Consider the following 60,948-nt stretch of genomic DNA (forward strand, 5'->3'; position numbering starts at 1 on the left):
GTAATGAAGGGAAAACTTAATGGCTTTTTGTGTTCTCTAAAAAACAATACATTTAGGAAGGCAAAATGTCAATGTGGGAAAGCCTATTTGATTACAAGTATTCAGACTATGAAGCTTCTGATGAACGCAAGGGAGTTCAGCGGACTCAGGTGTCAACTATTTTTGAAAATCCTAACTGATGAACGTCAACAGTACAATACAGATGTATATGTGATTCCAGGTGCAGAATTACAATCAGACTCCGAACATTGGAAGGCAAGTCGATGGTTCATAGTTACTGCATCAACAACTAAAAAGGCTAGCGATCTTGGTGCAATGTTAAAATCACCAACTTCAGATCCTACATTAAAAAAAATTAAAAACTACGTCAGTACTCACATTTGACATTTAGACATTTAGATACAAACACATCACTGGACATGATATATGGGCTTGAAAATGAAGCTCGGGCTAGAAAGGATTACTAGTCATTTACGATGGCTAAACTACCAGCAATAATGGTTGTGAAAACTGGAATTTGGGTCAACAGTGCATGGCTAGAATTTGAATGCAGCCCCGACGGGCTTGTTTTACATCCTTCCGAGTCCGACAGATATGGTCTACTGGAGAATATGTGCCCAAAAGTTTCTCGTACAATTGCTCCAATGATTTATTTCAGAGTTTAGAACAAAACAAGGTAAACGAAACAGACTCGTACAATGCCTGTTTTGCAATTCCCACTAGTGACAATACTGTACTGGCACTTAAGACCACTCATAATTATTATTTTCAAATTCAGTTCCAGTTGGCTATAACTGGATTAAGTTGGTGTTATTTTGTATTATGGTCAGCAGTAGGAACACCTAATGTTGAACGCATCAGACTTGACGACCAGTTGATTAGCACTATGCTTGGACATGTCAGGTCCTTATGGTATAAAGTCGTGGCACCTGAACTGTTTGAAATGAGGGTTCCAAGAAAGATGAAACAAATCATCTTATATTGTGTTGCTTTACTTGTAAAGATTATATTGGTTATATGATACATTAGGTAAATGCAATATGAATAAAATGTTGTTTTGCCAACAAATACATGCATTCATTAATCCCGGAACATAGTTCACACCATTCACAATAAATGTGATACTCATTTGTAGATATGTTGTTATTACATCATTTTGAATAAATGTGATATTCATTTGTGTTGTGTTGTGATGTGATTTGATTTGGATTTTTAACGTAGCTCTAGCAATTTTTCAGTCATATTGCTACGATGTCTTCAATGTGGCAGTTTATAGTGATGTCTAGCACTGAGGCATCATGCCGCAGTCATGTAGCATGATGTCCCACCCAGTCACATTATCCTGACACCAGGCCGACCAGTCCTAACACTATACCGCGTAAGATACTCATTTGTAGATATGTTGTTATTACATCATTTTGAATAAATGTGATACTCATTTGTAGATATGTTGTTATCACATCATTTTGAATAAATGTAATACTCATTTGTAGATATATTGTTATTACATCATTTTGAATAAATGTAATACTCATTTGTAGATATATTGTCATTACATCATTATGAATAAATGTGATACTCATTTGTAGATATGTTGTTATCACATCATTTTGAATAAATGTAATATTCATTTGTAAATATATTGTTATTACATCATTTTTAATAAATGTGATACTCATTTGTAGATATATTGTCATTACATCATTCAGAATAAATGTGATACTCATTTGTAGATATGTTTGTTAGCACATCATTTTGAATAAATGTAATACTCATTTGTAGATATATTGTCATTACATCATTCAGAATAAATGTGATACTCATTTGTAGATATGTTTGTTAGCACATCGGGATCATGAAGAAGATAATACATGTACATCTATTTAGTTATGACCTTTATTGCTATTCTTGCATTGCATGGCATCATATGCTTGTCAATTATTTTAAAAAGTTTGTTTTAAATACAAACTTTGCATATTAATTTACTAGTGGCTCCAGAAAATTCACAAGACAGCATGCTACAAATACAAGTTGGTCAGTCAGAGGTAAAAGGGACAGAGGAATGTTTCCACTTAACAATTTGAATTTCTTTACTATCTCAATCACTCTTTCAACATGTATGCGTGCTTTGATCATACGTCTTGTTTTTAACTCTTCTTGAGCCGTGAATTTTTTTACGATTTTCCAAGAAAGGTGGAATATTTCATAAAGCTTGTCTTGTTATTAGTAAGTCTTAAATAGTAATCCCCTGTCGGCTAAAATAATGTCTCCAGGGCTGATATAATCTACTAACCCACTCTGTTCAATGATGTCCCTATCACTGACTGCTCCCTCAAACAAGTCTGAAGCAAATACAATTGCTCCATTAGGTGCTACTCCAATGCGAATTTTGTATGTATGGTGGTTCTTGTATGAAGTATACAAATTTCCTTGATGACGAAAGTCTCTTAGCATCTGAACATAAAATTTAGTGAAGTCACTTATGCAATGGATATTTTTAAATGTTCTAAAAACACGAGGTAGTTTGCCCTTAAAACGTTGGCATCTGGCGATAATCATTCAAGTGGAAATACAACAGCTGAATCCATGTTGTGAAAATTCTGCCAACTGTTGAGGCTGCAAGTCCCAAAAATGTGCGAAAGTATCAATACTGTATCCTCTTCTAATACGTACCAGTGTAAGAAAAGTTCATCTTTAGGTTCAAGTTTCCCTATTCCCGTTTAGTTCTTGGTATTTTCACCACCCCAATATGTCAAGTTGTATACGCTGCCACCTAGAAATTCGAAGAGATAGAAACTGAGCATACTGTAATCCTGTAAAAAGTTTCAGTTTTGAATCATCGCTTCTTATCTATTTAATGATAAAGATGTACTGCCCGATGAAACATTGGGACCGTCATTTTTCTCCTCTTCTGTTTTTAATTTATTTCTCAAAATCATCTTTAAAATTTTTGCATTCAGAAAGTCCTTCTCATTTACAATTTGAACCTCTTGATTATTTCTTGCTTACACTTTCTATTTGTACTGATTTTTCTTGCTTACACTTTCTATTTGTACTGATTTTTCTTGTTGACTATCCATGAGGTCACTTGCACTAGCCTGAAGAACAAAATGGAAATTATATAATAAATCAAAGCATATTGTTTATCAAAATCTATTTTGAAGCAAGTTTGATTTTTTAAAATATAAAACCTAACTAGTTTGTAGAAGTTAACTGTGCTAGTAACTTCAATGGAGCTTTTTAAAAATGGGACAGGTCTGGAGCTCTTTAAAAATGGGACAGGTCTGCTGCTCTTTAAAAATGGGACAGGTCTGGTTTAGTAATCAGTTACTTAGTCTCCCTTCTCTTGTAGCCATGTCATTTGTCATGTGACAATGTTTGTTAATTATGATATAAACACAAGTTTCTTCAAATATTTAAATTTTGATAATAAAAGGGAAGAAAAAATTACATCTTGACTATCCCAGTCCACTTTTGCATATATATATATATATATATATATATATATATATATATATATATATATATATATATATATATATATATATATATATATATGATTATACAAGTATTATCTTGTTCATTCTTACGAAGGTACACTGAAACTATCTGGAGACCTTACAAGTACAGCATACCTGAAGAAATGTCCAGATTGAAGAAAAATTAAGTATCAATTACAGGCAAAAGTTAACATATCCTACCTCAGATGCAATAGTAGAATTATTTACAGCTGGCAAAGTTGTTACGTTGGACAACTCTATTAGACTCTCGGCAGCTGATGTCACATCTGTTTTCTTCGATTTCACTGGGTTGCTTCTTTGAGTGGTGCTTTTCTTTTTATCTGAAAGCACTTTACCTGAAATGAATTGAATAAATGTAAATAAAAGAATGTGCATGTGTTTTGTATGCATTTATCTTGACTATGTTCGGCTGTTAATGTTACTGGACTTTCCAAGACAAATTTGCATAAGTCACTGGAGAGCAATACGTTTTTTACAACCTGTAAAAACACATACATAATACTATGACCAAGAAATATGAAGCAGTATTAGACACTTATTTGGTCTTGTTGAAGGAATGGCTACCTCGCATGCAATCAAACGAAGTTCAAATCCCAAAAAAAATACACTGGGTTTTTTCCTCATTTTTTAAAATGCTGTTTTACCTTTAATATTACTGTTAATTTCTGTGAATATTTACAAAACACGATTGAACACAAACATTAGGCATGCATCTAATCCGGCGAATTAACCTTTATTTTCACCATTACGGTATTCTTTCCAGGCCATCGCTCACTTGGTTATCATCAGCGCCCACTATCTTACTCCGCAAAAAGCATTATTCAGGATTAGCGCCCCCCCCCCCCCCCCCCAATTCGGTAATCCCACCGCCACACGGTTCGATAAGGAAAAGTTTGAATCATCTGATTACAAAATCTGTAATCAAACACTATACATCTGCGTAATTAACAAAAACTTCATATCTTTATCGGAGAGAATGGGGGAGGGGGGCTCAGTATGATTTTGTCCCTTTGTAAGACCCGGATCATACTTGTTTACTTGTAACAGTGGAAGATCTGGAGGGCTTCTCTAATACATGATGCTGTTACTTTCATCTTCTTAGGTTTAATTTTCTTGCAACAAAAAGAAAATTCGTTCCACTGGACTTTAATCCCTCCAAACCAAATGTCTCTCTCCATATGATTTATTTCTGTATTCTTTTTATTTTGCCATATCTTTTGCAAATAGTGACAACGTAAAGAAGAGACTTTGTAGTTTCTATAATACGCCACTTAAATGTGAAACCTGACCATATACTATGGTATAATATCGCCATCCTTTTATAAATGATATATTCTGACTCTTTTCTTCTTGTAGAGTGGGGGTGTGGGTGGGGTAGCAATTTCACCTTAGCTACAATTCATACAATTTAAAGGGTAAAAAAAATGTCATTATTTGTATAAAAATTTCCAGTCTGTACATTTCACATAGACATTAAAATTACGATAGGTATTTATTTCCGGAAGCCTCATAAGGTATTGATTTTTGTAAATTTATTCTTACAGAAAAGAATATATTTCGCAAGCACAAGCGGAAGTGGCTCGTACAAAGGGGAGGCAACCGAGTGTTTAGTATCCCTACAGAAGGCCAAAGAAAATGTTTAGCCCAGTTAGCAACTTCTATGATCACAGCCACAACGAAACAGTGTCGCTGGAGGACCTAAACGAGGAATTGTGGGTACTGCACATCCCAGCTGTAATCTTTGTCCTCATCTGTGTCATTCTCGGGTTCGTCGGAAATAGTCTTGTCTTGTACATTTATAGACGGAAAAAGTTTCGGCGGTCAAATCACCGATATTTCATCTTGTGCCTTGCATTGTTGGATTTAATCGGCTGTTTAATCGGTGGAAGCCACATGACGTACAGCCTACGCATGCCATATTTGATGACGTCTACTGCTATATGCAAAATCTCGCGATATTTTCATCATTTAGTGAACCAGGGTTCTGCATTCTTGCTTGTTGTTATTGCTACTGAACGTTTCAATAAATTATGCCGTCCTTTTAAAAGACAGTTCAATCAAAGGCAAACCCTTTTACAATGCGTCTTGAGCCTAGGTTTCAGTGCCATAGTTTCCTTTCCAGCAGCATTTTTGTACGGGAACAGTACAATTAATACAGGAGTGAGAAACATAACAGGAACAACATGTTTCATTACTGACGAATTCCGCTATACGATATTTTCTACAATATACATAATATATCTTCTTGTTGAAACTGTTCTCATAACAATAGTGATCGGTGTTTTGTATACCTTTATTATACAAAAAATTTGGTCTTACAGAAATCTTGCTATTTCTGACGCTATTCCTAGTGAACGTGCTCTAAAGAATGCAGAATCGGACGTTGCTAAAATTTGCTCGCATTCATTTGAAGACCGCAATGATAGTGATCAAAATCTAGCTCGTAGCAATAGGATTGATAAAGATAGCAAAAAGATGTGTACTAAAATCAAAGATGGTGATGTGACTGAGAAGGATGACATTAGGACTCCCCACGACGATGACATATTGACTGGCAAATGTAGCAAAACAATGCCTCATGCCACACATACAACGACAATAACTTGCCTCGGAACGGATTCTCTAAAGAGAGTTAGAAATGTTGGGAAAATTGCTGACAAAGAAACAGGTACGGTGGGGGCGAAAACGTTTCCATGTTCAAGCGCCACTAAACATGGAAGGAAATTTTATAAGCCCGTATTTCGCAACAGTAGTAAGAAACGTCAGAGGGAAAATGACTCAGCAAGAATTTCAAGAGGCAAACAGAGGAAGCGGTCAGTGGAAGCAATTCATGTAACCATTATGTTATTTCTTATCACTTTAGTGTTTTGTATATCTTTCTACCCTCATCTTGTTCTCATTATACTTACAATAAAAGATGCTACGTTTCTGGAGAGGTTTACTGCATCGGAAGTGGTGGTATTTCAATTATTTTTGAGGATCTTTGTCTTCAATAACGCCGCCAACCCCATCATCTATATATTCTGTGACGCAAAGTTTCGAGCCGAGTGTAAACGTTTGTTTCGCAGAATATTTAGTTGTTAGACTACATTATGCGATTTTATGAACGGTCTTTACAATAGCATTTTACTTGAGACCTTGTTGTAAAATGCCAAATAGAATAGCTACAGAGCAAAATATGTTGTAAAATCAGTTACGGATAATGTTTATATGGACATTGTTTATGACGAGTTGAAAAATCGTTAAAAATAGTCTGTTGGTTTTGTTGGAATCTGTCTACCTATCTATCTATCTATCCATATATCTATCTATCTATCTATCTATCTATATATATATATATATATATATATATATATATATATATATATATATATATATATATATATATATATATATATATATATATATATATATGAAGATAGGTAGATAGATATATTGTGTGCTTAACCTTTAACATATGTCAAAAGAATCTATTTTTAAACAGAGTTACAGATGAGTTGCTTATGAGTTTTAAATTCATCCTATATAATGAACATGTGTGCAGTTTAGCGAATTTTTCTGATTGGTTGATTAAGTCACGTATGAATGTATTGCGAAATAGGTCACCTGGGGATTTGTTTTGAAATTTGTCACGTAGTGATACTGCGAGATAGATTCGTAGTAAAGTTGTGTGAATATATATTATATTATATTATATTATATTATATTATATTATATTATATTATATTATATTATATTATATTATATTATATTATAATATAATATATTATATTATATTATATTATATTATATTATATTATATTATATTATATTATATTATATTATAGTATATTATATTATATATATATATAGATAGATATAGATATATACATAGTGATTCATGATATCTTTTTCCTACTTTTATTTTTTGTTCTGTCTGCATAAGCCTTTAATATTGTCTTTGGATTTTGTTGGAGAGGAGCTATTTTTTAAACTGTTGGTATTACAAAGTGTTATTACGACAAAATTTTCGGAATATTGTGAATTCATTTAGAGACGTTCTGGACAGGGTCATTATGATACATCAAGACTGTTGATACGTCAGCACATTCAGGTCTTGGAATTCATTCGGAAAACTGTATTCTTTTGGGTTTGTGCTAGAATATTTAGGACAGTTTTGGATTCAGGTCATAATGAAAGTTCCTTTTAAATTTTAATCTTTTTTTATAACATTGAGAATTAAATTATTTATTCGGTGTTACAAAACTTATTGAATTTGCATTTTAGGTTACTTAGTTTAAACCTATGAGTCGTAATAGAATGATGATAAGTATAGCATAAAATGTATATTTGTGATATAGGAGAGTAAGAAACTAAATACAAAACTGTAATTTTAACAGAATACTGGAAATAATTAGCGTAATTGAGATTTTACAGTTTATATTGAGAGTACAGAATGCAGCCATTCTTCTGTGTAGACCACAATGAAGAACCTAACGGTAAATTAAGACAGAAAATAGCAAACATTTGTTTCGAAACAGACACAGTGCTTAAAAATCAGACAGATGTGCTTTCGTTCCTGACTTTCAATTTTGAACCGTTTCAACCAGCTGGAAGAATTCGTACAGTTTCTTCTACGACATCCCTCACCCCCACCACCACCTCCCACTGCTGCCATCCCAATCCACCCCGAAAAGTTCTCATTGCGTGCGTATGCTGAACAGCGGCGTGCCACTACAAAAGATGTAAAATCGCAGCAAATGCGATAGATGGAGTTCACACCACACATATGGCTATGTCTCTGTCACGGACGTGTCTGTACTTAAAATGTATGTATCGGATCTGAACTAAAATGCATTTTGGGTTTAGTTTCTCCTTACATAATTACACAGGAGTAGTTCTTTTTATGCCTTTCGTTATCTGAACATGCTGAATTCGGAAAACTCTAGGCTATACGAGCAAAGTGCTTTCTATGAACTGTTGCTGTTTGACACTTTGGATGGCTGGTTTTGGTAGTGTGATTTTGGCCTGATAACTGGTTTTGGTAGTGTGATTTTGGCCTGAAAACTGGTTTTGGTAGTGTGATTTCAGCCTGATAACTAGATTTGGTAGTGTGATTTTGGCTGATAACTGGATTTGGTAGTGTGATTTTGGCCTGATAAGTGGATTTGGTAGTGTGATGTTGGCCTGATAACTGGATTTGGTAGTGTAATTTCAGCCTGATAACTGGATTTGGTAATGTGATTTTGGTCTGATAACTGGATTTGGTAGTGTGATTTTGGCCTGATAACTGGATTTGGTAGTGTGATTTTGGCCTGAAAACTGGTTTTGGTAGTGTGATTTCAGCCTGATAACTAGATTTGGTAGTGTGATTTTGGCTGATAACTGGATTTGGTAGTGTGATTTTGGCCTGATAATTGGATTTGGTAGTGTGATGTTGGCCTGATAACTGGATTTGGTAGTGTGATTTCAGCCTGATAACTGGATTTGGTAATGTGATTTTGGTCTGATAACTGGATTTGGTAGTGTGATTTTGGCCTGATAACTGGATTTGGTAGTGTGATTTTGGTCTGATAACTGGATTTGGTAGTGTGATTTTGGCCTGATAACTGGGTTTGGAAGTGTGATTTTGGCCTGATAACTGAATTTGGTAATGTGATTTCGGCCGGATGATTGGATTTCGTAGTGTGTTTTTGGCCGAAGAGCTGATATCTTTACTCGAAGGACTCGAACGGTTTTTGAATAACCTGTGCGCTTCTGTCGGTGATAACGTTGGTTCGGAGGAAGACAGCTGTTATCTCGTGTTGAGGGACCGAAGCTTTGGGATCATCGGGTCTGCAGAAAATATGGAGGGCCCTTGAGGGATTCTTCGGCCGATTGGGGGGGGGGGGCAGGCCATGCGTTGTGGCTGATTGATCATTCTATAAAGCAGTCGGACTGACGATTCTTTGTGGTCACCAACTGGACTCCACAAGTTATATGTTCCATTATTTATGAATTTTTCAAGTTCAAATTCCAATGGAGTCGACCTACTACAAAGTCCGCCTTATCTTGTGATTCCTGTAACACATGGTAACACAGTTTGCAATATATTTTTATTACAGTCGTTTTTGTTACCCAAATTTAGTTCTTAATGACAGCAAAAAATTGTTTTTGCTCAATGATGCCTATTTATATCTTCTTTAAACCATTCATTAAAAATTTTGGTTAATTATTTTCAATATTTGAAAAATTATTACACTTTCTTTATCGACAAGTGACGGTTATGATACGATTATCACCTGTTAAATGATTAATAAAGCGGAACAAATCATTACAATAATAAATACTATTTCTTTTTTCGTTAATGTTAAAAATATAACATCTTTGCTACATTAAAAATTCTCCTGGTTATTTATTTTATTGTTTCAAGTTAAGAAGGAAATTTAACCAACGCCTTCTCATGCTTTCGTCAGAATGCTCAATGTCCCTTAGAGGTCATTCTATACTACTGCACTATGGAACCCTTAGTGGTGTTTATATATTGCATCCTTTGTATTATATTTTAGGGATATATATATATATATATATATATATATATATATATATATATATATATATATATATATATATATATATATATATATATAATGTCCTACTCGTGGATCAAATATTATCCGTATTTATACAACTTACATACTTTAATCACCCTTGTGAATAATCTCATATTCATTGCTGTGTTATGACTCTACGGTCTTGAACTAAGTAACAGAGAAAAGCGAGACTTAACAAGTTTCGTAAAATTCAATACATTTATTTCCTTAGAATACAAATTGAAAATTTAAAAAGAAACTTACAGTATTCTGAATAAAGTCCCAAACAGTCCTGAAAGATCTACAACGAGTCCAAAATAATGGATTATATTGAATGAATTTAAGTAATGTTTAGAGTGAATCTCAAACTTGAACTTGCTGATTCTGCAGTAGCCTGGATTAGTGATGGTGTGCTATGTCTTGATTTATAACAATGATATAATCCAAAATAACCTTGGATGAATTCAAAATAATTCCCAAATAGCAATTTAATCCTAAAGTCAACGAGCACATTGTAATTCAGATGAATAAATTTAAATAATTGAAATCCTCTCAAATGAGCAAACCTTGATTCCATCAAGACTGGTGTTAAGATATGGAATGAATAATTCTGAAATAAAAAACATTTATATTAAAAGCTAATATACAATAATAGAACAAAGACGATAGTCATTTTCCCATAAACTTCATAAACTGCTTGCTTCTAGAACATTCCGAATTTCTCCACAAAAAAATGATAGACCTGGAACTGAAAGTCTGTAAACATGTTTATCTTTAAGCAATAAGTATCTTAACATATAAACTAAAATCATAAACTAATATTAGCTATAAAATATGTTGTGTATTGCAAAACAAAGAGAATGATGTAAGCCAAGTATGATCCTACCCTCAATTACTGATCAAAGTCAATCGCACAATATATATACACAAAATATGATGACCAAAGGTGATGGATTAATCATTGTTTACTTTTGTTTAATTTCTAGACCATAATTATCAGCGTGAATAGACTAGTCTTATTTAATCAATATTATATTAATTAATTCACGTTGATTACTCTTTTTACATGTCATGATTCATTCAAGTTATTAACACTATAATTTTCTTTAAATCAGCTGTTTAACTCAGTGCGCATCATTTCGTTAAATCCGTTGTTGGGATTTATGCGCACGAGTTTGTTATCAGATTTAATTATTTTTCATTCAGGATATAAATAAACATCATTATTCACGAAATTGCTTGAGTGTCTTTACTGTAATCTGACCGCAACCCGGATCATCATGTACAGTGTCTTTACTGTAATCAGACCCCAACCCGAATCATCCCGTGCATTTCCTGCCACGAAGTGTGTCGGGGGCGTGAAATATTGTCTACAATCTCTTCTTTAAGCCGCAGCCTCATTTCCATTGCAGATATTTGTAATAGCTCACTATTATTTGTATTATTCCACTATCAAGTAAGGGCGAAATGGGCTATAAATTGGTTATATAGAACAAAACATCTCCATGGATTTAATGCAGAAAAAGAGTGCGGCCCAAAAGGTAGTAGTCGCAACAAAACAAAACCATTGGAGAGATTATTGATATGCCTTGATATATATATATATATATATATATATATATATATATATATATATATATATCAAGGCATATCAATGGGCCAATATAATCTCTTTCTTCGTTGATTTCAAAGAGTTTCGTATCATTAATAAATTTGTCACTAAGGTTTGCGTCGCCACTCATGCTGGAAGAACAAATACTTCATGTTTTGAGTTTTTAAAAATATCATTTCCAGGTAGAGATCAACTTGATTTTCCCCATAATTTTCTTGGCACATTACCATACTAGTCTAGTATTATTTTAGCTCTAATGTTGAGCAATAATCTCTCCAATGGTTTTGTTTTGTTGCGACTATTACCTTTCGGGCCGCACTCTTTTTCTGCATTAAATCCATGGAGATGTTTTGTTCTATATAACCAATTTATAGCCCATTTCGCCCTTAATTGATAGTGGAATAATACAAATAATAGTGAGCTATTACAAATATCTGCAATGGAAATGAGGCTGCGGCTCTCTCTCTGTCTCTTTGTCTCTCTCCCCCTCTCTGTCTGTCTGTCTGTCTCTTTATATATATATATATATATATATATATATATATATATATATATATATATATATATATATATATATATATATATATATATAAGAGAGACAGACAGACAGACAGAGAGGGGGAGAGAGACAAAGAGACAGAGACAGACAGACAGACAGACAGATAGAGACAGACACAGAGAGACAGTCACAGAGGATAAAAATATGTAGTTCATCCAGAATAACATCGTAATAAATTTAGAACCGAAAGTACGGCAAAGCCCTTTGATTGACCCATATCCAAGTATGTTTCGTTTCCTCGAACAAGTAAGATGATATAGTTAAACAGAGAATTGTGAATCATTGTTTTACTTCTACAGCTCTAATGGAAATAACAATACTGGCTGATGAAATGTATCATCTAGCTGATGATGGACACATAAAATGGATTTATAGTCTCGGTATAAAAAGGCCATTTACAAGATAAATGCCCAGAAATAGATGTTTTAATGCACGTTTTGCAGTAATAATTTTATTGCAGAGGCAGAACAAAATATAGCATGCAAGACAAATTAGTAGTGTCAACGATATCTAAATTTATGACGAATGCTTATGAATAAAGTTGTATTTAACCATCTTGGGGAAAGGCATTGTTCTGAAGAAAATGGCTTCTAACACTGCTGATCAATAGATCTTTCTTCTACAGTTTTATATATATATATATCAATCTTAAGGTTACTAAACTGCTAATCAGTTACTCTACTGGGTTATAAATCAATCACTCATATTACTAACTAAATGTTGATGCAAATATTCAGTCTTTTCGATTATAATTGTGACAGTAATAACCATATGCACTTAAGTATGTTAAAACAATTGTCTTTCATCAGTTAACTAATTGCATTATGAAAAGATGATGTAACCGCAAAAATTCACCATGACATAAAGGAAACACTGTCACAACTAGAAACCTGATAAATTAGTATTTAGCATTGTAGAGTAAAATTATCAGTTTCTTCATTTCGAAATATGCACTAAATCCCCATTTCTCTTCAGTGAATACTAGGACCATTCAGGCACAAAAGCTTGGTGATTTGTATGTGTACAATTCATGAGACATGATTCCTATTATCTACCTCTCCCATTAGCTTTGTCTCTGACGCTTAGGTATTTTGGAATATAAGTGCCTTCCTATTATGTTTTTTTTTAAAATTATAATACGCTAGGGATCTCAGACATTTATAGTTTAGTGGTATGTGTGGCTTCTTTTTCTTTTTTTCTTTCTTTTTTTTGTGACGTACTAGCCGTATTTGCCAATCATTATTTGTTGGTTCTAAAATAAATTCGTGACTTGAACGTTTCGCTCATTGTCATCCATTACAGAATATGTAGGAGCAGTATAGTCCTAAGGGACAACATAGATTAATCAAATGCACACAAAAACAGTTTCAGCTTGTTACAGCATTTTAATGAAAATGATTTGAGTCAGGTTTTCTATTTATTCCATGAAAAATAGAATATTTAGAGATAAAAAAAAACCAGAAATTCTCGAAAATGTTTTTATCACATTAATACATCAAACTGTTTATATCAGGTTATGAACTATGTATTCGAACGGATAGACATAATAAATCTTTTCAAAGAATATCGCACCTTTCTTCAATCAGCTATGCTTCCCTAATGTACTATTCTCTTTTGTCAGTAATGCAGGTAGTAATGCTTCCTTAATGTACGGGGTTCTAATTATAATTTGAATAATATTAATATAAGTCTCAAATTGTTTTTATTAAACATAAAATGTATTGAAAAAATGACACCAGTGTTATATAGCTATTATAACTAGGAAAAAAGTTGATTTGTCCAATACGTACAGTATAATGTCGAATCTCGATTAACAAAATAACCCTACTTCTTTCTGTGTTACAAATTACGATCTTCGAATGACAGACATACAGTGTAAACGCCAGCAGTACTTAGCGCGTTATTTCTAGTATGTGATACGCTCCGCCACGAGAAAGAGAGAGAGAAAGAGAGAACACCCTACAATGAAGGCCATTAAAATGTGCTACAAACCTCTCCGCAAAAATCATGAACAATAAAATACCTAGTGAACTTTGCCGATGTAAGAAGAGATCTGGATATCCCATAAATAAATCTTGCGACAGCATGGGTCATACTGCAATTTAACATATCATTTGGATGAGGACTATCGGAAGAGTGTACCATCAACACAATGCAATGTTTTACTTTACTTTCTTACGATCCTTGGCCTCTGACAATTCACAAACTCGACAAAATATAATCACCTCACACAAGAAACCTGCTTAAATAAATGAGAGTTCGTATGGATTGAACCCCACATCATCATTCTGCATAATGAAAACGAGCATGCAGAAGTAAAATAAAACAACAATCTGCATGAACCCAATACACACAAGTTCCTTACAGCAGTAGTTATATGATGGGGGCAGTCCGAGAAATTAACCTGGAGAAGTACTTGGGGGCAATACCGGAAATCCTATGTTAACGTGGACCATATGTGTTTCATGGGAATGAATTTATGAGGCAAAAGGATTTATGGTGCAGAAGAGGTGCATGGAGCAAAAGTGTTTGAGGCAAAAGGGCTTATGAGGTCCAATTTCTTTATGGAGCCAGAAGGGTATACAGGGAGAAACGAAAAGGGTAATGGTAACATTTTTAGTTACAATTCAAACGCATATTCTATTCAGCACAATCCAACATATCATAGATACAGTCCACGAACTTTTATAAAAATCTAGCATTCTACATATACAATTCATCAGCAACATTTTGTCTAGTGTTCACACACCAATTATAACATCAAACGGAGAAGGGTGGAAACCAAAACAAATGCAATGCAACAAAAAAAAATCTCCGTCACACCATTTATTCCATCCAACCATTTATACACACTATCAAAAGTCTCATTCCCCATCGTTAATGGTATGCCTGTGTAAGAGTGTAAGTGTTTCAGTCACAGTATGAAATGATCAAGACAAAGCATCCACGGACGTCCAGACTGACAAACGCTCCGTTTTCTGTGCCTAAAATACGTTGTGAGGGAAAACGTCCTTTTGATTACAACGTGAAGGTAAACAGTATCAAGACCGATAAAGGGGGGATTCCTAAAGATAGAAAATTGGCTCGTCATTTTTGTTCGATTATTTTGTTGCATTAATGGACAAAAAGAAATTAGCATTATATTAGACAGAATTTTTTCGTAAAAGTAATGAGATTGAAATTTTCTCTAAATTGTATTAAAAGCAATTTTTGACTAAATTATATTAAAAGTAATTTTCTATCAAAATATATTAAGATTAAATCCATTTATTTCGGTATTACAATTATACACTATATAATAAAGATTGCGCCCTTATGAGCAAAAGGCATAACTCTCTATATATTTCCCTTGTATCGTAAGTCAGCAAATACTACACTCGGTAAGGTGTGAGATAGACGAACTAGACAAATTCCATAAATTCCTTCTAGAAGGGTAAATGGGCTGATCTAGCAGAATTGTCTACCTAATGACGTACATAGACCCAGACGATAGTCTGTAGGGAACGATGGAGCCTCACCTTGAGATTCTGACGAACACAAGAACTAGACCTATCTCCATATTTGGTCATGTCCTAAGAAACTGGTATAAAAAGCGTCATTCCACAGACACGTCCATTCATTCGTCAGAAACTCAAAGAGGCTTGTGTCATTACAGGTAAGATTATCGTCTATTTACAATGTTTCATATAGTATAAGAATTTTTAATGATAGATTTTAATCTAACATCAGTACGTTGCAACATTGGATTATTTTAATATTTCTTTACTATTCTTTAATATAATGTATTGGAAAGTTTAATTGTTTGAAGAACTTATATTTACTTGTAATTATATTATTGATTATAGTATATAAAAATATATTTATACTAAATGATTGCAGTATTATTCTGAAATACTGAATTTTAAATTATTTAGCTATCGTGAATTTATTCGATATTTAATTAATTGTACTATATTCTAAAAGGCAGAAATTATGCAATGTATGATGATGGTAAGTAAAGGGATGTTGTAGTTTTATATGTATCTCTTATATCTGCAATTTAAGTTTATGTAGATTAATATTGGACTGTAATTTTATATGTTGAGTATTTCAATAAAGAGTTCACTCGTCAGAAACTCGAAGAGGCTTGTGTCGTTACACCATCCCGTACCTCCCGCAACGCCATATTCCCCAGATGTAACAGTATCTACACCGTTATGAGTGGCATCTCTTTCAACAGAGCCAAAACTCTTTCTTCTCTCTCTCTCCCTCTATCTTTCTCAGCTTGGGAAAAGATATTACTTACCTGATGAAGAATTATTTCTCGTAAAAGGTGGTGGAGAATAAAACAAAGGATTAATGGAAAATATGATGAATAAAAGACTCGCACCGAAACCTTTGCGATCATCAGACTTCACGACGCCCAGCTACGCTACTCTTGAACGACTGGACAACTCTTCTGTGATTTTCGTACTTTTCGCACACAAGAAGGGTCTGTTCTAAAACGTCAGCACCAGAAACTTCACAACGGTAACGAACACATTACAACTGAGACGCGCATTGGTTGGTGTTAAAAAGAGTGGCAATCGGCTTACAAACTATTTTATTTTAAGAGAATCTAGGAGATTCCATTGTTCTGGTCGATGGCATTCATCTCAAAAACGATGGGATCATGTCTGACACGACTGAAACACATCGGGTCATTTATGATGACATGTTAGGTGGAGACAAAGAAGTTAAACTCTTGAGTTCACACACCAAGAGCATCATCGTAATGCCAGTATCAATTATATTACCCAAAATTTGTTTCAGCAACCTAAAGTCCATCGTACCACCAGTATCAATGCCCATTTTGTGGTCTTGTTTAAAAGTCCCAGATATAAATCTCAAGTGCAAGTGTTTAGCAAACAGTTAGGAACTCACTGGATGACTTATGCGTACGACAATGCCACTCATCGGTTTAAAACCCGCCACTCCCGATTATTTGAGATTTCATACCCATCTGTTTCAAAACTGGTGCCAAGGAGAGCCAGTAATTTACACGTTCCCATTGGAATGAAAACGAAAACAAACTATAGAAACCTCTGACACTTCTTTTCTGTCTCACACTCCTCTGAATGACTTCCTTTCAATCTCATCTCCAGGACAAAATGATTCGCACTCTTTACGGCATCAGCCGCGACAAAATGCACAAGTTCGTTTAAATTTGTTAGAAACTAGTCTAAGAGAAGTAATACGATTGTTTATGCTCAAATAAGTCAGTTACGTCGATGCATCCATCGCATTGCACATCAAATCAATCGCTTTCATGGCAACATAAAGTAGTCTTGACACAACAGGCAGATCCGAGAATCGATACTAAAACCCCTAATTGTATGCTTATATTCAGGTAATGCAAATAAATCTTCATTTTATATCAGGAATACATCATCAATGACGTTACGTAGCCTAATATTTTCCGGTTTGGAGAAATACTCTCGACCGTATGATGAATATTCACCCTAACTTTGCTGACGCCTTTTTGACTAAGAAGATACATCATTGCTGACCTATTGTCATTTAAACATCATCGGTGTAAATTCATAAATATAATTTACACTTGCGATAACGCTTGCTTGGCAGTGTGGTTTGTATCGCCGCCTCACATGCAGGAGAACCAAATTTCGATCAATCAGTGAGAATATGCACAGGTAACATCTTCATGAGATGTTTAATTCCTGCTTTCTCACATTTATCCCTTGCAGTAATATCAAAGCAGAGTGCGGGGGTTTGTAGCGCACAAAAGACCATTTGATACCAACCCGATCTGCCTCTGCACTTACAAGGTAGGAAGAAAGGACCTTTCCTTTTTCCTAATTACATTTGTAGGTTCTTCTGTCGCTGATATCCTGGGGCCCCAGCGTCTGATTTAAATATCACTTCGGATAAATTTAAGGCCCTTTCTGATTCTACACTGGAAGGATACAAGGGGAGAAAACATATTCGCACCTTCTTCAATCATGTAGGGCTGAAAGTTATTAGTTACGTGAAAGAATAGTAGCACCCTCTTCAGTCCCGTACAGCTGACAGCGAGTCTGGCCGTCTTGTAGTGGTCAAGCAGCACCTCTTCTGCCCTCAGTGACTGTTGTTGGCATCAGAATCGAGGAACGGTAAGGGGAGTACTACGAGATATTTTCTTCCTCATTCCATTTAGACAGGGAATCGTCCTCAAAGGTCTTGTAGGAGTCAGTTGTGGGAGGCAACGTAATGTCTGGTCACCCTAAGCACCCCAATCAAGCAGGCACACACACATTCCTATAGGTTTAGGCCAGTTGTGATGCTGTAGGCGTTGGAACTTAAGGATAGGATGCTTATCAACACCGCCTCGTATGCCAATCTATACTCTGTCAGTCAGTCTTCTATAAGAGGAATCTGTCTCCAATCATACTATAGCGCTTACTTGACAAGCCTTATATTTGTCCATGACGCTATCATCAAAGCAGGTGAACTAACAACCGAATATGAATGCCCTGACAACTCAGATTACTCTAAAATCGGAAGTGCACCAACGTTTCAGTTGTTGGGCTAATCGGGAACTTTTTCTGACAAAAGTCCCCATGAATACCCACAAACCCCATTGCTATTTATTCACAAATGCACCAGATTCGGGGTGGGGAATCACTTGAACAGGAATGACTGGTTTTCAAGGGTTCATCGATCACATGAAGAATCTTCCCTACATCTAGGCAATTAGGAAATGAGGGCCGTACTTTTAGCCCTCTAGTGGTGCGTCAACTAAGTAAGGAGTCGCTGTGTAATGTTTTCACAACACGTCAGTGTTAGCGTCCCTCAAACAAGAATGAGGCATACATTTTTATTCCCTATGTGTAAAAGTTAAGATCCTCCTTTGGGGGAATACTCTCTGCGTGCGTCCTGGAAAATATTTTTTGTTCACAGAATGTCCAGGAGATGCAGGATAGTCATCACAAAATGGTTTATGTACAAATCTGTAGCAGAGTCTATGGTGAAGCCCGCCAATTGATGTTTTTGTAACAACGCTAACCACGAAGCTCACCTTTTACGACTTTCCAGGCCCTAACAAGAACGCTTGGGGCGGGCACGCCTTCCACTTGATGTAGGTTAGTCTGTTTGCTCCTGCCTTTCCACATTTCAGGATTATACTGCAAGTGCTTCTCAAAGTCAGACTCACCACTGCGCAGCTGACTTTGATAGCCTATATGTGGCCCCAACGAGTGTGGTTCAATACTTCTGGGCTTGTTGAAATTGTCTCAGAGAAAGTACCTTCCTTTGCAGCATCGGAGCTCTTTTCTGCAAAATAGCCCACATATTTCCCACGATTGCGCTCGTCTCATCTCATGCAATCTCTCTGCCAGGACAGATGTTTGACCAACGTTGTTCAGGCCATGAGACAATACAGGTACAACGACTATGATGCTAAAAACAGAACTGCCAATCATTACAATTTTACCATAAGTCTTGCTACAACAAGCCCAACAATACAGACTCGCTACAAATTTGCAGAAAATGCAAAACAGGATACTGATTTGTCTTCGCTCGACCTGGATCCGGGATTTTAAATAAGACCCAGAGGCTGGATCTTGATTTTCATATTAGGCAAGGAGATTATGCTAGGTAACCAGATTATCTGTATATTTGTACCTCATACGCTTTAATGCAGCTATATTTTCAAATGTGGCTTCTAAATTTTAGCTAAAATTGTCTAAAAATGTTGTCCAAATGAAAATGGGTTCCAAGCGGAGATGACATTCAGCCTTTTTCAGTACAGTAAGCTCTTGATAATGCTATTAAATCTAATTCCTTAAGGAATGCGACTAATGGTAGCAATGATTCTGGGAAGTTGGCAGTTCTTACATGTTTTGCAGCCTCCATAGAGAAAAGTATTTTCGAATTATTGGATGATGATTTGAAATAGAGAAACGTAACATGGAATCAGTGAAATGCATTTGAATGAAACAATAAATTAGCGATGACATGTTGTAATATATGTTTGGTCTAAGGCGAATCCCTCGGTGTACTTAAGTGGATGTTTGTGCTATATAATACAACTAGCAGGTAAAAAGAGAACTGATAAGCTGCCTGTGAGTTTTTATATTTTAGTAACCATTTATTATTTGCATGAAGGTTGTTATGCCTAGCCTAACTATACTGTGTGTTTAACTTTTGTTCTTGATTGTAGATTATACGTTCAGATAATGATCATTTGTAAAGTACACGTTTACTTGGATTTAAGTTTATGACCTTTTTTGGGCGGAAATTATAGCGTCTATTTGACTTTTTTCAGGATTTCTTACTTTGGATTTAATTTCAAGGATTCACCTTGCTTACCAGTTTGATATTTTCTGGAAAGCAACTTATTTACTAATTTGACGGAAAAATGTCTCACATCCTGGGCATTTTGTTTTCATAGGTCTGGTGAGAGTCCGTATATAAGGAATTGGTTTGGCAACTATTTATTATTTTTATTATTTTTTAAATATCCGTTCGGAATCACGTTTAGTTGTGCTCAGATATAATTTCAGAGGAATCGTTTATTTAAATTATTTACTGGAATTACGAAGTGGACATTGACATTTTGTAATTAAGCATTTCTTAGGGACTTGTGATCATTGTAACACAGCAAGACTATCGGTACATCGACACAGTAAAGACTCTTGTTACATCAGCACATTTAATATTTGAATTCAAATTCATTCGTAGTGGTCTATACGTTAGGAATTCTGACAGAACATTTTGAATTTTTTGGAATTAAATTCGCAGTATTGTTCCGTTTAAATTTTCACTTTTTATTCTATGAAAATAAATTGTTTGTTAATTTTGCAAAACTTGTTGGTGCTGCTTACTTTATTTTACTAAGTTTAAGACGATAGAGTCGTAACACGTCGACCAACCGAATAGAACTGAACGGTGTTGATAGTCTGTGTGCCTAGGAGTAGAAATGATATTAACATAATGTCTAACAAAATGGCTGCCTTTTGGTCAAAATAGAAAGAAAATGTTGGAACAGCTGGAACATTTACAAATCTGTTCTTAGAAAGAAATCAAGAGTCAAGAGCAGTGGTGGCCAAATCTATAGTCATTGCGCTGGGACTGCTAGATTTTGTTTTCGGACAGCCTAACTGTAAATTTCTAAAGTCTGAGACTAATGACCGCATCTAATGTGGTGTATGGATCTATAGGTCAGTCCGTTAGCAACTAATAGTAAACTACTTTGAGTATTGCTACGTAATTTTATATGCACATTCATGTTATGATCTAGCTGGTCCTAAATTCAACTGTGTCCCTCGTGCAACCAATATGGCCGCCACCTGAATGACTCTTCATATCTACATCAGGACATTATGCTGTCTACCTGGTCTTAAATTAAATAAGTACCAATCTGACCTCCAAGTCTTCTATCTTGACAGTCTTGTTTTCAATGAATGATCATATCGACATGAGGATTTTGCTGAAAGTTATTCGTGTGGTGTATAGTTGGCCTTAGAAGCAAATGGGGCGGTTTGGATATCCAATATTGCGTTACAGTGACCTTATTGAAACTCTTATCACTATTTCTCTTTGTCTGTTTGGTCCAAAATGTCAGCCACATTGGACATCAAGAAAATCTTGTTACAGCTATCTCCAGAATGGATGTTTATTTCTACATGGGTTTTCAACAAAGACTTCTGAAATAAGACCGCCACATTCAACCATCTTGAAAATAGTGTTATCGCTACTCCTCCTGAATGAGCATCGTATCAAAATAGCATTTTTACTGAAGCTTTCTTATGGTGTAAGTTGATCCTTGATGAACATGGGACGGTTTGGATGTCAAATATTATACTGCAGTGAAAATATTGAAATCTTCTTATTACTATTTATCCTAACGCGAAAGTTTTATCAACATGTGGTTCTCGCCAGAAGACTTATTATGATATCTAGATAGACCTAAATGAGACTGGATCGGATCTGATGGCCAACACTGCCACCATAGTGGCCATCTTTAAAAAAAAAAACTGAATGGATGGTCAATTCAATATGGGGTTTCGCTGAAAGAATTCTTATGTCTAGTCGGATGCAAATGAAAATGGTGCCGATCCTATGTTCAATATGGCTGCCATCTAGAAAGTCTTGTCATTGCTACTCATCCTGAATAGATGGTTACAGATGCATGGACTTTTACTAAACAATCTCTTAATGTGCCATTCAATCTTCATTTATGCCTGTCAAAGTGGCCATCTTGACACTATGTTTCCTGAATGAATGATTAAATCAGCACGAGGTTTTCAAAGAAAGGCTTCCTATGATATCTGCTTGTTTGCAAATGTAACTGGTTCAAATAATATGATTGCAATCGGTGCCATCCTTTGCATTATGCCCTAACGATAACTTATGATGTCTAGTTGGCACAGAAAGGTAACTGTACTACTCTGATATGGAATATGCCCATGCTGGCATCCATCTTAAACTCTTATTATCATTAGTCGTCCAAACTGGAACGTGATATCAAAATGCCTTTCCATCAAAAGACATATTATGGTTCCTCGACAGACCTAATGGAAACTGTACCAAGATAACATCCCATATATACATCAGAGCGGCTGATTTGAAAAGTTTTATACCGCTAAAGAATATCATCGATGGTTTCAAGACTCGGGAGTTAAAAGAAAAAAAAAACAAGTCCCTTTTTGAGACTCTTTCTGTTCTTTTCCCTTTTATTAGACAAATCTCACACGGTAGTTTGACCTTACTCCCTTTAGATCTGTCAACATTAAACCTGAAAGATGTCATTTCTAACCAGAGTGTCGGAAGCGGATCCCTAACAATGTTATTTCCTTCGCGTTCACACCAAGCGGAAGTTTCCAGTGTAAACACGTTATGCAGGTTAGGTTCTTAAATACGACATGGCGAAAAATAGGCATACATTACCAAATTGATGTGTCCGGGTTTGACTGTCACGAATTTTCCATATATTGAACTATTTACTTTATATAAGCGTTGTAATGAAATTAAATTCTTTGTCTTTATTTGATATATGCATTATTTTGAGCAAGTGTAAATATTCGTTGAGTAGGATGGATGTTTTTTGGCAACATTAAACAAACCATCATAGACAAAGTAGGTATTGACATGTTTAATATTCGTCTTTTTTCTACAAAATTTAAGATTTATCCACTCTTAAAACCACTTTTGTTTCGGATGAAATTTGGAGTAAAATGAATTTCATGATCTTTCAGAAGGTCTAAATGCCCGGCGACATACAATTTTCGTCAAATTTGAGACACATTCAAAGTTCTAAATCAAATGTAGAAAAAATCAAATCATGTTTGATGTGTCTGTTATGTTGATCAAAACAATGTCACTTTTAGAAAGCACGAGTACTGGACGCAATTGTAGAAATTTAACCCCAGCAACCTCGGCGACACTTTGTATTTCTAATTGTTTCCATTTTCCAGGAATCAACTGAAATCACTTGCTTGCTGTAAAATGTTACAAATGGAAAAAGTTTAAATCCTAAAAAAAAGATTGCAGAATTCTTGAAATCCTGATGCATACTGAATGTAAACACTGTGTATGCTCATGATCATTTTATGTTTCTCGAAAAGTTTTTCCAAAAAGGGGTTGGGTCTTTTTACTGTACATATATAGGGAGGTGAATACTGCTTTGTCTGCATCCAATAATTTAAAATTCAAGTTATAATATTTTCAACCAGAAAATTTAAAAATAGAACAAAACTAGATGCTCTCAAGTTTGAAAACATATACCATAGGTTATTGTGAAAACTTGTAAATTTATTGTGAAATTTCACCAAAATAAACTCGCCTAAGTATATACCCTCACCGTTTTGGCACATAAATTTCCTTTGAGTTTCACACACGAAGATGACAATGTTAGGCACCCCTGACAAAACTCGGGTTTGAAATTATATTTTAATTAATGAAATGACTGATTGTTGTACATTTGGACATCTTTCAAACCTTAAGTTTCAAAAAAAAGCTGTGATTACAAAATCCCGTTGGGGATTATGCCGAATACGTTATAGAAGTCGGTATAGACTGCAGAACAACATTCTGCCATCAAGAACTGATTAGTCCTTTTTGTCCATCCTGATCGGTTTACTTTAATTACAATTTTAGGCTACACTATTTATTTCTCGGGTTTATTTTGCAAACCTTAAACGGGATTTCTAATATTTCATGTATGCGTAATTGCATGTAGCCATTGGACAAGATTTCACTTGTTTGTCACGATTAAACAGCAGATATTTGAGTAGTAAATGTAAACCTAATGTTTTAAAAGAAACTATAACTAAACTAATTATAATCTGAACTTAGAGTATTTATGTATTTGTTTTGTATTTGGTACCATTTACCACCTTATATTTCTTCTACATGTTTTAATGGATCTTTAAATGGACATGTTTATCCATTGAAAATTGTGGACTATCGTTGTGTCCATTTTGGTAGCTCACACATATTAGAGATATGTCCACTCCTGAACAAGAGGCTAGAGAAAAGAAAGGCTGAACCTGAATGAAGCAGGTCAGAGAGGGAGAATAGGACTGTACAGTCCAGAAGAAGGAAAAGTACTTTGTCAGATATGAAGTGTATTTGTAATTTAGTACATCAGAAATGTTTTAAAACTTGAATAAAATACCACGCTACACATATATTGGAGTTAATCAATGATAATTCTCCTGCACAAATTAAGGCTACCTAGCAACCCCAATTTTTGCAAGGTTCCAGGACTTTTTCTTTTTCTTTTTGATTATTCCAGTTGGAAATCAATATATCTTGCTTACTGGAATGTGTCATTACTTTCATTCATATCCGTAACACAGATTACTCGACCAAACCCGTAATTGTGTATTTTTGTTCTACACCAGAAGTCATCTTTACCGTACAAGATCATCATTGCTTTTAAAGCACTAAACGATAATAAATATTCATATTCCCCTATGTATTTATTTCACCAAAGAACTGACGTTATACTTTCATGGTGGTAGATGATTCAGTTCATTCCAGGAATTTAGTACATTCTATAATGTATATATTCAATGATGTTTACAGTGCTTGTTTTGGAAGCCTAGACTTGTATATTGTCCCTTTATTTATCGTCATCCTTTAGGCCCTTCGATGATATCCATAATGTAATGGTCATCACAGACAATATTTTTCAATGTACAATTAGGTTCTTTAGATGACAAAAAGACCTTGTACCTTTCAAGGATAATCTGCAAGTATACCATTTAAATTAATCCAATTCATTATTTTTTATCCATCATACATCATCATAGATCTCTGATATAATTCATCCATCTACTCATTCACTGGTGACCACCTTTTCCATACTTAAGTACCCATTATCTCAATCTTGACGTCATAGTTTCTGTCACTTCCATCGCAGTTCCGATTCCAACTATGACCTATATTTTCCTCTTAGGATGTACACATTGCATTCTAGCAACTACATGTGTACTACCTACGTTTCCAAGTAATACTGTATTATAATGGTTTGGAGTATCATATACAGACAGTGGTCATCCTAGAAGAAAACGCAAGGTCCGTGACTTTTACATAGTAAAATTGGGCACTAATGGGAGAACAATTGTAATAGTTTCTGAAACAGCTTTTAAGATCAATTATTTCAACCCAGGAAAAGCCATTTTAATCTCAGGTTTAAATCAGACATAGTACAGCTACAATCATATCGTAAAAAATAATGTTCGCCAGTATTACGCCAGTAATAAGATGGAGTGTATTATGTTATGTTGTCCTTCATCTAGTTATCAATGGCTTGCACTTGAACAAAGTACGAACCCTATCTACTTCAGGCTCGAAAGACACAAACGCGACGGTCAGGTCACTGTAACTGAAAGAATGAAACGGTCCATCATATTGGTTCAATTGTCTACAGTTACCACACTTTTGGATCGCTTGCACTAAGGAAGGCAACTATCAATTTCAGGTTAACAGCTCAAGGGTCGCTATGACTGAAATAATAAAAGATAGAACCAATTTCTGCAGAATTACTCGCAAGCTCCGCAATGTATAGTCACGAAACATTTAGGTAACTTGCACATGGTCCAAGCAAGAATGATGTTGACTTCGGGATCACCAAAGGTCACAGGTCCAAGTCACTGTGACAAAAATAACAAATCATATTTTGCAGTTCTCCATTATCTATGGTTGTCAAACTTTGTGGAGGGCTTCCACTTTTTGAAAGGAAGGATCCATTTGAAGTGGGAATCCAACTGATGCAGTAAAAGAACACTGTGACTCCAATAATTAAAACAATTGAGTTCACACGTTAACATTAGTTCTACATATTATATATGTAGCAAACTTTGAGAATGACCTGCACATGGGGCAAAGAGGATGCTCTTGATTTTGAGTCAAAAGTCAAGGTTATCGATCATCCATCTGGCACAAGTTTCTTATTACTACTTCTAAACTTGTTCCTAACGTTCATGTTAGTCTCAATTTCTAATTGGCCTTAAATAAAAATGTTACTACTTTGGCATTCAGTTTGGACGCCACAGCGGTCGTCATGAATTCCTTATTATCATACTCCTGATGAATGGTTGGTCATTTCCATATTGTGGTTTCAGTATAACTCTTCTCATGATGTCTCCTTGGTCCTAAGTGAAAATAGTCCTAACGTGGCATGCACCATGGTAGCCATAATGTAAATCTCGTTGATGCTAACTTTTTTGAGCATAAGTCATATCAACATGGAATTTTCACAAATTATTTATGATACCTAGTTGGTCTTAAATAAACATTGAGCTAATATAACCAACCCTGACCACCATGACAGCTATCTTGAAAGTCTTGTTACTGTTACTCCTCTTAAAAGAAAAATTGTATCGTTATGTTCTTTCACCAGACGACACTTTATTTTGTTTAGTTGGATCTAGATGAAAATTATTATCATCCTACTTCCAACCTCCATTCACAATTTCGAGGTCAATCCTATTGATCATACCAATAATGTATGTAAGAGTTCCTATTTGGACTACCTTGGCTATTTACAAAACAAGGATTGACCGAGAAGCTACCACTCATCAAAACCTTTTGTAATTTGAATTTTTTCAGGCAAGCATACAGTCAGTTCAATTACAAATATATCTAAGGATGTCATGATAAATTGGGGTTTCGTTTTTTGCGGAGAAATCTCCGGCTAACAAAATATATGATTTTCGTACTTCACTACACCAACATTCATCCGAGGTATAATTTTTTACTGCAGAAATAGTCGAGGTATTTCAGCATGGTCAAACAAAATATGGGCATGCTGGCAACCAACTAGAAAATCCTGTTAACCCTGCTTCTCCCGAAAGAATGGCAATATCAGCTTAGGAAGTTATCAAAGGACTCTTTAAAGCACCTATTTAGTTCCAATCGTGCCAATCTTTAAAGCACCTATTTAGTTTCAGTGGTGCTAATCTTTAAAGCACCTATTTAGCTATAATGGTACCAATCTTTAAAGTATCTATTTAGTTCCAATGGTGCCAATCTTTAAAGCATATATTTAGTTCCAACGGTGCCAATATTTAAAGCATCTATTTAGTCCAAATGGTGCAAATCTTATACCAAATATTGTTGCAGCAACGGTCTTTTTGAAACGCTTGTTATTGCTATTTCTACTGAATGGATTGTTATATTGACCAAAAGACTTCTAATGATACCTGGTTAGTTGTAGATGAAAATGGTACCAATCTTACGTCCAGTATAGTTTCTATGACGTCATCTTTAAAATGTTGTTATTGTTACTCCTTTAGATTGCCATTGTGTTTTCACTACAAGGTTTCATATGATCTCTAGCTGATCAATATTGGTACTGTGGGAACATCTCGAAAATCTTGTTATTTCCAGTCATCATGATCCAATTAGGTAACAATACTAATCTCTCTTGAGACCCTCTATTTTGTACATTACTTTGAAGTAGATGTCGAAATATGCATTATTGTACAGTTACTTACAATTGAATACAAAGAGAAATTGAAGGAGAGATAAAAGCAAAGTCTTTATTAATTTGTTGAAAGGTAAATTGTCGGGTGAAAGAATGTAATTATTAATGATAGAGATCTATAGTTTAGAACTAAAATTGATTTAGTCGGTCTAAATAAGTTGATGCTGTCTCTCTAGTATCCGAAATGGCTGACATGGCGGCAATTTTAATAATATTGTTATCTCTGTTATTGTTGAACAAATGGTTATTGCGACATGGGATTTTCATTTAAATGTTTCGTATTACTTCCAGCATGGTACCAGTGAAAACATGATGGTGACCTAACATCAAATATGGCCGCTACAACATGTTGGCCATCTTGAAATTTGTGTTCTCACTATTCCTCCAAGTGGATGGTCACACTAACATATTTGTATTGCTTTGCCATTAAAAAGCATGCCACACCAAGTCACTCATATCGACTTTAGAGTTTTGCTAAAAGATTTCGTATGATGTTTATTTGATCCTTAAAATAGGTTGCAAATTAGACCCCTGATTCTATGGTCTCTTGAAAATTGAGGTATAGCTATTCACCCTGGATGAAAATAATATTCATTACAACTCACAATATACAGATATAATTTCCCACAGATTTGCAGATTCGCTCAATTTTGGCTCTCATATTGTTTATATCAGTGTAAATCTGACAAAAATAGGGATGTAGGGTGGTGTGGATGATGGATGAGTTTAAAGTAAAAAACTGATTTTTAAAAATCATTTATTATTTTAGCATAAAAACCAGAAAGCTTACACCACAAAGCTATTCTACTAATCCTGTGCACAACTGGACCAGATATATATATATATATATATATATATATATATATATATATATATATATATATATATATATATATATATAGATATATATATATATATATATATATAGATATATATATATATATATATATATATATATATATATATATATATATATATATATATATATATATATATATATATATATATATATATATATATATATATATATATATATATATATGTATGTATATGTATAGCTATTTATGGTCCGTAAATAATCTTGTACTCGATAACATATAATAGTACTAGGGTTTGAAATAGATCGGTACCTGTCCTGACGTAAGGTATGCCACTACATTTCTCCTGAGACAGGGAACCAGTCTAAGCTAAGACAAAACATTACACGATATTTTGCAAATAACGTATTGAAATAAGTTCCACCTATGTCTTAATAGCATTTACTATCAAAGATAATCTGTAACCTCTGCCATTTTTACAAGTCGCGTGGTACCAGCTACATGATGCAATATAGTTCCATTTACATTTGTATAACTGCAGCGTTTTATTATATAGTTTTCACCTAACACACACACTCAATACGTGGCTGTGTTTACCCCCTTCCTATTTGAAACATTAAAAGTAACAAGACGACTGCAAAACAAAATGCACAAAACTTTAGTCGTTTCTCTGGTCGATTTATAATTTCTAATATGATCTTCGCCATGGGGTGCACAACACTCAATATTTACATGGAAGAGTCTTTTAGTTCGCCCTCTCCGAAAAGTTCAGAATAATTCTTAAATTTTCGTAACTTTGGAAGTTGCGTCCATTTCAACACATGCATATAAGAATTACAAAATTTTTTGTGTGGTCAGTTTCTTTTTTTCTTTTTTTTTGTACAAATTTTAAAACTAGAAATTGCAGATATTGTATGCAGACGTCACTGAAAATGGACTGTTCAATGAAATGGAAACAGACACAGCAGTATGTCTTTTTGTTTCCGGTCACAGTTTTTGTTTGGTTTGAAACGTAAACAAGATGACATTGTTTGGGGTCACCTGATTACAATCTAACTACAAATTGTAAATTAATGAATGAAATGACTAAATTGTGTGCACTTTTCATATCCTTTTTGTGTTTCGTTTCAACAATCGCTTGAGTGGTATAAACTGCCGGGAGTGTAGGCGAATACTATTTGCTATAGGAATTACGCTTAGCTCGTGACAGCAGTGAGAAAGACAATAGAGATCTTGACTGCACTTAACAAGTTGGAGAAACCCACAAAATCGGAAATGAATGACTAACAGAAAATTAAACTTCCCACTATGATTTTGATTATAGAAAATGTTGTAGAAGTCATGTAGGCATCCAGTACCCACAATTTGAGTAGTGGGTATCATATATATTTTTATCATTTGAATACAAATAACTTTCAATATGGATTATTCACATTTTTATCATTATTCATCCATATTCCTTAGAGGGTCCTTATATATATATATATATATATATATATATATATATATATATATATATATATATATATATATATGTGTGTGTGTGTGTGTGTGTGTGTGTGTGTGTGTGTGTGTGTATACCCTATAAAATGGCGGAACCATTGAAAATAACAATGAAGGCAGAAAACGATATTATAGCTGGCTAGTTTATGATTCAGGTAACAAATATCTATTGCAGATTATGCAGATGTTCCACGAAAAATAACTATATGATCACTGGATGTTAGAACCTTGGGACCCCAACTTTTTTTCGCAATACCAATTGTAATGACTCTCAGCAATAAAAAGACTGACTATCCCATCCCCGTGTTCAAACTCCAATGGCACAAGAGCCGGTAGCCGGCCTCCCATGTTCGCTACCCAAACTCTAATGGCACAAGAGCCAGTAGCCGGCCTCCCATGTTCGCTAGCCAAAGTTCGTCTATCCACTTTGCTCCGTATCGGCCAGTGTGTCGATGTGGAATGAAGTGGATTGATAGCTCTTGTCTAGCCAAAGTTAGGTCTTTATTCACTCAAGATATTGCCAGATGGACCGACTCCACCATCTTTACTACTGGCGAGTGGACAGTTCACCTAATGTCAGGGAAGCCATGGGAGCGGTTAGTTGGGGTATCTCAGATTCAGGACATTGTGTCTTGCACTCTCCCTTTGCGACATGACTGAGTATGCTTGCATGTAATATCTTATCACGTGGAAGACACTGAAAGCCCGGGATACTGTGTCAGTAAACAGAACATCTCTTTTGTCAATGCTATGAAAACACTGCCGTTTACCAAAATAGCGTTGTCTAATAAATATGTTCTTGCAGCAATTTTGTGGTTCCTCATCTCATGACTACTCTAAATTTATAGTGTTTTATGTCTCCCAGCTCTCATGCACAGTATGTTTGAATTGTAATATACCATAGAGGAGGAACAGCTCAACCAAGATCTGTGATTGAACTATGTGCACAGCGATTATACAACTATAAATCTGAAACAAAGTCACTTTTCCAAATTATAGGTGATACACCCCTGTAAATGTGACAATTTTACATTGATAATTCGCAAATTAGTCTGAAGTAAGCACATGCATTTATATTTCACGAAGTTGTTTACACGCTCTGTTATGTACTCTCTCTCTCTCGCGCGCGCGCGCGCGCTCAGTGCCTGAAGCAAAAGCTTAAGAACTTCTAGACCAAAAACAAAAGAGTCATAGGTCAACTTTACTGGTACTTTATTTATTATAAATAACTTTTTGACACGAAAATATAAGAGATCTATTGCATTTATATGGACTGTAATTTGTTTGAAAACATATATTACTGTTATTGTAAAAACGAATGGATACAGATGATTGATAATATTATGTAAAATGTTAAAAACTAAATGAACTAGCAACAATCTCAGGATATCAAACGTTTGATATGTGCAAATACAAAGTTGACCCTTTGTTTTCGTTATCCCCATGCTTCTTATTTGAAATAAAACTCGGTCTCATAGACAGAGATTCACGAACTGATACATTGGCACGATGATCCCGAGAACTGAAAGAAAAATTAAAAGGAAAAATGTTGTTAATCTGATGAATTATGTATGAAGACGATAAAAGTAGAAACATGTGGAAGTCTCAAACATTGATTGATTTAAGTGGTATGCATCTCAGTAATAAAGAATGGTAAGTTTTCTTTACAAGCAAAATTAGCGTCCGGACATGTGATATTTTTAGTTCGCTGTTTAGTTTTTTAACACTGGAATAATGTATTATGGACGTCAGAATAGCAGCTGCAAATACTTTAGCCATTCACATCGAAATACAATGTTTGTCTCGTGGATGTAAATGAAGAGTCTTTATATCCTCACAATATACTAAAATTCATCTGTTTGAGAATTCGTTTCTAATGCCGTCTTCTGTTTGCATCTGTAACAAGGGCAACATAAAAGACAAAACTTGGAATACATTCATCAAGTGGAGTCTAGTATAAACGAAGAAATCATAGTAACTGCCATATGCCTAATTTTCCATAGAACCTGTTGCATGAAGAAATATTAAAGGTCAAGTATGTGTATATAACAGTGGTGTTTTAAATTAGTGGCTTACCTGCCCACATTGATTTAAAGTCACTCAGCCTGTTTCCACCAGACGTGCAATCTGAAAATAAAAATCTAAGTAATCATATCATGCGTTCGCCTTCATTAGGTCACAGACAACTAATTATTTTGAAAGGTACGGAACCAGGCTCTATGACGCAGAATATTAACCACCGTGTTTAAAGGAATGAATGCCGCTGATAGGTTGAAAATACGGAATAGATATATCAAACCGTTTCCAAAGGAGCGGTATTCATTTGTGGATGATTTTCATAATTGAATTATTACAGCGGACCCCCAAAACGGCCAAATTTATCTATAGCTTCAAAATGCTAATAGCGAGAAAACTCCTTTTGTGTGTGTGTGTGTGTGTGTGTGTGTGTGTGATTTGGATTTTTAACGTAGCTTTAACAATTTTTAAGTCATTTCGCTACGATGTCTGCAGTAAGACTGTTTATAGTGACGTCTAGCACTGGGGCATCATGCTGCAGACATGTAGCACGATGTCCCACCCAGTCACATTATCCTGACACCAGTCCGACCAGTCATAACACTAACCTCTTAAGCTGTTAGTACCATTTTTGTAAGTCTTTGGTATGACTCGGCCGTGGATCGAACCCACGACGTCCTGTATCTGAGGCGGACGCTCTAACCACTAGGCCACCGGAGCGGTCTCACTGATAAAAGACAGATTATAGGTACATCAATACATTCAAGATTGGAATTTATTTTGAATGCCACTGGAATTCAGTTTGAATTTCATACATTTTGACTTGTGATAGAACTTTTAGAACTATTTCTATATAAGGAAATAAATTATATGCTGGATTTTACAAAACTTGTTGGTTATCGCTCTATTGTATTACTTAGTTTAAGACCACAGATTTGTATCATTAGTTTGCCACTAGCCCAATCGTCGATAGGTGGATATCACTGCAAGGTACTGATCTATCTTACGACGATGATGAAATCTGATGATGATAATTTGTTGTTGTCAGAATACAAACCAATTACGCCCAAAATCTCAAATTTTCTAAGAAAATTTCATTGGACATTTTAATGTAAACTTTTGTAAATTAAACAATTTATTATGTCTTTATTATTTGTCTTGTTTGTCTCTGTTTTGTGGTTGCCTTTGACAAAGATTGAATGGGAGTCAAAAGCTTTTAAGCTAGTTTGTATATTTATAGGCGTGTGTATGTGTTTATAAATATGGTTTTCTTCTTCTTTGGACAGAAGAGAGAGAGATACAGTTTGTTTTAGCTAATGCATGTAAAATATAATTAAAAGGAACGGAAAACTTGAAATTAATGTAATTTGCATTTCGATTATGTTTTCTACAATATTGAAAATCACACACACACACACACACACACACACACACTATCAGTGAGGAGTGGGAGTGGCGCCGTTCGCAATACAAGTGATAATATATGTCTATCGGCAATAGGTAGGTCTGACACATGGTAAACATTATAGGCCATATTACGGGCAAACATCAGCATGATCCATAATTGTAACAGTGATCGTGGTAATATTATGGACATGAATAAAGGCAGCGAAATTTGTAGCTGTAATAATTTTAGATGAGTTTGCAATAATGAACTAATACGTTTTAATTCAAATGGCACTGGTATTCAATATTTGTCCTTCATCTTTTTCATCAACTACGGAAGTAACACAACAGACTGGGCGGGGTCGGTTTCAGTCAAAGAAATTAATAATGTGTTACTGAAACCATGTCTGCATTGTCAATATAAATATATCAGGACATTTACAATGACATATAACTTAACAACCCAGCATTGTCCATCTTAACATAGATAATTAAAAGTACACAATTATAAGTACTATAGTGACATATGTTATCGAAAAAAAACTCCGTTTCGCAGTCAGAAAATTAATATGCGTGAATTTCCCTAGTTGTCCTAAAAGTCTAAACATGCATATAAAGGCTATCAAAATGCAGTATAAGTAACTGAAGCTGTCCTGTTCTGCGGCGTTGTAGTTTATATATAATGTCTCCAGCAACGAGTGGTTGGGTAATGTAGAGAGAGAGAGAGAGAGAGAGAGAGAGAGATAGCATGTGCACACAGAAAACGGTACAAATGAATTCTTTAGTTTTATTTATCTACTTGGTCAAATATTTTAAATCATGCACTAACTTAAATAATGCAGTCTGAAATAAGAGAACACAAAAGACTCGTGATGATTGGATTTGTTACCTATGATACACATAAATGATGGACGAAAGAAATCAGGGATAATTAAGTACCAATTGTAACCCTTAATAAAATTGCAACTAGTTTAGTGGCACTAATGGCTCTAAGTCCTAGCATGCATGTGAGTCGTACTGGCACAGTCATATCTAAGTCCTAGCATGTATGCGAGTCGTACTGGCCCAGTCATATCTAAGTCCTAGCATGTATGTGAGTCGTACTGGCTCAGTCATCTCTAAGTTCTAGCATGTATGTGAGTCGTACTGGTCCAGTCATCTCTAAGTCCTAACATGTATGTGAGTCGTACTGGCCCAGTCATCTCTAATTCCTAGCATGTGTGTGAGTCGTACTGGCCCTGTCACCTCTAAGTCCTAGCATGTATGTGAGTCGTACTGGCCAATTCATCTGTAAGTCCTAGCATGTATGTGAGTCGTACTGGCCCAGTCATCTCTAAGTCCCAACATGTATGTGAGTCGTACTGGCCAAGTCATCTCTAAGTTCTAGTATGCATGTGAGTGGTACTGGTCCAGTCATCTCTAATTCCTAGCATGTATATGAGTCGTACTGGCCCAGTCATCTCTAATTCCTAGCATGTGTGAGTCGTACTGGCCCTGTCACCTCTAAGTCCTAGCATGTATGTGAGTCGTACTGGCCAATTCATCTGTAAGTATGCATGTGCGTCGTACTGGCCCAGTCATCTCTAAGTCCTAGCATGAATGCGAGTCGTAATGGTCCAGTCATCTCTAAGTTCTAGCATGTATGTGAGTTGTACTGGCCCAGTCATCTCTAAGTTTAGTTTGCATGGGAGTCGTAATGGCCTAGTGATTAGTTTAATTTGTTGTTTGGAAACGGAAAATGAGAATACTGTGATTCAGATACCTGACCTAGTAACATTAATTAATGATTATAATCAGTTAAAGACAGGGCAAGATATGAAAATTTACAAATGTTTGCTTTATATCCTGGTATTAAAACCTGTTGAAAGATCCAGTAAAAGTCGAGAAAACTTAGGAATGCAGGTGTATCTGCTACTCATTAATACCTATATCAATGACTATGGTCCACAAATACGCACAAATAGCACAAATGCCTATATCAAATACTATAGTCCACCCTTTTGGGGAATGTGGGCTCAGTCAAGAGGGTATAGGGCTTGGTGCGCGCATGCAAAGCGACGGTTGCTCCACAAAGTAAAATCAATACAGCTTGGACGAATCTTTGTGATAGGGGCAGTTACCTTCTAAAAGCTGACAACATAATCAACACAGATCTATGGTCATTACTTCAAATATCAAGGCTTATTATATAAAATGCATGACAGGTCTCGTGTACAGCGCGAATAGCGTTGTATATTGGGATGTTTTACACCAGTATAACAGGGGTAATTTGAAACTTAAGCATAACATAATACATGTATGTCTAATCCGAGCTACATTCAAATTAATTTCATATTTAGCTGTGATGTTATAAAACATGAGGCTTCGAGAATGTACGATACATATATGTTTCATCTGATATAGCGCAATGCTTGGAAACCGCGATAACTCGGATCCGGCTAATGTGGGTATGTGAGAAAGCTTGCCAGTAGCTTCTCGTGGGTCGGTGGTTCTTTCCGGGGTTTTCCCGGGTTCTTCCTCCACCATTAATACTGGCCGCCATGCATAGCCTATCGTGTGCTGAAAAATGGCGTTAAACCCTACAACAACAACAACCGCTATAACTTAGTTGGTTCAGCGTAAATCTCGTTATCAAAAGACTGCGTGTTCGACACAAGCCAAATCCACGGATTCAGATCACTGTTCTACGTTAACAGCCATGAATGTAGTCTATTAAATATTTTATGGCAAATTTCCTCTATGTTTATTAGTGATCCCTGGCTTGGGTGTAGGCATCATTAGTAGTGATTTAAAGACTATTGTTTATGCCTTAGTTGTTGTTGTAGGGTTTAACGCCATTTTTCAGCACAAGATATGCTATACATGGCGGCCAGTATTATTGGTGGAGGAAGAACCCTGGAAAACCCCGGGAAGAACCACCGACCCACGAGAAGCTACTGGCAGACTTTCTCACGTACCAACGTTAGCCGAGCCTAAGACTCGAACTCACGCAGACAGAGTTGAGATGACAGTGATCTGTAACGGTGAGCGTTTTAGACTACTCGGCCACTCGGGGTCCCGTTTATGCCTGAGAACAACAATTTTCTGGTGTGATTGTTTGAATGCATTTTGGTTCAATACACTGAGTAATTCTCGTACCCATGTATTTTTGATATCTTTAAAGCTATCCTAGCAATACCTGATAACCTATGGTAAGACCATCGTTGGAAGTGTCTAAGAACATACGTTTGATTGGCATATCATTCATTTGGATTTGGACACACTGGAAAGTCGAGTACTGCAAAATCTTTAAATATTGAACATATATAGTAAAAATAGTTGTGTACTCAGTCCAGCTGCCACGGTGTGTCCTAGGTAAAGTAATTTACCTATAATTCCTCCGTAAAAGTGCAATTAAAACCACTCAGCAAACAAACTTACATATTCCGAATGTTTCAAGCGGAATAAGAGGTGGAATTAGTATGGGACCACATAGAATCATATATAACCAAACACACTAGTTTTTATTTCGCGATTTAAACGGTTCATTTGGGGATTTCATATCGCAACTGTCCCTGGTTTGATTATTTTCACACGTCAGTAATTTGTAGGTTCTATCATAGTTCTTCTGTTACTATTGTCATTATACAGATTTATTGCTCGATCGGTTGGAACACAAGCACACACTTACTGGACAGGTGCCATGCAAACAGAGAAAAAATCTACATCGACATTAGATCCACATATGGGCCACACATGTGGGTGGTTGAGCATCCGCAAATGTCAACTGGCATTTTGTATACTATTAAGTGTAGTTTGTTAGTGACAACGTAACATGATCAAGCTCTTGTGGTGTCTGTGAACGTTCAAATACACGCAATGTTCTAACAACAAGATGTCCACATTCTGGTCTGTCTGGCCCAGTTTGTGACGACAGCGGCAGTACTGAGTAAGACAATGGTTTTGCAGGTATAACTATTAAATATAAAACGACTTCACGAGTCAAAATGCAAAAGACGTAGGTGTTACAGCATATGCGACTCAATCGGTTCCAGAGTCTGTCACCAAATCCATGACCATGATGCCTATTTCCCGCGTGCGGTGAATCGTTGACACAAGTTAATCAAGCATAAATACGCTTCGGAAATGACATCTAGAATAAATCAAAACTGGTCAACGGGCGCCCTATTTCCATCAACGGCGAGATCCTAAACGAAAGCCGCTGCCGCTCGGGAATCTTTGACAAGGTCTTTTCTTTGTCTCCTTTGTTTGTGAGGCACTATACGTGCCCAGTCCTCCTTTTATAGTCATCCCGGACGCAACTCCGACGGCCCTAACACAGCCTCTTTTGCAACATCAAGATCTTGAGAAGCCAACTGCGATACAATTGCCGCGATGAACATAAATACTCCACCGGTCTTTTGCACTTGTGTCATCTCTGACTTGGATAACTTGAATGGCCCCGAGGTGTTCGTTTGTTAGGTCACATTCAGCTGGTGCAGGTTTACTTTGGTTAGAAACATTGGACAATTCCAGTAAACTTTGCCCGTTCTGTTTAACGTGAATGTGTGTTTGACCCTAAAATATCACTACGAAAACCTCTACAACACCTGAATGTGTCTTGGAATGGACTCGTGCAGGAAACCTTGCTCGTTAAACTGGGCTCGGCGCTGAAGTATACGCAACTGAAATAACTATTGCCACGGGTTACGTAACTACTGAGTTAAAGGTATAGTTGATATGATTAGAAAAGTCACTTGTGTCTTTGACAAACATCATAGTCGTGCTAGCAGACTGCGCGAGTACGATAATTATTTTATCGACATCAACGTTGCCGAAAATTGCTTCGGTTCCCTCTCCGTCGATGAATAACGTACACTGCTGAGGAACGTCATGATGATGTACTTGACAAATCATACTTGGTCGTTGGTACCGTATGCGACCTTGATTTAGGCGCTTATAAGCTTTCGTTGGATTTTGAAAATCCGCATAGCCGTAGGACCAAACATCTCAAATGACTTCCGCGAACACAAGCACATCAGTTCTCAACTACAGATATTGACAGCCGACACGCTTTTTAGAATCAAATGTGGAAATCGTTGTCGCGAGATTGTCTCGATCGGTGCCAAATGAGTTTCAGTAAACATGTTCCAGTCGCTCATTTACCCATAAGGATAGATTTCTTTACGCGTAAGCAAGGCGAACGTAGAGCTTTCATCAGTACCACATTATCTACTAGTCAATGTAAAACGGTCATTACCATTTGCTGCAAGGCTGCTCGATAGTTTGTCTAGGCTAGAATTAAGGAAATGCAGCGAGTTAATAAAATGCAGCTAAACCAACCAAAACGTCATGTATTGTTCCATGTTATTGTGGATTACGGTTATTCGACCTTTTGATTCCGCTGCTACACCTTGCATAATCAGGTAACCATCGTACCAATGCAGGTAATGAAGCATCACAGGCAATTTCGTTTTGCTAGCGGTAATTTCACAACTGTATAATGCATGCTCTGTGTGTGGCTCCTCTGAATGCACCAGTGATGTAACAGTGATCACGCACTTTGGCATCAGCCCAGAAGGGACAAAAACAGCAAAGACTGGTCGCAGAAATTTGCGTTTATCATTACGGGTTATGTACATGTCTACGGCCGAGGCAAGCCGTTGTCGGATCAGTTTATTGTATCTTTGATCGATTGAACACAAAAACAACTCAACTGAGTCCTGGTCACGATACAACATTGGTGGCTCAGCCGTTCCGTCATATCTGACTGCAGTATAGAAAATCGACTTGCGCTGAATTCCTTGCAACCTTCCTTTCACACGGGACTGATTCAAACATTCGAAGTTAATTTCAGAATATTTTTCTAGATTAGGACATGATTTTACGTTGCTGTTTTTCACTTATTCCAGTAATAGTCATGGTTGATTGGCACCTGTTGGGTGCTGCATACATGCATGTAACGTCTGCATGGACATGTTCTCTCCTCGTATTCAATACTTGGAAAATCCGTTATTTACATAATTATGATACCGCGTCTCTGAAGCATGCAACAAGAACAAATCAATATCATGCAACATCCATATATATTTGCTTTGTTTTGTATGGATTGTCGAATCGGCTGTAGGTTTTTATTCCAATCGAGCTATTAACAGCTATATCAAGGCTGAATCATGACTTACTGCTGTCGATAACTTTTACTGGGAATTCATTGTTACCAAAGTTAAGTTCGCTCAGGAACTGTCGGTATTTTTAAGGCTGATCTGTATTATCACTTGCAGGATGTAGCGCATACTAAATCTCCAGTTGAACGTATTGACTGTATTTATTTATACTGAACACGGCTGGGCTCAAAACACCGCTGCCACCAGAAATTTACTTGACCGAGCGGTGTCAACCCTGGCGCGATTCCCGCTGAAAGTAATAAGTTTACCCCAAATTTCCAAAGACTTCCATACAACTTCACTTGTAAATTAGAAAGCCCGACGTGTCCGTTTTATATACAAATTTCATTCTAATCAATGCAACACCACATATAAAACAACCCGCCAAATATCCACTAACCGCACACCCGCACGGCTTCTCTTCGTTAGGTTTCCGTACCCCCAGCAGTTCTCGCCGTAGAAACTATGCAGCTGTCCCTTAACACAGGGAACCATTTTACCGACGCCACCCTAGGCCAGTCAAAATATGGTTTCCAGGCACTTTCCGACAGTACAACTTCACTAAATTTGCCACCATGGCGACATAAACTTATCTGCCGAGTCCCTTCTTATTGATTTCATTGTGTAATTTACCTGTTTCCTACCGTAAATACTGCCACTGCAGTCACACCACCAATGTACACCGCAAGAATTCCTTAACACTGGGTGCTATAACCAAATGCGCATACTCCAAATTTATTACAATACCTTAGAATTTCGATATAATTTGACCCGCGGAAAAGCTCTAACGGCGAAATTTGCCGTCCAAGACGTCCAGAGTTCATAATAACCCTGAACTGGTGTATTTATTTTCCAACCAACGTTTTGAGGATTTTATCAACAGCTTATTAATTTCATCATTGATGGTCACAGTCCATTTACGATTTAAAACCACACGAGCTCTATTGCGAATCCACGGGTTTGTGAGTTTAAACATATCATTGTCACGATGTGTGGCACAATCAAATTCACATTCAAAACTATCTCCATCGTAACCACGGACGTGCCATCGAGCTGTATTTTTTATATAATTTCAGTATGCATCTCCGAAACAATTATATAACGTCTTTACCATGATTTTTTTCCGTTGGGATAATTGCCTGATAATCTTGTAAGTTACCAAGACGTTTATGTAAGTCAAACTCAAGAACTTATAGTCGTTGTAAAATCTGTAATTGTAGACACTTCCGACGCCAGCGCCGCTGATGAAACAGACACAGAAGTCATAGTAGTGATAGCCAGGATTGAAGCGATTGCAGTTTCTGATCCTGCCAAACCAAACCAACATACTACAATAATTTTTCAATTAGTAAATGATTTCCTTATATCTAAGCATCCAAGTGTGATTCAACTAAGGCAACACGCTCAAGAGAGAGTATTACAAATATCAGATGATGTGAAATGATGACATACTTGTTATCCTAAGACTTCCCCAGAAGATCCATAGTTGACTGTAAATCAGCTTCATGAAATGCTATAATTTATCAAAATTTCAACAGGAACCATGCCGTCTGAAATAGCACTGATAGTTGGTCATAAACGAGAACATCGTCGCCATAGAAAACATACGATTGCTACTGTGGTTGCCACATAAGCGCGCTACTTCCAGGTCCCCGAGTTTGAGTTTAATAACCGCCGTGGTGATTTACAAAAGTATCGCGTACGAGCCAGGAAAAGACGCAGTATAACTTCATTCAAAGATACGTCTAAAATCGAATCAACTTTACAGCGTACATGTACCTCTGCATTCTCGAGTCGACAAGACTCTGAGATTAATAATGAAAACCTTTGCATGAATTGTTTAGACACTGTAAAAAGTCGCCAACACATTGTCAGGATCAACTGTAGATATATGAATGGAAGTTTGACTGTATACTTCCCTTTTAAATCTTTGTCTCGGGTCGAGTTACATTTCAAGACTAGCATGTATCCCGTGGATACCAGTAATCAATGTAAAACAATGCAGACATTCGAAGTTTTGAATGGGCTGTTTTGTTTACATTGCACCCAGTAATTAATAATCAGGATCAGCTCAGAAAAATACTGCGGTAGAATTAGTGAAAAACGGCGGCGTACTATTAAGCCAGCTACTGGTAAAACATTCTGGAATCTACTGCAGTGCAACGGAAAATGAAAGTATTGTATATTATCTACGCGAATTCAAATGTCTGAACATTTCCCTTAAACCTGCTGAGTGAAATACAATGATAGTAACTGAACAAGTCCCATGCCGGTTTTGTTATATTTGTTTTGTCAAATGTCACGGGCAAACTGAACCAACAATGTTGTATCTTGGTCAAGACTCAGATCAAGCTACGGCGAAATCAGTCAGAAAACAGTTCTCCTTCCCAGTGGATATCATTATGATTATCATTAGCGATACAATTCGCGAGCTTCTGCATTGACTCAACGCTGAATCTGCGATCGCGCCTTTCGCTCCACTAACGAAAACGTACGCAAACACTATCACATTACTGTCATGTATATAGGAGTGCATAGGAGCCGCAAAAAGTCCATAAAATCTACAGTTGGGAATTTACCCAAGTAAAATATAATAAAATATTGCTGCCCATGGTGCTTTATAACCAAATTGGAAGTGATGGTCACTCAATAATGCAAGGAATAGTAGTGGCATCAAACACGCCAATAAGCGTAATCCCCAACAACATAGGAAATATATGACCTTTAGGCTGGACTCGATGCCGTTCATTGACTTGATGCATTTTCTTAATTCCGATCTGGACATGTTAGTCAGTAACTTTGCTGCACGAATCCTTAAAATCATCCGCTGATATGGTGCCGCTAACTCTTGTAAGTTTGAGTTCAAAACTTAAAAAAGAAGTGAACTCATTCGAGTACATGAGCAGAGGGGAAAGGTTTACTGATTTTCAGTTAGAACCGATCGATGCATTTCATTCAGCGTTGCCTCGAGACGATATTTCCGCCAACAACTATAAACATACAAACAATGGCTGGCCCGAGTTAATTTGTCACGCCGATAATCCCGAGTTTAATTTGTAAACAGCTGTGATTTTGCTTGTCGATGTCTTTCAGATGTTTCGTGACACGCTCATAGCTGCATACAAGCACAACTGCGCAGGCTGCTTTTTGACACTGGGAACTACTTGGGACGCGCTATTGACAAAAGCCAAGGTTGACTTGAAATTATTCACAAATACTGATCAGCTTCTGTTTATTGAACTGTGATATTCTTAGCGGGATCTCCTTATCGAGTAACTACGTTGAACCTACTTAAAATGGTCACCATCATACTGCAATCGGCTAATACATACATCACCTATTATAATGTCCATTCAACAAAATTGTTTCATAAATTAACCTATATTATCAGTGCAAGAAATTAGTAGTAGTCTGCCTTCATGAGACCAGTAAATTTACATCTGTAGCTAAAGTTGTTTTGTGGGAATGACTAGTGATGATTTAGCATGACTAGTAAATTTTTCAGACTACTATTTCTATCCATGAATTAATTAAGCATTGACCTATCGCTCCTTTTAACAAGTGTGAATACAATATGCCATGTATCGTTTGATTTATTAAAACCTGTGGCACTTGTAACCTTAGATATAATCATGGCAGTGATAAAATATTTATATGTTAAACTGAAAACACATGTTTTTGGTTACAAGAATGTTCTTACCTATAACTGTAAAATTATTAATTTCAGAAGCAAGTGGAGTAACATCAGTTCCTGTCATCTTGTATGTCATCGTACATTTGAACTCTGCTTGGTCGCTACAGGTCAGTCCTACTCCATCAATAGTCATTATCAATGTACCTGAGGTTGGAGCTCGAACAGGCAAAAGACCCCCACTAGCGTTTGGTGACTTCATGTCCGGTGGAAATTTCTTTGTAATTTGATATGCATCTACTGATGCAATATCGACATAATCTTGCTCACTAAATCTTTTTCTTGAGATTTCAAGTCTATAGAGTGTTTCTATGTTGCTTGTTCCAGTACTGTTACATTCTAATTCCAATCTGGTCACAGGATTTGCAGAACTCAAACCTACCACCTTGGATGATGGAGTAATAGTCATTGAAACTCCTTCAACTGTCAAGAACAATGTATAATTATCAGAACCTGTCACAAAAGCATACACTACAAACAAAAGACATTGAGAGAGACTTAAATATTGAATAAAATATGAACGAAGGATTAATCGAGAGACAGACTTAGAGATGGACTAAAAGGTTGATGAATTTTAAATTGTATCCTCCTTCCCAAATTTACTGAGAATTAAATACATGTAAAACAAGAGTCCCTCAAAGGTACATATTATCTACTGGTCGGACAATCTTTCCAGCAATGCAGTACAAGATAAAAACTTCTTTTCAAGTGCTAAGATTTGAAACCATCTATGATAGTATTCAGCGATCAAAAGACGTTTGAATTAGCTGCTGTGGTGGATATAATGGATATCAGATGGAACCATTTTCTACTAAGACTAGCAAGATATCATAAGAAGTCTATTGTTGAAAACTCCATGTTCACCTTTTCTGAAGAGTAACAGTAGCACGGCTTTCAAAATGGGTGCTATGGCAACCCAGTCGGATATAAGATTGGCAAACATTTCGTTTACGTCCATCCAGACATCATAAGAAGTCTTCTGGTGAAATCACATGTCAATATTGTTGCCGTTAAGGAAGAGTAGCGATTAAAATATTTTCAAGATGGCCTGGAATAATGAATTTCCTAACAGCATTATTTTCATTTCATTCCGGACCATCTAGATCACACTGTGTGTATGTTTAAAGCAATTCTCGAAATTGTTTAGAAGGAATAGTGATATAAAACGTTTGATAATAGATAGGTGGAACACGGACGACGGACAGAAAACCATCCCTTAATGCCTCTTTGTCCTTGACCAATAGAGCTTAAATTCTTTCAATTCCTTTGAAAACAAATCAAACTACAGGCCTCACGAAAACAGGAAGGTTTAACTTTTTGAAATAAAAAGAAACATAAGACAAAAGCCTTAATCTCATGCTTATCACCATTTATAGCAACATAGCAGTGCAGTTTTAATATCCATGATGTACATAACTGAAACTGTCAGCTCACACTTTAGCCTCTCACCCCTAGGGTCTATTCAGTTGTGTTTTCTAAAGCGTCACGCCAAGAAAATTCGCCAAAGGCATTATATTTTCAAGCCCATGCTATATACATAGCTACTGTATATTTTTGACCTAATTTATTACAGAAACCATAAAATGATAGCCAAAGCAGATTTCCAAAATGCTTTTTTCTAATTTTCTTATTAGATTTCAGAATGCTATGTAAGGGATTTGTATGGCTTATTAGCAGCAATTGCATCAAGAAGTGTTAATTTAATGACCATTTTCAATAGTCTGCAAACAAAGGAGTCGGTCAACTTGGCATAAACGTTTGTGACTTTCATTTAAAGCACATTTAAGTCAGATTTTCAACCAATGCTACCTCTTAATTTTTGTTAATATTTTTGGAGGTTTTGTAGGTTTTATTGAGCTTTCCTTTTCTGAAGTATGGGCTGGCATCATATATTCAGTTGTCTAGAGACAATCCTTATAAAAGTTTTGCACCAGTTCCATGGACGTAACAGATGCTAAAAGGTAGAGTTTCAATTCGACACATAAGACAGGCTTCCATTTTCTCATGTAGCTGTTGACAATCACGTCCGCTCCATATAATCTCTGATCTGCATAACGGTTCGTTTGATCTGTGAAATCCTTATAACACAACTGCCTTAACTAACCTATAAGCTTGGTAGCATCGGGTTCTATTTAATACTGAGAATGGTGCTGTCCAGATTGACTCTTATTTTTGTCCTGCACGTCGGAATCATACTCAGCATCATTTTTTGTACAGAATCGCTTGTACGTATTTCCATGAACACATTCCCATAATCCATTTTTAAACATTAAAAATCCTTGTCATCATCGCTGTCATGAGTTAGTATTTGCCAAATGAAATGATCATCTGAACCGTGTTTGGGCTCGAAGTTACCACATAGCGCGTTTTTTAAACAATATTTGAAAACCTTTTTGTGAACTCTGTGGTAAAGCTACAACAGAATGCATGTTCGCAGTATCCAATGCACCAATCAAGTTTAATTTTACAACCATTCATATCAAACTGAAGTACCAGGATGGGTAAACATTTGCTTATTTGAAAGAATGGCATTTAACCCACCAAGCTCAATGGCAATTCAAATGAAGCCGTAACAAACATGTGAAGGATTATGAAACATTTAGAATTAACATGCGCATCATGATCTTAAGCCCAAGGACTGAGAGTCTAAATAGGTTTGACATCGCATTTGTTCTTAAACAAACATGTTAATGTACGGACTTGTCTGTGTATAAAACAGACAATCGATATTTTAAAGATGGTATCAGATACATGATTAAATTAGAAAGAAAACCATTTCTTGGGTGTCACGAAGGACACAAAATTTATGCAGTGAAATTAGGAATTATTAACCTGGTAAAACCTCAAAACAAGGGCGTACAATTAATGTCAATTTAAATCTCCCTCGATGATGATAATTGATATAGAATATCCTCAACTATATTTTGTAATATTAATTGATGAAGCAAACGTGGCGTCCGGTTATATATCCAACTAATTTATAAATACAGTTTTCATTTCCTAAACGTCAAGTACAATACAGTCAGATTATTTTTTAAGTGCATCCATCATCCCACAATCAACGTCAGTTGGATATATTTAAACATCTTTTGATAACTGTAGGACAAGGATCCCACTAGGGTCGTGTGTAACATCGTTTGCTGAACAAAAATCATGCAATAAATGTAAAAATGACACATTAATTTAAATGTATTACATTAGGAACCATGACCATATAAATCTGAAAAATCATAGATGCAAATATATTCTGTCAGCTATAATCTTTTCCATTTGTGACTATTTGTTTTGAGTCCTCTTGCACAATTCATAATCTTTAGTGATGATTTCAGAAATTGTGTCCTATTAATATCCAAGCTGCTAATGAGTGTTGTTTTAGTAGACCGACTTTAATCGTCAATAGAGCAAGTATGATTGGTTCTTTGGTACTTCCGTTATCACACAATGATAACATTAGTCCGATATTTTCAATGAACTTGCAGGACAAAGATTGCATTGGCGTCTTACGTTATTTCTTTTTTTGGAACAAGTTTTCTTTATCAAGATTTTAGCAAATACTAATTGTAGGAGAATGTACAAGCACGGATATGTAATATGTGATAATGTGGTGATTATTGGGAATCTACATGACACACACATGCCATGCTTGATAACCGTACATGTCGAATTAAAGCTAAGAGAAAGAGAACAGCGTCAGAAAGCGCATTTCATGGCATTAACCAATGAAGACTCTTTATGCCAGAGATTTATTAAAGGAGGATGCAAGGCACATCTTACAATTATTATGATGGTTATTTTATTTATGCATTGACAACACTGGAATGCAACGTAGGTCATCAAATTTTACCTTTCTGAATGATTCTAGTAAATGTACTCACGAAAAGATTAAAATAAATGTATGCATTTCCAACTCCAGATGGACTTTTTGTTCAAAGTTCTCCAAAAGTGCCAAGCCTCTAACAGATTTGTTGAATAAGAAATCCAAGTTTCAGTGGTCTGACAAGTAACGGGAATCTTTTGACAAATAGAAGACCATCAAGTTTCATTGGTCTGACAAGTAACGGGAACCTTTTGACAAATCGAAGACCATACTTAAAGGTTCACCAGATCTAAATTTCAGTCACATATTTAAAATGTCTATTGATGCAAGTAATATATGGGTTGGAGTAGTATTGATTCAAGAAAAAAACAATTATCTAGAGTGTTATTTTTCTACTAACAGAGATAAACAACAGATTCTACAATCGAGAAGGAGTATTTGGCCTAATATTGGCCTTGCAATATATTAACACTGTATGCTAGATCAGCGACTTTCCTGATTTTATTTTGTGTTCAGTGATCACAACCCTTACTTTCAATAACAAAATGAAAAACAAAAAATATCAGTGATCATTGAGATCGAGTTTTGATGCTCCAAGAATAAATCATTGACTTTAGTCACTTGAAGGGAATAAACAATTTGATTGCAGATACAAAGTCACATGATTTGAAGGACTATATTGCTTTATTTTGTATATATTTTTGGTTACTCATAAAACATCTTACTGTGTACTTTTAATCAGTATAGTATCAAATGTATGTTTGACTAAGATGCAAAATTGTTCTTTTTCTTTATGGGATGGGTTATCTATATTTAATTAATAATGTGTGCTTGACATTTGTCCGCGATTGAGGGTAAAATTGTGGTTTAACTGGCCTCTGTCCTTTTTCAAAGATGTTAAGCTGCGTTTGGGTTCAAGACCAAGCCTTGATTACGACTTTATCATAATAAAGACTATAAGTGTTGACGATATTTTGGGAAATTTCCATTAGTTTTTCAAAACTTGATATTGCGGCATAGGTCAAGCGGCGATTACATAGAGGTTTTCTAAATAAAAATTTATCATTCCTCCATTAAATTCAGCCTGTGGAATTCTCATGTGCATGAAAACTATTTGAGAGGAACTAGTTATCCAAAATACCCTTTTATAAGTGATAAAGTGTGTTCATTCACGTTTGGAACTAAAATGCTACTTTGGGGACTATGACAGACTCATTCAAAGACATTCTGGATTATAATATTGTAATACATCAAGATATTCAAGTCTAGTGGAATTCGTTTGAAATATTCTGTAGTTTTGAACTTGTGGTAGGACATTTAGGACTATTTGGAATTTAATTTTTAACAATATTGTGAGTTCATTCTAAATTTACACGTTTTGTTCATCGGAAATAAATTGTTTACTGAGTTTTACTAAACCTGTTGCATTTGCTACTTTCTTTTACAAAGTTTAAGACCAAAGAGTCATAAACACAATACTCCGTTTCTTGTAAGGATACCTGCTGAAACTGGTGGAACCAAATATAGATCCTTAAAACAGATGGTGGCTCTCGGAAACAAAACTAGTTTCCATCAAATATTTCGGAAGGATCCATGCATAGTCAGAGGTTTAAAGCCTTTGAACAAAGGATCAGTATGGCACGTACTAAGACAATGAAAAGAGAGGACATGACAGAAGAATCTGTGACTTCCTATGACCATCTACCTCCATCTTTAGACTTCCTCCCATGGCCCTTGAAGACACCTCTTCGTACGAAAGATGGACGGAAAGCGGTTTTGAAATGGGTATGACAGTTAAGGACCGAGATCCATTTTCCATCTACCTTTCAAGATGAGGTTTCTTGGCCAGTTTATTCGTGCCTGGTGATCACACAAATCGTCGAAGAAAAATATAAGGACACTAACCCCGAATAACGTCTCCACATCAAGTGAGAAGGCTCATAAAACGTTTTTCCTGTTACTCAAGGAAATGTCTGATGTCTCCAGGACTGTATATCTGTGAACATGGAGAAGAATGAAAGAGTACCATGAATATCTAAACGTGCGAGTCTCTATGTGTCGCTATTGTTCTCAATGTATCTTTCCAAAGTGGCCAAAGACAACGAATCGTCCTTCGACAGATTGAGAGAGGGGGCTGCAACAGTTTCGCCTCGGAGGCTTGAGTTTTAAGGCATGGAGGGACTTAATGGATACATCAGCCTTGGCTCTTGCATATATCCACAGCAGAGTGGAATGAAAGTCATTAGTTTGCCGAGTTAAGTATGCTCATGGAACGTGAAAATACGCGACACACCAATTATTTTACTCCCTGGCTGTCATTGGCTATCTGACAAGTTGTCTGCTAAGTCCCTAGCCATCGCTGATAGTGTCAGATAAGGAAAGTCCTTTCGCGATTCCTTCCCGGAAAGAAGATCGATAAATTTGAACACCCAGAGTGTTTGGGGCACACATCATGGACAAAAAGGATGTAAGCCTTGTTTACTTCATTCTCAAAGCTCTGAGCTTCTTTCTCGACCAACTTCATCCTCCTTTTGATAACTGTACACTACACCAACTGTTCTAAAAGAATTTCCATGCATTCGAGATACTATGATTGCTTCTTTATAATCGCTGAGTGTTTGAAACTATCTTTGATATTCATGAGCGACAAGGCTTTCCAAGTAGCCACTGTGGCAGATAAATTGTATGTAAGATCGGTCCATTTTATTAGGACGAACTAGACACCATTCAAAAACTTTCAGAGAAAACTCCTTACCAATATAATCGTCAGTTCAGGATTATTCATCACAATATTTTCACTCTGTGTATTTTAGAAGCTATCTCTGAGGTCAGATCTACATTGTTTAAATTCATACAAAATAGATATAACAATTGGTCATTTAATCGAGCTCATGTCAATGTTTATGTCCATTTAGGAATAGGATCAATAATAAATTTCAAAATGGCTTTCTTGGTGGCCATATCGAGTGTCAGACTGGTACCATTTTTCTTTATTACCAAATCGACAGCATAAGATGTCTTCTGGTGAAAACCCAATTTTAATATGACTTTCCATCTCGAGCCGTATCGAATAGATTCTCAAAATGGCCGCTATGACAGTCATATTAATGTCAGAACAGCACAGTTTTATTTGATGTCAACTAAACACCATAAAAAATCTTTTGCCTAAACCCCTTTGATGATATGACAATTAATTTATAGGGAATAGCAATAACAACATTTTAAAATGATTTGTATGGTGGACATATTCGATGTCAGATCGGCACCATTTTCTTCTAGAACCATCGAAGACCAACCAGACTTCATAAGAAGTCTTTATGTGAAATGCATATGCTGATATGGCAATCCATTGAGATGGAGTAGAACTAACAATGTTTTCAAGATGGCTGTTGCTATCATATATCCAGGATTCAGCTGCACCCCTTTATTTTTATTTTGATCCAACCATACAGCAAAAGAAGTCTTTTGGTGAAAGCCCCATGCCGATATGACGTTTCCGTTCAGTACAAGCAGCGGTGACAATATTTTCAACCTCGCTGCAGTAACAGCTATGTAGAAGTCTCATTAGCATTAGTTTTCATTTAGAAACAACAACATGAGAACTGTTTAGCTCAAAGACTAGTAAGACAACCCATTAAGAAGTAGTGGCAATTGCAATATGTTCAGGGTGACTTTGATACTGGATGTCTGGCCAGCACGATTTTCATTTAGGACCAAACAGACCATGGGAAGAATGAGCGTATAGAGTTTTACGACAGTCTTCTAAACAGTTTTACAGGAGTATCAAGAAAACAAACATGTGCTGATGGGCAGTCTTTTGGCTATTGACCATAACGTAAGCTCTTCAGGTCTATGACTCATGGAGTTAAACGTGTAAGCGGTGCTATTAAGGTTGTAAACATGAGATCGGAAAGTTTGATGGCGAACTTTGTTTTTCTTCCATTTTTATCCAGCTCGTGTTATTTCGTATCGTGCTTTCACAAATCGACAATTCAGACGTAAAAAGCTGGGTCTTTTTGGTAAAAATTTTGGAATCTTTACCTTTTTATTGTATGACCGTGATAGCTTATGATGCATCACCTACACTCGAAGTTCCAGTTAGTGCTTTTCTTTGTTCAGACGTAGGAGTTCAGGTGGGGAGGGGCGACTCACACTTTACATTTACTTCATTTGACTTATGATGGGATATAATTAGTGCTTTTCTTTGTTCGGACGTGGGGGATTTAGTGGGGGGGGGGGCAACTCACAGTTTACATTTACTTTGACTTATGATGGGATATAATTAGTGCTTTTCTTTGTTCGGACGTGGAGTTTTTTTTCGGTGGAGGGGGGGCAACTCACAGTTTTCATTTACTTCATTTGACTTATAATGGGATATAATGAAATTTGGTTGGAAAGGAAGACGTATCTTAAGATTACCTCGTGTGCGTCATACAATATTATCTGGTTACTTTGATTCACAAAGTCCATCTTAACAAATGCTGTCGATAGTCACATAACATAAATAACAGACAGAAAGTTTTGCCAGATACATTCATATTTTTGCTAGCGATAAAAGGCTACACAGAATGCGTCGAAAGCGACATATCGCAACACGGTCCGGCATGCCGAGTAATCACTTTTACACCTTAGCTATTATTACCAAAAAACTAAAAAACTTCCTTAGTGTTATAAAGTGTTGTAGGAACGTTCGTATTGGTAGACAGTGCGGCGAAAACTTAATTGTTGTAATACAGTCTGTTATATACCTAATATGCAGCTAATATTCCCGATTATGATACGATATTTGTGGATAAATTAATCATTTTTCATTACGAGCTGACATTTTGTAAAAATGACAGGACGGACGATTTAAAAGAATACTACTCTTACCTGGTAAAATTATACTCAGCTGCACTAAACAGACTATGGTTAAACTCTGGTGCATCTTCTTGCAATGTTTTCATAAATATTTCACACAGTCACGAATTGGATGCGTCTGTATATATGAATGACGGAAGTAAAAGTGATTGCCACGTGTCTAACACTAGAATTAATGGAAATCCTTAGTCACCGGATACATGTCTACAGCATTATTATTTTCTCGTATATAGTCCGTATATAGTGTCATCAAGTTTAGCGATCCTTAATTCTGAATCATTAAATGTTTTCCTATTTCCAAAACTTCATAATAGAGCAAAGAAAGATCGTGTGCTAAATAAATGAGGTCAACTCCTATTCCATCTATTTCTGGTTGATAAACAGTATTTTACAAACTTTCTTGTCGGAGTACAATTAGATATACAATAAGACTGCAAGCAATGTCGATGAGCATAATAAATGTGGATAAAAGAAGCCTTTTAAACAACGAGTCGACTTTTGTATAAGAATGGCAGGATGGGGGTTAATTACTGGGGGATCATAAACAAATAGGTATCTTTCGAGAGGAATCCAGAATCTCCTGCAATTGGAATTTTTCCAGGGCATGCCTTTGGCCATCTAACTGCCTAGATATTTCACACTCATATTAGAGAGGGGGGTGTTCGGGAAGCGTACAATGAGTACCACCGTGACATCACACACTGAAGTATCAGGAATTACGGGCGTGATAAAGTACGAACAACTATTTTCAAGCAATGAAACGGAAAATCATGTTCATGATGTTAAAGTTACTTAGCATATTTAGTCACGCTGTTCATGCTCACAAAAGTAGCATTCCGTTTCAACTAATTGCAAGATTGCGTGATCAAGCGATATAAGTTTCGAAACCATTATAACCTGAATCTTGATATTTTTCCATCTCCCTAGTAGAATAAGCAGAGATCATTGCAAATGGAGTCAAAGGTTTCTCGACCTATATCCAATAACACAATTTGTTTCGGGAAATTGACGTTGGACAAAAAAAGCTGTCTGGTCTTTAGTGGATTACTCTCTTTAATTATATTAGGATTACATGTGCTGTTATGCATGACTATAATTTTTGTTCAGGACTATAATTCATAGTTATAATCTATAACGAAAATATTACATAGCTAATTTTGTACACGGATAGAGATACTATTTTAAGACATTAAGAGTTCCTGTAGATTGTATAGGATTTGCAAACAAATGTTGTCTAGTTTCTAATAATAAACATGTTTTCAAACAGGAGTTATTTATGATTGGTTGGTTAAAATTATATGGTTGCGTACTGTGACGTAGGTCATGTGAATATGTATTGTAAAGCGATAAATTGAATAGTAAGGTTTGTCACGTAGGGTATGTTGGGACATATTGTCTTAATAACACTTGGACGTGTGTATAACGAGAGAACTGAGCAATTAATTCATTCCTATTTTGGGTTAATTCCTATTTCTGATTGTTATTACACATGTTGAAATCAGTCTGCGGATGTGTTTACTGATGTGTTTAGAGATAATTTGAAAAGAAAAATTTGTTTGTATTATACATTTGAATTACAAAGTCTTCATCTGACGAAAATATTATTCTTGGACTAGTGTAAATTTATTAAACTGAGCTCTGGACAATGCCATTTTGAATGCTGGTTGACTAGTACATTCGATGATCTTTTTATTTACAAGGGGATCTAACCTAATATTTTTAGTAAAATCAAAATCTGAACCTGAGGGGGCGTTCTGATTGCCGGTTCAAATTCTTGATACAAGCTGCATTTGGCTTTTTCTTTTTTTATTTATCCTTCTTTGCTCAGAATTTGTAGTTCTCTCTCTTCTTCGTTAGTATATCTTCTTCTCCTTTTCGTTTTGAATTTGAATTTGCCTCGCTATTTCTTTTTCTTCCTTCTCTTTTTGAATTTGCATTTGAATTTCTTTCTTTATCTATTTCCGCTTTCTGATTTTGGATTTATATCATTTCTATTTTAAGTTGAAACTTCGTAGCTCTATTTCCATCTGGTTTTTTAATTGTCGAACCAAACATAGATTTTTTTAAACTAAGAGCATTTAAATAAATTTTCTTTTTTCCACCAAGTACTGGTATAAAATATTTTAAGTTTTTGTTTTACCAAGAATACTTGTAGTTCCGAAATAGATTATTGTTTAGCAGGATGAAGCAACTCGTCCTTTTGAAGGAATCTAACCCTTCCGGTTTTGAAATAAAACTCTCCTCTCAGATGGCATTGTTAAAGCTTGTTGGTTTCACTACGTGAAATCAAGATGTCTTCGACTGAGAAACTTCCGTACAAAAATCATTTCGAATTACAAAACAATTTTAAGTTCCCTGTAATAGTTCTGAAACTCGTTTTCCGGACGATTCTATGGCCATAAACGAACTAACGGAAGGAAGCAAAACCATGTTGTAAAAGTTAACAAATAATTTAATTCTCTAAGATAAAATTATGAAACATGAGGCAGAACTTCACAAGATAATAAACTAAATGCACATTACTCCAAAAACGTTCAACACAAGTCTAAGCGTCCAAAAGAAACGAGTGTTGCTAACGAAGTCCAGTTCCACGAATACGGCTTTCTGCATAATTTCCTGTTTCCTCTTAAATTATATCTAAACACAACTTTAAAACATCTGCAGACTGATGTTAAAACAAGATATGACATAAGAATGACATTTAGTGTCCAGTTCTACCTTTTTGTATACACCCATAAGCCCTGAAACGAAATATTCCCTACTCAAGACGAAATATTTCATAATAACTCACTTCGTAAAAGAACCAACCTGACCGACCCATCCAGTGGGATATAATTTAGTTCTTCTAAGAACCCACCTGACCGACCCATCCAATGGAAAACAGCCCCAAACTCGTAAACAGGTTTATTGGTAATATTCTTATTTAGGATCATAAACACCAATTATAGATCCTATGAAATCTGCAGGCACCTATCAAAGGTAAAAAGCACATTATAAATATACATTTACTCGGTACTTATATAGTCCGGATAATGTTGATGTACCAATACAAATATCCATCCTCTAAATCCATTCATGTAAACCTCAGCTAAAGTAGTTAATCATGACAAATTCTAATAGATCATGTTGATGACTACAGTTTGTATGTTTCTTAAAATGAAAAACAAATTAATCAAATATTATCCGTCCTACATCCATATTATCATAACACAAAAGTAGAGTATGCTCTACTCCAAAGAAATAACTTTACAAACAATATAGGTTCCATAGAAACGCTGAATCTGGAACACTTGGGCTCCGTTGACTGATAAAAAGATGAGACCCTGTACCATTCAAGGCTAATATGCAATTTTCTAATTTATAATCATCTTGCTCATTAAATTATTTCATTCTTGTTCATCCATCATTCATTTCTAGCTGAATTCATCAATCTCCCTATTATATTTTTATTCCATATTATCTGAATCCTAACCTCTGTCACTTCCATTGCAGTTCAGGATCTATAATCTATAATTGCCTCTTTAGATCAGCAAATTACATTCTTACAACAACATGTACACTCCCTGTTTTATCCAAATAATACTGTCTCGTGAGTTTTGATTATCAGATACAGATAGCGGTCATCCTGGTTGATAACTCAAAGCCCATGAGATTCACTCAGTAAAATCTGTCTTCTATGGAATGAGAATTGTAATAGCTTCTAAAGCAGATTTTGAGATCAATAATTTAAAAACAGGAAGAAACACAAAATCTCAGGCTTTTATCAAGCAGTTATAGTACAACTACTTTCATATATTAAAAGAGAATGTTCATGTATACGCCAGAGACAAGGTGGAGTGAATTATGTAATTGTGTTCGTTGTCTACTTATCATGTTTAAGCTAATTTAAGAACGCTGTTTCAAACTCATAAGCATAAAGGTCAAGGTCACTGTCTGAAAGAATAAACGTTTCTTCGTATTAATTCAGTTCTTTACAGCTACCAAACTCTGCGACTCGCCTGCACTTGGGCTAAGGAACCTAATTATCAATTTCAAGATCAACGATTCAAAAATAACCGTGACTGAAAGAAGAAAAGATAAAAACGGTTTCAGCACAATTACTCGAGATCTCATCATCTACAGCTGCTAAACTTTGTAGATGACTTGCATTCGGCCCAAGCAAGAAAAATGTCGAAATTAGATTTATAAGGTCAAAGGTCGAAGTCACCGTGGCTGAGATAAAACTGGATTCTACTCTATAACTGCAGTTTTCCATCATCTGTGGTTACCAAACTTTGTGAAGGTCTAGCTCTTAATGAAAAGAGGAACCATTTCGATCTATGAGTGAAACTGTCAAAGGGGAAGTACACTGCCACTCCAAGAATAACAAACATTGTCTCCACAAGATAATATTAATTCTACATATCTCAAGCAAATCTTGAGGATAAATTGCAACTGGGGTAAGGAGAAGGTTGTTTTAGGGTCAAGAGGTCATAAGTCAAGGTTGTCCATCATTCATCTACCCGTTGGCACAAATTTCTTATCACTACTTATCCTAAATTCCTTGGAGGATTGTCACTGTGGTCTAATTGGCCCTAAATGGCAGTCAGTTTGGCCATCACAGTGGCCGTCTTGAAAATCGTGGTATTCTACACTTGCTGAGGTATGGTCATATCCATACTGGGGTTTCAGTAAAACTCTTCTTATAATGTCTAGTTGGTCCTAAGTGAAAATAACCCTAATCTAACATGCAACATGGCCACCTTGGCAGCGATTTTGAAACTCTTGTTATTACTACTCCTAAAAAAGGAAAGAGCATATCGACATGCTTATTCACCAGACGACTTTTATTGCGTTTAGTAGGTTCTAAATGAAAATAACATGATCTGCCCTCCAATATGCATTCGCAATTTCGATGTCAATATTGCAACCATACCACAAATGGTCGTGGCAAGCTCCTATCTGGACCACTTTGACTATTTAAAAATGGTCTTGGCCAGTTCTTATCTGGACCACTTTGACTATTTACAAATGGTTTTGGCCAGTTCCTATCTGGACCACTTTGACTATTTACAAATGGTCGTGGCCAGCTCCTATCTGGACCACTTTGACTATTTACAAATGGACGTGGCCAGCTCCTATCTGGACCACTTTGACTATATACAAAACATAGACTGACGGATAAGTGATGATTCATCGAACTAATAATGTTTTATTCGAAACAATATGGTGAATCCTTCAGTCATTCCCAATGTAGAAATAGTCAAGGTCGTCCTGAGTGGTCCAATATGAACAAGATGGTAACCATCTTAAAGATCTTGTTATCACTACTTCTCCAGAACAGATGGCTATCTGAACTTAGGGATTTTGCCAGACTACCAGAAGATGCCTTATGGCATCTAGTTGGTTCTAAATCAAATTGGTGTCAATCTCACATCCAATATGGCTGACACGAAGCTCTTCTTGAAAATCATGTTAATCTCGCTAGTCTTAAATGGATTGTCATATTAACCAAAAGACTTCTAATGTTGTATGGTTAGGCGTAAATGAAAACGGTATCACTCTTAGATCCAGTATGGTTTCTCTGACGCCATATTGAAAATAATTTTATCGTTACACCTTTAAATTGGATAGTGATATTGGCTTGGGGTTTGCACTAAAAGATTTCGTATTGTCTCTAGATTGTGTATAATGCTACTGTATGGTCATCTTCATAATCTTATTATTTCTGCTCATCCCGATTGGATAATGGCGACCATATTAAGAATACCTATATCTCTGCTATCATTGAAAGGATGGCTGTTGGGACGTGAAATTTTCAATGAAAGACGTTTTATTACTTCTAGTAGGGTCTCAGTAAAAAATGGCAACTACAACCTGGTGGCCATCGTGCAAGGCTTGCTGTCACTATTTCTCCAAGTGGATGGTCACATTGACCTAATTGTGTTGCTGGTCCTTAAAATATCATACTAAATTAAACCACTTGGACAAAATTTCGTTACACTTGAGTAATTGCAGCACGTTACAAATTATAAACCAGCCAGATGGGATGTGTTCCTCGACCCAACAGGGGAAGACATGTTAATATGATCTGAAACTATTTAGCGTGTCTAAACATTATCTATACGAAACACGTAGCAGAGACTTGTGATTCGTTTTCCATTGGGAATGTAAGTAAGACCTCTCTCTCTCTCTCTCTCGCACGCACAAATATGTTTACCATTTTTTGCCAGGTCTTAACAGTGCTTGTCCCCGTAAGCATACGAAATGTATAATAATTTAAATTGTATATACATAGCAAGACATCCAATCCGAAGAAAACCTAATTCGCTAAATGTTAAATAGGTCTTGATGGGGGTGGGGGTGGGGTGGTGAACATAGTTTTATTTCAAATAATTGTAGTGGTGGTGGTGGCTGCGGCTGTGGTGGCTGTCACGAAATGGTGTATATTTTATGTTTATTATTATATCTGTTTCCATGAACAGCGTTACCCGAGAATAGTTTATTTACGTTCTGCTTGCAATGAGAAAACCGATATACGTTGAGTTCAACATAGCCAGTGTATTCAAAGACTCGATATGGACAGTAATTGTACAAAAAGAAAGGTTTTATTAGGGAGTTGTCCACTTTACTGGAGTAAAAGCTTCAGCTCTAGAGGTACGTGAATTACAAAATCGTGTCTTTTTCTCTCTCCTTTTATGGGATAGAATTGTTTGATACATTGGATTTTCTAATATTTATCCTAAATTATACAGATACATGATTGTCATATAACGCAATGTTATTAGATACACTATAGTCTGCTTCAAATTAGCCATTTTGTAAATCAACAGACGGATTGTATACACTTCAACGTTGAATGTATTAAACGATGAGAAAACATTAGTTCAAGTTATGTAAGATTCTTCTTGCCAGATGCAGATTCACACACAAACCTGATTGTGATAATAACCTTGTACAATAGTCCCGATGAAACGATTTACTATCAAATATAGTGCATGTACGCGCATGCGTAAATGTACCTCTTGGCATTATGCACATGACCGTGTCACATATACTACATGTCATTAGGCATTATATTTTCAGCTCTTGATCAGCTATTTGGTACATGTAGTTCTGTTTGTCTGTCAGGATTTGGATATCTGGATGTGACTGTCTCAATTTGGAAGAGTGATCTTAGCCGTGGTGCTAATATCTTGGATGCATTTTCGCGGTACTCAAAAGGGTTGATGTATAACCAACCTGTACGCTGCTGTTGGTGACTGCTTTAGCTCGGAGTAACATAGTGGTTATGTTGTCTTGAGGAACCAAAGCTTCGGAACCAACGGGTCTGCAGCAAACAAACGTGTTCTTGAGTTCCTTTGGCAGAGTGCGATGGGCAGGCCATTCGTAGTGGTTTCTTGCTCTTCCAACAGAGCTGTGGGACTGGATATACTTTGTGTTCGTCAACTGGACAACACAAGTTATGTTCCATTTTTGTGAATTATTAGTATGACTATCTGAGTGAAAATCGTGTGTAGATTTATGTACGTAGTCATTGTGGAACAAATATCCATATTTCTATAAATTGCACACTCGTTGGAATTTGGTGTCAGCTTTAATTTTTCTGAAACAATATAAATACGAAATTTATTCACAAATTGCTTTTAGTCTATTTGCTATAATCTGACCCCAACACGGATCAACCTGTTATATTAAGATTGGTATCCGTAAAATGATTGTCAATTAGTAAAGTTTTACTATTACGTTATTACTGGAGCTGAAATTTATACTTATTTTTTCAAGAACTAAACCTACTCGAGTTCAGGCATCATTCTTTTCTCCTTTAACGTTAAGACTTGAATACTTTTCTTATCTACGTTGCTTTAAAAGTAATTTAAATTGTACTAATAAAATACTTCTCGGCTCAATACCCATAGACAGGTGAGTGGTGTTTGAGCTTTCCATGCCAACAGGGCTTAAATACTATCGTTTTTCGAGCTTGGTTTATACAGATAAAACGAATGGCATTCTTGGTACTTTTGAGTAAAATTGTATCACGCTTGAATACGTAGGAAATCCGTTACAGGTTTTAAAAGAATTGAATGACATAAAATAATTAACGTTCTCGCTCTGAAGATGTTATGACTCAAAATTTATCTTCAGGAGAAGTCACGTACGATATGCTTTCCAAATTAAAAAGTGAAATTATGATATTCAGGGCTTTTCAGTAGGAATACGTCCAACTACTGGCAATTGAAATACTTGGACAAACAACATAATCAAGAAACAAAAATGTTGGTAGATTCAATGCTGAAACACATTTACAGTTTAAAATCATTAAATCTACAACCACTTAAAGATGTCCAATTAGTATCATATAAAGTGGCGACTTAAACTGAATTACTTTGTTTTGTAACCAGAGTTACTTACTATGCTAAAAGACTGGCGAAAAAACGTTGTCATACAAAGTTCCGTAGAAGACATGTCAGCTTTATATATGCCCAAATAATTGGTTCATTGTTTATTTAATTATGTAAATATTAGGTTTCAAGTGGCGA

General features: G+C 35.9%; 2 protein-coding genes and 1 pseudogene across 5 annotated transcripts in view; 1 reads left to right on the top strand and 2 right to left on the bottom strand.

Moving 5' to 3' along the window:
* Nucleotides 1-6,839, top strand: part of LOC149794540 (uncharacterized) — a 14,260-nt gene extending 7,421 nt beyond the window's left edge. For 2 of the 4 annotated variants that reach the window (XM_089968793.1, XM_089968794.1), the window contains one exon: nucleotides 5,066-6,839. In XM_089968793.1, coding sequence (XP_089824919.1) covers nucleotides 5,157-6,605 — 1,449 coding nt within the window. In that variant the 5' untranslated portion in view covers nucleotides 5,066-5,156 and the 3' untranslated portion in view covers nucleotides 6,606-6,839. Of the gene's footprint in view, nucleotides 1,649-3,594; nucleotides 3,877-5,065 lie in introns of those variants that run through there. The other 2 variants (XM_089968795.1, XM_089968796.1) reach the window with 2 other exon arrangements.
* Nucleotides 1,831-4,289, bottom strand: LOC149794541 (uncharacterized; annotated as a pseudogene).
* Nucleotides 6,840-31,711: 24,872 nt separating the features above from the next.
* LOC149794542 (uncharacterized) lies at nucleotides 31,712-52,555 on the bottom strand. Its single transcript, XM_089966592.1, has 4 exons — nucleotides 52,442-52,555; nucleotides 43,762-44,175; nucleotides 32,593-32,643; nucleotides 31,712-32,038 (listed from the first exon to the last, which is right to left on the bottom strand). Exons 1-4 carry the CDS (start codon nucleotides 52,494-52,496, stop codon nucleotides 31,989-31,991), a joined length of 570 nt encoding a protein of 189 aa, XP_089822718.1. The 5' UTR covers nucleotides 52,497-52,555; the 3' UTR covers nucleotides 31,712-31,988.
* Nucleotides 52,556-60,948: the final 8,393 nt, after the last annotated feature.

Source organism: Sinohyriopsis cumingii, chromosome 8 (genome assembly GCF_028554795.1).
Source record: "Sinohyriopsis cumingii isolate HCF-2022 chromosome 8, ASM2855479v2, whole genome shotgun sequence".
Lineage (NCBI taxonomy): Eukaryota > Metazoa > Mollusca > Bivalvia > Unionida > Unionidae > Sinohyriopsis > Sinohyriopsis cumingii.

Excerpts from the sequence above, each read along its gene's own strand:
- LOC149794542 (XM_089966592.1), bottom strand. The coding sequence starts at position 52,496 with ATGCACCAGAGTTTAACCATAGTCTGTTTAGTGCAGCTGAGTATAATT. Across the intron at positions 44,176-52,441 it reads GCTGAGTATAATTTTACCAG|TTGAAGGAGTTTCAATGACT; the intron begins GTAAGAGTAGTA and ends TGTTCTTGACAG. Across the intron at positions 32,039-32,592 it reads CTTTAAATCAATGTGGGCAG|TTCTCGGGATCATCGTGCCA; the intron begins GTAAGCCACTAA and ends TTTTTCTTTCAG.